This window comes from Lygodium microphyllum, chromosome 16 (genome assembly GCF_053477565.2).
Source record: "Lygodium microphyllum isolate KBCC chromosome 16, Lygodium_microphyllum_v1.1.10, whole genome shotgun sequence".
Lineage (NCBI taxonomy): Eukaryota > Viridiplantae > Streptophyta > Polypodiopsida > Schizaeales > Lygodiaceae > Lygodium > Lygodium microphyllum.
This window is the reverse complement of record NC_141150.1, coordinates 104,387,667-104,459,755: the sequence shown is the minus strand read 5'-3', so window position 1 is coordinate 104,459,755 and position 72,089 is coordinate 104,387,667.

Sequence of the window (72,089 nt, the reverse complement as noted above, 5' to 3'; positions counted from 1 at the left end):
AAAAAAACAGCCTCTTAAACTGTACTCTTAACTTGTGGTCCATTCAACCACCTTAAGGACAGTTCATTAAATTGCCTTGGGCCTCAACCTTAAGATTGACTTCCACACAAAAGTTTGTGTCATTTTAGACCTTAGAAAGAGAAAATCACTTCTCTCCTCACTTCCAGAGGATCATGTCTCTTGTATTTCTTAACGAAAGAAAATACCTTAAACCTTAACTTGTAAGGGAGAGGATGACCCCAAATGAATGCAATGCTCATTACACACAAGTAAATGTTCCCAGGCATCCCCGAATGCACAAATAAATACGTATACACAATGCTAATGCACTTCCTCTTCTTAGAATTTAATCCATCTTCATTTATATGTAACTCCTTGATTCTTGTGTACACTCTTACACTTGGTAGACACTTATTTCCCCTTCATAGCTTATACTGCCTGTACCAGATATCCCCATCACAGTGCTTTGATCACCCCATTAAGTGATGCATTAGGAATACTAGTCTCTCAATGGTCTCATGGCCATGGTAGAACATCATCAACACTTAAAGAAAAGTGAGTCATTAATTTATTGGCATAAATTTATTAAATAGAGAATGCGTAATAAGCAATAAATTTAGTGACAATTACCCACCTTATTCCGATCAAAACCAACTATAAAGCCTCAGATATTTCCATGTTATTTGTTAAAGAAATCTTTAGAATTCATAGACTACTAAAGAGAATTATCAGCGATTGTGATTCTCTATTCACTTCGCATTTTTGGAAGGGATTATTTGAAACTCTTGGTACACAGCTTTGTTTTAGTACACCTTATCACCCTCAAACTGATGGGCAAACAGAGCATGTAAATCAAGTCATTGAAGAAATACTTAGGGCATATTGTTGCAAAGAACCTAGACGATGGATACAATATTTACATTTCGTGGAATTTTCTTACAATGCGTTCTATCATTAGAGCATTCAAATGACCCCATTTCAAGCTCTATATGGGCAAGAATGCTTAACCCTGCTAAACTTCTCAGACTACCTTGAAGGTTGAAGCTTCTAAGAAGATGCTTGAAGAGATGGACGAACAAGTCAAAACTATCAAGCAAGATATACAAGCTGCCAAGGATCGGCAAAAAGCCTATGTTGACCTAGGGAGAAAAAAGTGAATCTTCCAAGAAGGAGACAATGTTTTTATCCATGTACGCCCAAAGAGAAGTTCTTTATCCTTGGGAAAATTCAAGAAGCTAAGCCCAAGATACTATGGACCTTACAAAGTCATAAAGGCTCTTGGACCTAATGCTTATAAGCTGCAACTTCATGAAACCCTAAAAGTTCATGATGTATTCCATGCAAGTCTCTTAAAGCCCTATGTAACTAATCCTAATCATATTCTTGATGATCAACAAGTTGTAATGCCAAGCCAAGGTTTATTTGAACTTCAACCTAATAGAATCTTGGATGTAAAAGAAAGAATCCTTAGGAATATGACCCTTAGAGAATATCTCATCCAGTGGAAGGATTATCCTGCAAAGGATGCCACTTGGGTCGATGACGTAACCCTTATGAAAGAATACCCCAGTTTCTCTCGAGATGAGAACATCTTGATTTCTCTAAGGGGGGAAGAATGTAATGTCCCCATTACTTAGTTTATTTTAATGTGCATATATATTCCAAAGAAAATTGATTCATGTCACACATTTATCTATAAAAAAAATACTAGTTCTAATTATAAAACTGACTCTCATTATGAAAATAATTAATGAGGTATTATATGCCAGCTTATGGAAGAAAGACTTGCGAGACCCTCCCAAGACTAGCTTATTAAAACTATGTTTGTAGTATAGAACAACAAAAAAAGAACTAGCCTAGTGGATAGTCACTTTGCAGTTAAGCACACTTGGGTGATGACACTACCGGGATTGGTGACCTCCCGGGAAGATTTTCCTACAAGCTAGTGGGAGCTTCTCATGCACAGCCAACGGCGCCAATGAAGCCTTCGTAGCCCGTTGCCAAGCATGCCTAGGCCAAGATGCCAAGGTCTATGCCTTGGCCGCCCGATGACGCACTATGCGATGCTCGCCAATAGATTCATAAATTTTTATCTTCACGCTACCAAAATGGATCTCCCTCTCTAGCATCATCAATGATGTCATCAGAAGTGCTAAAAGAAAGTGTTCTCTCTTTGTCATCGATGATGTCATTAAAAAACGCCAAAAAGCAAGTGTCCTCTCTTCTACCCCCCTTGCAAAACTATAAATTGAGAGCTTGGGGATGACTAGAGAGAGCGACAAGAGCAATCTTGACGGGACAAGACACTGATCGAGAAGGAGGAGACTCTATTCCATGAGAGGAAGAGACATCATTTCGTTCAACCCAAGGAAGGGGATACGCCAAAGGTCTCTCATCCTCTTCTACTCTAATCTGAGAAGAGAAGGCACTAAAGAACTCTATCCTATTCTATCATACCTCTACTCTTATCTCTATTCCCTCTACTAGAAAGAGTGAAGTATTGCTCTCCACGAGGCAAGAAGAATCATCCTCGAGACCTACATCATTGAATCTCACAATATCCATCATCATCATCAAGAGTCTTACACACTTGCCAACCGATATTACTGTCGTGTTCTTCTTTTTCTTCTGCAAATCATATTTCTGTCATGGCCCTGAAGAAAAAGAATTCAAAAGTAGAAATCGCGAATGACTATCATGGAAGCAACAGTTGGAGCTGCGAGCATGGGAGTCACTAACGGAGTCATGGGCGCGGATAACAACCCTTTATCAATTGCGATACCACAACTTTTTCTAAAAAAGTTCTATCCAAATAAGATAAGTCTCTTGAAAATACTAACTTAAGGCCAAGAAACTTGGTTACAAGAACTAGGAAGTTAGAGACCCCAAAATCTAGATATCCCTAGTTAAATTCCAAGGGAAAGATTTCATTATGTGAAACTCAAGTGTCGATTGCTACTAGAATTAAGCATCACTTGAAAGTTGCATGATTGATTGAAGTCATAACTTCTTGCAGACATTAATCTTGTTTGTGATCTTCTAGATTAGATCTTGATTGAATTAAGTATTGGAATAGATAAAAAATTGAGGAGCCTTATACCTCCCCCAGGATAGGTGCTGAATCCCCATACCAAGAGGGGATGTTTTTACTACCCCAAAAGCATGGACTAGCTCTCTGATGGTAAGAGGTCTCCCAACAGGGATCGTATTAAGTAGGTGGTGAATAGGGTGCCAAGGGGGCTCTTGCTAGTAAATCCCTTTTTTGCACCTAGGAACTACTTGGTCCCCTGTATGGCCTGAGTTCTACTTGGGACACCTATAAACGCTAGCTATAGGTGGATTTGATCTTGGTGACGTACAAATGCGTCGGATGAGGCAGCACATGAAATTGTAATTTTTCTCTCCTATATCGGCGGGAGAACATACATTATGGAATATAATCAATGAAATTGTTTTATTCTGATTGTATGTTCGTGAGTAAATTACGTAAACGAACAACTGTGCATAAAAGGATTTTAATTAATAAAGTTATTTTTATATGTTTCACGTAATGTGGTACGTAATTAGATAACTAAGAACTTCCATATAAGGAAACAAGTGGATGGATTCCCGACGAATCTAGTCCTATGGCAGGGTAGTCTCGGTTAGCCGAGAGGCTTTCCCAAAAGCAAACACTAGGAAGAAACTCTAGGAAGGGCCAATATGCTGACTTACTTAGGGTTTGGTCTCAGAACCCGAACTATAAATTATCTTAGGTGAAAGGTACGGTAGCTGTGCCAGAGCGCTGCGAGGGATTTCATAAATCCTTAGTCTGTTACTGGAGAAAAGTGTTGTACTCCATGAACTAAGGGCAATCGATCCTTCTCGACAAGAAGCCTTTAAGGACACCTCCGGATGTGTGTTCATTGTTGATAGGTGATTGTTAGGTCAATTAGGAACCTTCAGGTCGGTCCTCCATGGGTAACGGCAGGACACTTTCCTTGTGAGGTAGACCTAGGGTTAACTAGCTGTTAACCCCAACACGAAGAAAGCAAAAGGAAATAAAAAAGACGCAGTGCAAAGGCGGAAAAAGGTAGCTCGTCTGAAGAAAGAAGAGGAGAAAAGGCCAAAAGTGCAAGGGCAACCTTAAAAAGCCCGAGGCAAATGCAAAAGGGGAAAGGTGCATTTTAGAATACAAAGGCGCACCCTGAAATCTTGTAAAAAGAGTGCCGGGCGGTGGAAAATCCGGAGAGCAAGGGCCAAGGCGAAGAGAAATGGAAGACAAAGGCGCACAAGGAAAAGAGCAAGTCAAATCTTTTGTATAAAAGCACAAGCGCATCATGGTTTAATTCAAGGAGTGCCGGGCTCTCACCTGTGCAATTTGTAAATGTAGACGGGTGGTGGAAAGAAAGCTAGGAAGATAGAAGGGCAATGGGAAAAAGGGCCTAGGCTACGGCCGGCCATGTAAAAAAGGGAAAAGGGGATGACTGCCCAAAAGGGATTTAGGGTTTTGTATATAAAGTTGAAAAGTGAATGAGAAGCTCATTCTTGTGGGTGGCCAAAAGTAACTCTCCTCTTCTTCTTCTCCTCCTTGTTCTTGCTTGCTTGAGCTTGTGCTTGAGAGAGGGAGTGTGAGAGTGTGAGGGAGTGAGTGTGTGAGGGTGAGGGACCGTGGGGTGAAGAAGCTCTCCATCTTCTCCTCTCTTTTCTTATCTTATCTTCTCTTGCTCGCGGTGATGGAGCTGTTGAGATATCGAGCTCCACTCGTGATATGCCAGGGTGACCATTGTGCATTTATGTCACCGACTTGTCAGCAGATGCGGTGGGTACACCGCCCATGAATAATAGCTAGATGACAGCTATCCTTATCTACTCTAGTTCATGGCTCAGTTAGTATGCCACCTTAGTTAGTTGAGTTTGGTTTGAGACCCATATATAGGGTTCTTCTATTTCTATGTACTTGACTTCTTTTTGGCTTACACAACTAAGAAGAGGAAAACTGTTTTCAGCCTCCACCTTTGTGTGTATTCCCCCATTGTGCAAGCAAGAAAGCTACAAGTGAGACTCCTTCCTTCTCTCCCACAATCTTAACATGGTATCAGAGCCTTGTTCATGGTAAGGAGCTCAAGAAAGCAAGCCAAGTTCGTGGTGTTCTGGTAAGAGGACTAGTGTTGCTTTCATTTTTTTGTTTTGGGAGCAAGTCTCTGCAGGTAGCACAGCCGGAAAGTGCAAGAGTGCATTGTCTCAGATTGAGACGCCCTTCGTGGTGTAGCAGGAGGGCAGTATATGCTGCGGGATAGGGCTTTAGCCCTGGGTTGCTCTGTTTTTTTTATTTGAGGCCATTTCGGGGCTTGTTTTGGAGGCAGAAGTTTTCTGCACGCACTCAGGAAAATGTCATGTTTTATGCTGTGCGACCACTGTTCTACAGGTCGGTGAAAAGTTACTGTAGAAATTGCATCGTATGCCTGTGGCAGAGACATTGGGAGTTACAAAATCATCCTTGTTGCCTATTGATGCAAAATCGTCACTAGGAAGTGACTGTGTGGTCAAATACCACTTTCGTCAATTTTGTAGATTTGCCCTTGTGAGGCTGAAGCTGTGTTCTTTGCAGTGACAGAATTTTTTGCAGTGTTCTATAATGGCGTCTGATTCTCTTTCACAGATTGTCACTGAAAAGCTTGACAAAACAACTTCCAAGCATGGAAGTTTAGAATGACGAATTTCCTTATGGGAAAAGGATATTGGGAATTTGTTGCAGGAAATGAAGAAGAACCAGTTCTTCCTGATGTTCCCAATCAACAACAAATGCAGGCATTTAAAGCATGGCATGAGAGAGCCAGGAAAGTTATGTACTGGCTGTCTATTAGCATTTCAGACTCTATGATTGTGCATATTCAAGATGCAAGTACGCCAAAGGAGGCATGGGATACTTTGTCAAAAATGTATAGCACAAATACGCAAGCCAGGAAAATGCAGCTCAAGCAAGAGTTGCACAATGTGCAAAGAGAAAGTATGAGCATCAATGACTACCACATGAAGGTGAAGAAGATTGCAGATGCACTTGCTTCCATTGGGTCGTCAGTGGAAGATGATGATTTAGTTTCTATGACCTTGAATGGTCTAGGAAAGGATTATGCACAGTTTTGAACATCCATTTCCGTCTGTGAAAGATTTTCTGATTTTGAGGAGCTGATTGCTCTTCTAATTTCTGAGGAGCAGAGAAATGGTGGTGCATCTTCTTCAGGAGAAACTTCAAAAGAAGCTGTCTTTTACTCAAATCTGGAAGAGGTAGAGGCAGAGGTAGAGGAGGCCGATTTGGAGGCCATGGTAGAAATCAGAATATACAGCAAACTCAAGAAAACCAGTCCTATGGAGGAGGACGTGGTAACTCTAGAGGCAGGGGGAGCCAAAGAGGTCGTGGTGGATGGCAAAGAGGCCAAAATGCAAACAACAATGTTGAATGCTACTACTGTAGTAAAATGGGTCATATGGCTAAAGACTGCTATAAAAAGCAGAATGACATCATGAATGGAAAATTGCAACAAGGAAATTATGCATCTTCTAGTAGACAGGGTGACGATAGAAATGAGCATTTGTTTATGGTGCAGCACATGACCAATTCTGTGACAAGTGCAGAAGAAAGCAACGATGTGTGGTATGTTGACTCAGGTGCATCAAACCACATGACAGGTCATGCAGAATGGATGCAGGATGCAAGGAAAATGGAAAAACCAGGATTTGTGGAGACTGGTGATGATACTGCACATCCTATTGTGCAGATTGGAAAAATTCATTTGTCTATGCAGGATGGGAAAAAGAAATACCTGTCGGATGTATTTCATGTCTCGAATATCACCAAGAATCTAGTTTCTGTTGGTCAAATGGTTGAGCAGAGCTTGCAGGTCAGATTTAATTCTCATGGATGCTTTGTTGAGGATATGAAAAATAAAGGTCTCTTGATAGCAAAAGGAAAGAAGAAGGGCAGAATGTTTATGTTGGATGCATACATGCCTGAATTGAGTGCAACAATGTTTGCACATGGGACCGGTGTAGTTGCAGATATTGATATCTGGCATAAACGCATTGGTCATATTAATGTACAGCAACTTAAATCAATGCAAGCCCAAAATATTGTTGCAGGATCGCCTAAATTCAAGGTTGTAGAAATGCATAAGGTATGTGAAGCCTGTCAGTTTGGAAAACAGGCAAGGAAACCGTTTCCTAGACATGTTCAAGAGAGTAAGAAGCCATTGGAATTAATCTACTCTGATGTGTGGACTACTAAAGCTGCATCTCTTGGAGGCTATCATTATTTTGTCACTTTTATTGATGACTATAGCAGAAAAGTTTGGGTGTATTTTATGAAAAAGAAAAGTGAAGTTTTTGGGCATTTCAAAACTCTTAAAGCTATGGTTGAAAAAGAAACAGGCCTGCAGATAAAATGCCTAAGGTCAGATGGAGGGGGAGAGTACCTCTCAAATGAGTTTGCAAGGTTCCTGCAGGAGCATGGCATAAAGCAGCAATATTCATGCAGTCATACCCCACAACAAAATGGAGTTGTAGAAAGGAAAAATAGGCATATTGGAGAGGTATCTCATGCCATGCTCAATGAAAAAGACCTGCCAGATTTTTATTGGGCTGAGGCAGTTGCTACAGCAGTCTATATAATGAACAGGACTCCCACTGCAGCAATACATGGCATGACTCCAGAGGAGAGGTATACTGGTAGGAAACCAGATATTTCTCATTTGAAAATTTTTGGCTGCATTGCCTATGTTCATGTGCCAGATGAGTTGAGATCCAAGTTGGATCCAAAAGCTGAGAAGTGCATCTTTATTGGTTATTCTCTGCAGCAAAAAGGGTATAGATGCTATAACCCTTCTACTCGTAAGTTTACAGTGAGCAGAGATGTTGTTTTTTATGAGATGAGTAGCTGGTATAAACCAGTAAATGTGATTGATAGTGTAGATGCACAAAATGGTAATGTTGCACAGAATTCACAGCAGCAGTCACAAGATATTAGTGGACCTGGAGCATCCTCTAGCAGTGGTTCACATTCTTCGCCATAGAGAAGCATATTGAGATCAGGTATCACGAAAAGAAAAAGAGAAGGTAGATTAGCCCATGTTTGATGTGAATGCAGGTCACTCTTATGTGGATGGTGAATCCGATGGCTCAGAATAGAGCATTGATGATGAGTTGGGTATTCCTTCTATTGTTACACCTGGAGTAAGGAAGACCAGGGATGTTTTGAGAGCATCTGGGAGTGAACCTACTTTGCGCAGGTCTACCAGAGCTAGGTATCCTGTGGATAGGCTAAAATATGATGGATTTACAGCCATTCACTATGCATATATGGTCAAAGTGATACAGGAACCAGAACCCACTTCCTTTGAGCAAGCCATGGGAAAAGAAAAATGGAAGAAAGCCATGGATGCCTTGGAAGCAAATGCTACATGGGAATTGGTACATTTGCCTAAAGATAAGAATGCAATTGGTTGTAAGTGGGTTTATAAGGTGAAACACAATGCAGATGGTTCTGTGAATAGATACAAGGCAAGATTAGTAATCAAGGGGTAGGCACAAACATATGGCATTGATTATGAAGAAACATTCAGTCCGGTTGCAAGGATGGAAACCGTAAGAGCAGTCATTGCTATGGCTGCATCAAAGGGATGGTCTTTACATCAGATGGATGTAAAGAATGCCTTCTTGCATGGTGATTTGCAAGAAGAGGTCTATATGGAGCAGCCACCAGGTTATGTGTATGCTGTTCATCCCGAGTTTGTTTGCAGGTTGAAGAAAGCCTTGTATGGCTTGAAGTAAGCACCTAGAGCATGGTCTGACAAGATAGGACAGTATCTTGTCACTATTGGATTTCAGATTTCCAAGGCAGATTTCTCACTTTATGTGAGAAAAAAAAAGAAAGGTATTATGCTACTTGTCATTTATGTTGATGATTTGATTATGACAGGTGATAGTGATGAAGATATCCTTCATGTGAAAATGCTATTGAAGCAGAAGTTTGAGATGAAGGATTTGGGAGAGCTGCGTTATTTCTTGGGCATTGAGGTGATTAGATCACCAAGTGGGATACAGCTCTTGCAGAGGCAGTATGGATTGGACATGCTGTCCAAATATGGGATGACAGGCTGTAAGCCTATTTCAGTTCCTTTGGAGCAGAATGTGAAGCTGAGCGCAGATGCATGTGAGCTTCTAAAAGACCCTACTATGCACAGATGCATAGTAGAAAGTTTGATTTATTTGACTATTACCAGGCCAGATTTGAGTTATGTTGTTGGATTGGTAAGTCAGTTTATGTAGGCTCCAAGGAAACCACATTTGGATGCGACTAGACGTATACTCAGGTATGTGAAGTCCACATTGTAGTATGGACTATTTTATGAGATTGGGGTTCAGATACAGTTGCATGGATACACTGATGTTGATTGGGCTGGTAGTATTTCTGATAGACGATCTACCAGTGGTATGTGTTCTCTTTTGGGAGTGTTGTAGTCACTTGGAGCAGTAAGAAACAACCTACAGTTGCCTTGTCAAGCAAGAGGCTGAGTACAGGGGTGCAGCAATGGCTGCATGTGAGGTAGCTTGGTTGCATAAGCTACTTTATGATATGCATCAGTCTACAAATGGGCCAGTTGTCATTTATTGTGACAACATGAGTAGTATACACTTGGCAAATAACCCAGTCTATCATGCTAGAACAAAGCACATTGAGGTGCATTATCACTATGTGAGGGAGAGGGTTTTACTAGGTCTTATTGATCTAGTTTATGTCAGCACAGAGGATCAGGTAGCTGACATATTCACGAAGGCATTGGGCGTAGAGAAGCTGCGCAAGTTCAGAGACCTGCTTGGTGTGCAGGAATTGGGATTGAGCTCGAGGGGGAGTGTTGAGATATCAAGCTCCACTCGTGATATGCCAGGGTGACTGTTGTGCATTTATGTCACTGACTTGTCAGTTGCAGATGCAGTGGGTACACCGCCCATGAATAATAGCTAGATGACAGCTATCCTTATCTACTCTAGTTCGTGGCTCAGTTAGTATGCCACCTTAGTTAGTTGAGTTTGGTTTGAGACCCATATATAGGGTTCTTCTATTTCTATGTACTTGACTTCTTTTTGGCTTACACAACTAAGAAGAGGAAAACTGTTTTCAGCCTCCACCTTTGTGTGTATTCCCCCATTGTGCAAGCAAGAAAGCTACAAGTGAGACTCCTTCCTTCTCTCCCACAATCTTGAGAGGAGCTTGGAGCATTGAGCTTGAGGATGGAGCTTGCTTGAAGCTTGCACTGGGATCGTGGAGCTACCGGAGTGCGCAGGAGAGGAGGTAACTTGAACGGCATGGAGGTAAGCTCACTACACCCATAGATATGGATGGCGCGTCGGCTATGTGAGAGGTAGCCATTAGTGCTCGGCTTGGAACGCTTGAAGCAATAAGCGGTCCGTGGGTCTTGGCGGTTAAGTGAAAGCTCCCACATTTTGGTTCCATTGCCGGGACCAACGGATTCAAGTCTTGAGCGCTTGCGCGCTTCGAATCGAGCATCAAAGTACGGGTTTTCCCCCTGAACCAGTGCTTGAGGAAGATAGGTAGGAAGGGAGGGGGTTGAAGATGGTATTCGACCTCCTTGGTAAGTAGGTTTTTGCTTATTTGAGATTTATGTTGTGAGATGGAGTAGTGTAGGTGTTTACTTTGTGATTTGGATGCATTAGAGTAGGAGAAAATAAAGAAAAACAAAGAAGATAAGCATTAGGGTTTATTGTTGCAAAACAGGGCAAAAATCGTGCAAAAAATGGTAAAAAGCTCGCTTGTGATGCCTAAAGTCGCCAAGTGAGTAATAGGGGGCATCAATACCATACCCAGGAAGGGGTATAAGGGCCAAAAGTGGCAAGAAAGGCCACATTGTGCACTGCAGGGTTTTAGGAGAGCAGGAGAGAAGAGGAAAGCTTCGTGAGTAGATCTGCTTTGATCTTGTCATCCGAGAGATATTTACCCAACCCAGGTAATTCTACACCTTCCCCTACATGAGTAGGATGGATCAAGAGCTGCTTGACTAGGGGGAAGGTCTCCAACACCCGGCACGGTGAATTTTGTGAAGCTCGGTGAAAAAACGCACCGCGTTCGGCATGTCCGAGTGACGGCGATTCTGGGCCGAGTCCTAGAATTGGCCCTCGGACCGCTCGGTCATTCGGCCCTCGGCCCACTCGGCCCTCCTGACCACTCGACTCGGCCCACTCGGCCACTTGGTCCTCAAACCATTCGGCCACTACCACTCGGACGCCCACGCTCGGCCGTCTGAATCGAGCACTCGGACTACCTTAGAATTCGGCCTTGGCCCACTCGGCCTCCTGACTCAGCCTCAGCCCACTCGGCCCTCGGATATCCGGGTTTCGACTGGCCGAATTCGGCATTCGGACAGTTACATACAACCCCTTCTACTCGGCCCTTGGACGTGCCGAATCGGGCACTCGGACCCTGCAATTCGGATCAGCTGGGCCGAGTAAAAAATTTTGATCAAATTCTTAGAAATTTAACCTGACCCGCTTAGAACTCAGCAACGCACACTGTCGAAAGCCCTTAGGACGCTCAGACCTTGATTCTGACACATGGAATAGGCAAAATTGTAGGGCGCAACCGCTTAGCAACTAGAAGTAGGCAGTTGCGAGACTAGGGACTTAGACGCAAACCGCTGAGTGGTAAAGCCTGATTGGACCCAAAAAACGAATGAGGCAACAAATTGGAAAAACTCTGAACCCCGAAATTGACCCCACAGGCTACATAGAGCTAAAGGCGCATCACAGATCCATCATTGGGCTGAAACTTAGAGCAAGTAGTTCAAGATTTGACTGAACTGTTCTCCAAACTGCGCATGGTGTTTACCGTAACGGCCCTACGGGCTGGGGAGGGGACTACCCCTCGGACCCTTGCAGAGGGAGCCCTGCCCCCTCCGTACCTCCCCCAAGTAGGTTGGAGAGAAGACGCGCGTTGTGACAGGTCCTCCAAAGTAGACCCTAGCGTAGTGATGGCTCTGCATGAACATGGGTTCTCACTGACCAAAGAGCAGCCAAAATCCCATGCCCGAACCAAGAGAAATAGAGACCCTAGAACCTCAATGGGCCAATCTAGCCAGCAAGGGCAAAAAGGCCACACTGTAGAAACACGTAAGTGTTGCATTCGGACTACATCTAGTCAAGGCGGAAAGCAACAACATCAAGCTACAATGGTGAAAATGACTAGATATGACAGTCATGACGATAGATGTACCTTGAACAGCACTACACAGATAACCCAAGACCTCAGTAGAGAATCCACGTCTGACTATGCAGTTAGGGACTCAAAGGCATGTATCAGAAGGCTTGAAGCTATAAACCAAGACCCAGAAGGTGAAGACATAGTGCCACCTGCTTATCTTAGGGTCAAACTCACTACAAAAAGTGAGCATAGTGTTGATGCTCTCATTGATGAAGGAGAAGATTTCAATATCTTGACTTATGAAGCATGGACTCTACTAGGTCAACTAGAGCTCAAACCGACTGATGCAACTCTTAATCCTTACGGGGAACACCCACAAGCACTTCTAGGGAAGTGCAAAATCCTTGTAACTATTGAAACAGAAAGCTTGCCAGTCCTGTTCTATGTTCCTCCAAATAGCGAGAATTGTGGAAAGGAAATCCTTCTAAGAAGGCCCTTCAAAAAGGCAACGAAGCGTGAAGCTGACTATATAGCACAAATGATACACCTTACACTACCAGGTGTGAGGATAATCACGACCTTTAGCAAGGGTGACCTCATCGAACCTCGGGAGAAAGGCAAGGAAGGAGCTGACGTAACCGCCAAGTCTAGTAATGAGAGCAAGGAGTTGTGGGAGGAGTTGAGGCAAGTGCAGGTTGAACGGAGAGAACCAGTGAGTGAGGCCATACTTGAAACAAAAAGGTCAGGAGGCAAGGCCAAGGATAGAATTGGGACTTATAAATATCGTAGAAGACCGCGAAAGAAGCCCAAGCCTTATAGACAAAGTCATCGATGGAGAGCTAGCATGATGCCTCGATGGATTTCCAAGGCGTTGCTTCGTGCTCAAGGGTATTATGTAGGCAAACGATGGATTTGGGTACCAAAACCCCCTGCTAAACCACCTCTGTCAGAAGCCCAAACTATGTCAAAAGCAAAGAGGCGTAGGAGGAAACCTAAACGCAAATCCAAGTCTCGAATCAAAAGTATTGGAGTGATTGAGCCCCTCACGATTGAGATCAAAAAACCGAACAGGACCTATCAAAAATTAGATCCTTAGCCTACCGTGCTTAGCAAACAGATATCGGAGGTAACTGTCAGGCATGCACGAGGTCCACTAGTGGCCAAGGAGCCTTTGACTTCCCAAGAGGATAATGGGCACCACCAGGCACAACATTGCTCATGATAAGGCTGATTGCTCAACAAAGCTAATGACAGAATCGTCTAACAACCATAAGCAACCCATTCAGCCAGTGCCAAGTCCACCTAAGAGTCCTGGATCTCCTACATCCTCTTTTTCCAAACGGACATAGGAAGCACAACAGCGGTCGTGAATGGCGACTGCTCACTCCTAACCTCTATCTCCATCAAAACTTCCAGATGTCTAAGAGGCAGGACACGATACCGTCCTTAGCTCTCAACCTAAGGATATGCCGGTGCAATCCACCGTGGCTAGCTCAACCGATACTCGATCTACGCAAGCGAATGCTCTAAGGGCAACAAAAGACACGAACACCTCCAACAAAAGACACGACCACCTCCAATTTCCCTAAGGAGTTGACACCGCCATCCACCAAAGGTAGCAAGTTCACTCAACTAGCTGCTAGTACTTCAAATCAGGGATCATAGCAGTCACAGCCCTTTGTTGTGACAATGCTCCTCGCAGAGCATGTCCTTAGTAGTTTACCTGTGGAGGAGGTGTCGCAACCAGTATCCTTGATAACTCCAGCCCTTCCAAAGCACCTAAAGCCTACGCTTGAGGAGAGACCTCTCAAAGGTGTGGCCAAAGAGATGGCGCATCAAACCACTCAAACTAGCAAGGCTATTCAGTAGGCCACGACTATGTCCCATGAGGACACACTAGAGAAAGGAAATGCTAAGGCCCTACCAAGCATGACAATGGTTGACCTGGTCTAAGGTCCTGAGTCATTGAGAGAAGCACCTTCACTGACCAAGAAAAAGAGAAGAAAACAGTGAAAACAGCAACAGTTGCAGGTGGTTGGGGACCCCAAGAACATTGAGACGAAGAGCGCTGAAGAGTTGATGAGTAAAGCATCGAGTCCACCCACCAATGAACCCATTGACGCCTTCCCTAATAGCGGTGAAACCTTAGACACATCCGTGTGCTCTGAAAAATCAAAGTAGTCGTTACCATCAATGGCTGCTTGCAATACTCAATCCACCAACAATGGAACTTGCATTGACCAGTCAAGAGTGGATATAACGCTGTCACAATAGGGTGACAAACCTATACCAGTCACATCCAAGGAAAACCATGACGCAATAACGAAGCCTCAGGAGAAACATGGAAACCCCAAGAGCGTCAGACATCCTAGCGTTGGCCGATCCTGCTCATCTAGGCCTGAGCCCCCAGCTACACTAAAGCCTAGGCAAACTCCTAGAACCTTGCATGAGATAGCAACCGAGCGAGCCCTCGTTGAACATAGAAGTGTCACCGAATGCTTAACTGAGTTGAATGACAAGCTCAAGGTGTTTGCACGTGTTTATGTCCTGGCAGACATGCGCGCATTCCCTAAAGAGCAGCTTAGAGAATACTTGCCATTTCCCTTATCTTGGGAAGAGCAAGAACATCTTGACGAGCACTATAGCAGGCTCTTGCATGAACGCATGCTACTCATCTCGGGCGAGGAAACCGACGAACTGCGCCTAACTATCACATTCAATGATGCACTCTACCAACCAAATCTCTTAGAGATAGAACAATTAAAGCGACTGTTAGAGGGCCAAAGTCAATTCGAACAGCGCTGGTGTGAAAACCGCATTACAATGGCCAAACTAGGAGCTCAAATCATGACAATCTCTGAGGACCGATTGGCCAAATGGCGATCTCAAAGAGACCCAACCTATGTGGCACCAACCTCCCTTCGAGTGCTGACTACCATTCGGGGTACGGACTTGGCTGAACCTAGCCAAGAAAACTCTCTGTTTGATAAGATTCTCACTGAGGAGGAGTTACATGTTGCCAGTAGACTCGGGCAAGGTTCCATGCTACTCGATGTGGCAAAATATCTATCAGTATTGAGTAAGCTGCCATGAATACTAGATGCGTGTGCCACGCTCCAGTACAATCCCGAGTTCTACAATTGGTTTTTATCCTCATAAAGTGACATGGATTCGTAAATATGTATATATATAAACAATGATTTTTGTGTCACCCTATATAGACACTACCAACACACACAAGCAATAATAGTCAAGCGCAGACAGAAGAGTTGGGGCCAACAGGCTAGACTCGTCTAGTCTCCCTCTCGCATGACCATTTCCACCTCCAGGTGAAGGGCATGCACCCCGCATTGCCACCTTGGAAAGCCTTGACCAACATACCTGATGAGCTAAGTAGGGTGCAGTCCTTTTCTATACACCTTTCCCTTTCCGGTCCATCCTTTCGAGGATGAGTCCTGCCCCAAATCCATGACCACCAACCGATGTAACTCAGCGTGAGCCAAGATCTGCTAATGGCGGGAGGCTAAGTCGACATCACCACGGGGGCCACTCCGCTACAATGAGCACAGCACGTTCCACCCCTCCTCTTCTAGTCATATGCGTTTGATAACCCACACTGAAATCCCTCCTATGCAAACGATCTTATTCCGTATCAAGGCCTAACCCTTGGGTCGCATCTTGCAGGCCCCCCACAAGGAAAACATGGAGAACCATGGGCAGCTGGAGTGCAGAGACGCTCTTCGCAGACGACAGGAACATGCAGCACGCGCCCCTCCGCCGGAGCGCTATGTGCCCACTCTCAAAAGATATGCAAAGAAACGCGGACCTAAGAGGCACTGCCCCAGGCGAAGGCCGAAAAACCCTCAGACCAGGAAAGTCGAAGCTCAACGAAGCGCGCAAAAAGTTGTAACACTAGTTGCACAAACCCCCAACGTATGCTCAAGCACCAGATGCTCAAGGGCAGAAAAGGCGGCCCGGGACAGGGAAGAGTTCAATGAATTATTTAAGGGCATTTTGGAAACGGTGGCGGCCCGGGACTACACCATTCATGTCCCGACCGACATGTGCCCTGCCCAACCGCACGGGAGTCCCGCACCAGCACCAGCCTAGTCGCCTAACCAATCAGACTCGCCCCGCCTAGTATAAATTGACTAAGCCCCTATGATGTACAAGTAGCTTGACAAGTTATTAGGATATAACTTTTTGTCTTTTAATGGGTAAAAGGGCAACTCCCCACTTGTACAACTTCTTCCGCCTACCACTAATGTATGACATGTCTTTGATAAGCAATCGCATAAGCATTGCAATTAACATCATAACATTTCGAAAAGTCGTCTTAACATAACTGCATCTATTGAATTACTTAATGAAATCAAGCATGTGCTCTCACAAAGTGACAAGTGGATACAGGGTAACACAGGTCTTCATGCAAACGTGTTCAACGCCTGGGTCACCACAAAACCACGACCACGCACAAACCACAACAAAGCCACGTTGCTGAACGCAAACAATCACCCTTGCGAGTGCCCACATCGCACGAACCAACGCATAGTCATGTGCTACCTCTCTTCTTGGGCCAAGCTTTGCACTCACGATGGGTGTTGCTGCAGCAACAACGGCTCCCCTAACAACGAGGTTAGAACAAAATCATCACGGTCATATCCATTTCCTGAGCCTCCCAAGCTTGACATGTCCCGACCCATTGAAAGGCTCATAGCCTCTGCATATTGCAATGGTTGTACTGTGGCCAAAAAAAAGAAAGCACCCACGATCACAGCACCGCACCTAGGGGTCCTCAAATTAGGTGCATCCAGTGACCTTGGTTGGCTGGCTCTGTCCCTAGTCCCCTAGCCCCCTAGCCTCACCCACAATAGTTCAAGGCACATCAAGGGCAGGATAGCCCTAGCGAGCTTGTCTCACCTGTGGTTAGACCTATCACCCTGAACCATTCCCACAATTCCCTCTTACACTCTACCTTAAAACCATGGCAACCAATTGGGGCACGCACCGCACGAATGGCCATGAACAGTACACTGTCCTCATCCATAGGCCCCATGTCTACCACCTAAGGATAGTACACTGTCCTCATCCATAGGCCCCATGTCTACTGCCTGTGGTTAGACCTATCACCCTAAACCATTCCCACAATTCCCTCTTACACTCTGCCTTAAAACCATGGCAACCAATTGGGGCACGCACCGCACGAATGGCCATGAACAGTACACTGTCCTCATCCATAGGCCCCATGCCTTAAAACCATGGCAACCAATTGTAGCACTACCCCTTAGGGAGAGACCACCTGAGAGGTTTTCCAATCGCAGGTATTAAAGACTCCAACGACAACGCCCTCAGCTCTACATCAACGCTCAACTCTAAACTCTTGTCCTTTACTTCATCATGCCAACCACCAGAGAATCATCACGAGCAAATTCCACCGTGAGCATCCCACGAACACCAATCCCCGTGCCATCTATGAGTGGCCATTCCCAATAGAGAGTAGCCCTATCGCCACCTACAACAATCATATCACTCGTCAATTGGAACAGTGCACTGCCACCAACCGCCTTCATCCGCACTGGCATCCGAACTCCCCCAAGGCAAGCCACCACAGTCCCTTCCACCCACGTCTTCGATGCACGCTCCGCATGCTACCTTCAACGTAGAGTGCCATGGGACTGGCACTCATCTAAGAGGGGGGTAATGTTAACCCCAACACGAAGAAAGCAAAAGGAAATAAAAAAGACGCAGGGCAAAGCCAAAAAAAGGTAGCTGGACTAAAGAAAGAAGAGGAGAAAAGGCCAAAAGCGCAAGGGCAACCTTAAAAAGCCCGAGGCAAATGCAAAAGGGGAAAGGTGCATTTCAGAATACAAAGGCGCACCTTGAAATCTTGTAAAAAGAGTGCCAGGCAGTGGAAAATCCGGAAAGCTAAAACAGAAGACAAGGACAAGGGCCAAGGCGAAGAGAAACGGAAGACAAAGGCGCACAAGGAAAAGCGCAAGTCAAATCTTTTGTATAAAAGCACAAGCGCATCATGGTTTAATTCAAGGAGCACCGGGCTCTCACCCGTGCAATTTGTAAATGTAGACGGGCGGTGGAAAGAAAGCTAGGAATATAGAAGGGCAATGGGAAAAAGGGCCTAGGCTACGGCCGGCCATGTAAAAAAGGGAAAAGGGGATGACCACCCAAAAGGGATTTAGGGTTTTGTATATAAAGTTGAAAAGTGAATGAGAATCTCATTCTTGTGGGTGGCCAAAAGTAGCTCTCCTCTTCTTCTTCTTCTCCTTGTTCTTGCTTGCTTGAGCTTGTGCTTGAGAGAGGGAGTGTGAGAGTGTGAGGGAGTGAGTGTGTGAGGGTGAGGGACCGTGGGGTGGAGAAGCTCTCCATCTTCTCCTCTCTTCTTCTCTTCTCTTCTCTTCTCTTCTCTTCTCTTGCTCGGGGTGATGGAGCTTGGAGTGTTGAGCTTGAGGATGGAGCTTGCTTGAAGCTTGCACTGGGATCGTGGAGCTACCGGAGTGTGCGGGAGAGGAGGTAACTCGAATGACATGGCAGTAAGCTCACTACACCCATAGATATGGATGGTGCGTCGGCTATGTGAGAGGTAGCCATTAGTACTCAGCTTGGAACGCTTGAAGCAATAAGCGGTCCGTGGGTCTTGGCGGTTGAGCGAAAGCTACCAAAAATCCGATCATTCTGACTAGAGTACGGATAGCGATGGCTAGAAGGTAGACTTTGGGAAACTACTAAAATGTTATCCATCAAGAAATCAAGGTGGGTACATTACAGGATAGCTCCAAAAGCAGCAAGAAATATTGATTAAAAAGGTCAGTATTTTAAGCTACAATTTCAAGGGTCTCATTGACCCTAACAAGGCTGAATAATCAAGACCTAGCTCTCACAAGAGACTATTAGGCCAAACATAATATGTCTTTAGGAATCAAAGTCATAGGATCACAACTCGTTATGAACCTGAACAATATCTCGAGCAAGTTCTATTGGTACTTCACAGAACACAATGGAAGAGATGGTGCCTCAACTCTAGGACTCAGCTTAGACATCACCCCCCTCTTTCATAAGGTGATAGTTAACCTAGGCAACAACTGGGTCACAGTAATTCTAGAAGACCAAGAGGAATGGGTGGTTGCCTCAATCTATGCTCCATGTAGGGCCTCAGCTAGGGCCAACACTGGAGGTCACTAAAAACAATTCACTACCCTATGATATTAGTAGGGGACTTCAATATGGTCGAAACTATTTCAAATAGATTTGAGTCTAGAGGGGCCATCCTAGGAGGGGAAGAAAGGAAGGAATGGGATAGCATGTTAGGTTTTCATTGCCCAGGATACATGCCAGTAGATCTGCTTTACATGGTCTAATAACCAAAAACCCCACCTATATCAGGAAACCAAGGCTAGACAGGTGCTATGCCTCAACAAGACTCCCAACATCCCTCATAAACCATTAGCAAAAGGTGTTTCACACTCTAGTTATGTTGGACCACAAACCTATATTGACCACTTTATCACAAGAACTCCCATCCTCTTCCAGATTAGGATGGTTCCATGCTGATCTAGAATCGTTCAAATTCCACCATGTCCAATAGGGAATTAAGACCATATGGAATCGTCACTTCCCCCCGAGGGATAGCCTAGCTAAAGAATGGTATGCCGCCACCAAGGAGAACCCAAAAATTTTTAGCAAGGTAAAACATACCCTCACAAGAGCTAGACACAACATAGGGCCGATATCTATTAAGAAATCACATATATGGAAGACAAAATTAATCAGGGAGAAACTCATCTCCAAGGACAATTGCTTTCCAAAAAAGCATCCTTGGGAAAGGAAGAAGAATCAGAAGCCCATAGCCTCCACATCTACTACCATGATTGGTGGTCGGACAAATTAGACTTCCCTAGCAAATAAAACTTCGAAATTCTTTAAGCCAAGTAGACTAAAGATGGAGTCCCCCTTATAAGGCAACCAGATGGAACCCTGGCATCCAAGTAGGAGGATAATCTGTGTATCATTCATGATCACTTTTTTAACATCTTCAATAAACATAGACATGCATCCAAAGTAGATACAACCCACTAAGGTTGGAGTCTCACGGTATAGAGAGAGAGAGTAATCCCTTTAGAGATAGCACCACTTTTGGATATGGACCTCTCTCCAACAGAAATTTCAGTCACAATAGACTCCCTAGCTAAATGCTAATCCCCTGGTTTGAATGGCCTCTTCTTCAAACACTACCTAATTTCCCCCCTACTTGCAGTCTAGAAAGAGGTGATTCACTATGGAGCCCTCCCCTTCTCCATAAATGAGGGAGTGATAAAGTTGATACACAAAAAAGGAGATAGAGACCTATTATGTAACTGGTGACATATCACTTGCCTTAACTCAACTTATAAAATATTTGCCAAAAACCAAGATGATCTAAGGCCAATTTAGGTAAGGAAAAATGTATGGACTAACACTAACCCTCTTATGATTTAGTTTGATGGACATGTCAAAATCTAATGTTATGACTGGGAAGATAAACCCTCCCTAACCTCATTGCCTACTCTCTCTAGAGACAACACTAGACTCATATCTAACCTGAACCGTAGATGGATGGTTAGCTAGAACCCTCAACAATATCTATTTCTAGCAAATCTGGGCTAGCTACATCCCCCCCAAACTATGATACCTTGTTATGGCTAATCATGCACAAGGCTATCAAGACACATGGAAGAATAGAGGTGATTGGAATTGGCAATGGTCGATGCACCCAATGCCACAAGGGCAAGGAAATCTTAGCGCATTTGTTTATCAACTGCCCCTATAATTGTCGTGACTACCTTAGTTGGCTTCAAGGCTTTATCCTCCCTAGCCACCCTTATATACTTACTTGGAAGGAACTAGTGTTAGGTGAGGCCAACAGCCTCCCCCCATCACTATGGACTCTCCTTCAAGGCCTCTATCTATGGATGGTCTGGTGTTCCTATAATGAGAAGGTATTTGATAAAAAGCATGTTGATCTTCTAACCAAACTGACTATTTCTTGCAGGTGGCAATAAGATCTCAAACTCTCGCCATGCAGGAAGCTCGATCCATAATCAAGAAAAGAAGGAAAAGAGTATCCAAAGAAGAAAAAGAAGAGTTGATTAAGAAGAAAATTATAGAATTGTTCTGATCATTGGCCACTTCTCAAGACTATACCATCCGTGTTGTAACTGATATGGTCCCACCCAATGTGACAACAAACAAACCAAAGGAAATGCTCCCACTATGCCTTGGTCAGTAGATGATACCCTCAAGCATGCAAGCATACTAGATGAGCGGGCAAGACATTGGACTAAGTGATATGAAGTTTGGAAGCAGATATGGGAGGAGGACCCTCCACAATAGGGGTCTACTCCCTGCCTTGCCCAATTTCGCTCCCTAGAATGCTAGTTAGGACCCTAGTCAAAACTCAACACCCCTCTCCATATGTACTACGAAGGCTTACATATGGCTAAGTATTCTATGTAAATAAACTAAGTTCGAGTCAATGGATTGAACCCCCTCCACTGTCAAACTCCATCTTACTTTTTGCAATACATTGAACACTTCCATCGAAAAAAAAAATTTAATTTGTCATTGTCATTGTCATGGCTAGGGTTGAGAGGTGAATTCAATTAAGGCCCGCCACACTGATATTCGACGTGAATGAGTCGTGCTAGTGCACATTAATGGAAAGTGGATGGTGATCCAAATTCAAAAGCAAACAAAATGAAACTCCAACCAATTGAGTTAGCACGTCTAAAAGTGGAGATATTATGTGAACTATGTCAAGACTACATTATGTGGCACAAGTGTATTGGCTACAAACAAGATCTCTCTCCTCGCAAGTATTCTCTCTCATGTGCAAAGATTGCAAAATCATTCTCTCTCCTCCTCCAAAGGGTCCCAACCAAGTGGGAACTTATGTGGGTTGCATCACCAGAACTCATTCTCTCCCACACGTAGGTTAATGGACGTGCACAATGCTAGTATCTAGTTACTAATCAAGTTAATCCATGAAATGTTGGATGTTAGAAGAACTCAAAAATGGATTAATCAACTCAACCCCTACAATAGTTTGATAGAAGGAGGCCAAGCCGAATGTCAATGCGGTTACTCATCATACTTAACTTTGCCTATAAGATTCTAGTATAGTTGGTCACATTAAGGGTTAAGTTTCTATTTAACAAAGTTTATCCATCCCCAACAATGTGGATTCATTCATGAAAGGAAGATTGAAGATGTCATTTTGAATCTTGTATTCTCCCTGGATATCTTCAATCTTCCTTTCATGGATTTTGACTTTGTGTTCACCAACATGGATTTTGACAAAGCATATGATGGAGCCATGCCCCATGTTCATGAAAATGGTTGGTTCATTATTTACCAATTCCAGAGTCTTTTCTGTATATCAACAATTTAATCTCATCTCCCTTTATTTTGAGGAGATATATTAGGCAAGGCTACCCTCTTGCCCCACACTCTTTCACTTGATCATTAATCCATTATTAAGGAAAATAGATAAAGGTTTGCCTCTTCTTAATGGTAACATGTTTTCAATTTTTTGCAGATGAAAACTCTAGCATTGTTATGGTAAATAAGAAATTTGTAGATTCTCTTCTGCAAATTTGTGAGGAATTTATTGAGCTCTCAGCTTCTGGTGTCAATAGGCTAAGTTCAAGTGGGCTTTCTTAGGTTGGAATGAGTTTAAATAATGGCTTTTACCTTATGGTTTCAAGCTTATTTAGCAAGACAATATCTTATGATATTTAGGGTGTCCCATATGTTAGGGTCATCGCCATGAATCAAAGGTTCCATTGGTTCCAACCTAGGATTAAGGGGAAGGTAGATAAATGCAAGCATGGTTCACTCTCCCTAGCAAGTACATTGGTTATGGTCAAGAAAGAACATCCTAGCCACCTCCACCATGTATGTTGGTTCAATTTTCTACTTTAGCAAGAAAGTATGGGATAATTTTGAGAAGCTATTTCAAGCTTCCTTGAGGAGTTTACTGGTAAGTAGCTTTGGCATTCTATCCCATGGGAAATGGTAATTGTAGATAGTGGACTTGAAACAATGAATCTAATAAACAAAGAAAGAAACTTGAGCTTCTTTCTGTTTAAAAGATCAAATCAAGATTGTCCTTGGATGGTTATTATCCAACATTCAATTAATGTTGTGCAAGTTAAGGGTGGAGTATGGCTAGGGCTATGGTTGGAAGATGCCTTCTTTAATACCTGAGTTCAAGTCCAAATATCTTGATTAGAGGTGGCTTAAGCACTTGTTAAGGTGTGGAGATTAACATGGGAAGTTGTCAAATGGGATGGAGATAAGTTCAAACAAGGCAACCCTTCAATTCTATAAAGCATTTAGATATCTCCCTTTGCCTGTGAGGAACCCTTTGTCCCTATTTTGAAATATGTTAAGATTTCCAAAGCAATGCATGGTAAAGGTTTAAATGTCTTTGTTTGGAATTTGGGATTCCCTTATGCACTCATTATAGGGGATAGAGAAGGTTGATTGTACTATAGGTTAAAGTATAAGGAGTAGGAGTGGATATTAAGAGTCATTTAGAATATAAAAGATGTTTGGCTAACCATTAGCTTTTTTGTTATCAAAGCATCCTATCAAGTGCATGTCAATGATTATTGGATTGAGTCTTGGGAAGAGTTGTAGTAGCAAATTCAAGGTGGATTTTAACAAGATATTCATCTACGCATGGACCTCTTTGAAAGAGGTTATTTCCCTTACCTAGGATGAGGACATGAAATAAGAGACTTAAAAGAGAGTGGCAGTCAACTTCACCATCTAGGCTTACCCAATGCCACGGAGGGTGATGATTATGAAACTACCCACCACTAGAAATAGGATGATTATCGAGTGTTTGGTTTCCCCCACATGCTCGATGCCTGCTTTGCACAATAGGAAAGAGGAGATAGTTGTCCACCTACTTTGGGATTGTATAATGATCAAGCCAATTTGAAACACAACCTAGAAGTGGTTGGGAGAAGTAAATTTTAAGATGTCACTTTCTCTTAAGATTGATGACTTGGTGACCAATGTTAACTTGATGAGGAATCCATGAGGGTTGTTTATATATCTCATTGTAACTCTAGTTCTAAAGTTTGTATATCTCATTACAACTCTTGTTCTAAAGTTTGTATGGATGCACAAGAACAATCTTGTGTTTGGCAAGAATTTCTCTTCATGCCTATGGATGATATACTAACTCTTAAGGATGACCTTGTAGCCATGTTGTGAAAATTTCGAGCCAAGGCTTTGCTATATACTGTTATGTATATGGAGCTCCAAAAGGAACACCAAGGAAAAGGGAGTTCTCTTGCAAGAAAATCTATCTTGTAACATTAACAAGCTTTTATTTCATTCTTTTGATCATCAAAACAAAGAAAACAACAATTCTTCACGTAGCATCATAGTAGATATCTCCCACGGATTTATCTTTAACAAACTTGACCATGCTCTTCATATTCTTCATATTCTTCATTAATAGACAAAGAGAACACAACTTTTGATGGAAAGAAAATCACATAGTATTCATCTTCATAGTCTTCTCCCTCATAGAAAGATACAATGTTTCACATAGAATCGACTATCTCTTGCATATGATCTTTCTCACAATAGTATGCTTTCAATACTACATCATATCCTCACTACAATCACTCAATAATCACTCACAATAATCCTCATTAGGTTGTGGATACACCTCCCAAAAGGTATGCCAGATGTGAAGAGTCACCAGAGACTTCATAGTGTCCTGTGAGATCTGTCTTCTGTCATCACTGTCTTCTGTAACCTTCTGTAAATCTTCTGTAAATCCTTCAGCTACTTCTTCACTTCTTTTGACTTGAATAGAGCTTCCATTCATCTTTTTCCTAAGACAAAAACACTTCCCAAAATATCCACACATTCATCATAACACTCAACAGAAACAAACAGAACAGACCACAGAACAACAGAGCAACAGGACTACAGAGCTACAGAAGCACAGAAGCTACAGAACTTTACAGAAGATCAACAGAACCCATAAAAACCAAAACAAAACCAATTCAATCTCTCATAAACCTTTTAACACCACTTCAATCATCAGGCCTTACAGAACCATACATAGAGAAGTACAGAACTCTTCAAAACAACATATTTCATTAAAAACCAACATAAACCCTTTCAAACATACTCAAACCACTTCAAACACTTCAAAACATCTTCAAACTCAAACAATCAACCACCAAAAACAACCATTCAGCAACAAAAACAACAAAAAATCAGCCCAAAAACCAATCATTTCCACACTCAACATATCCCCACACTTAATAAGGAAGCGTCCTCGCGACCTAAGAAAATGGAAGAATAAAAGCTCTATGATCTGCTAAAAAGAATCTTCAATTCAGCATAAAATACCCACTTTGATCACGACCCCAACATATCAGCTTCATAACTTGGATCTGAAACACATATGAAAGGAAAATCAATAACACAAAAAAAAACCATTCTAATATTATAAAAACCAAAATAACTCAAACTATTAAAGGATATAAGAGTTCTGCATCCAATTCTGCAACTGCAACCATGTGATAACCAACTGCATCAATCTTCACAGCTTTATCTTCATCAGCTCCACACAATTGAAAAAAACATCACCCAATACAAAAAATACCCATATACAAATATAGTTTGAATGGCATGGATCCCCAAAAATTGGAGAGCAAAAAGAAAATTTCCATTAATAAAGGAGGAATGATACAATGAGGAAAAAGCTCCATTGCTAAGTAGGATGAAGGTATTTCTTCTTAAACTGCATACTAAGCTTTAAACGCTCCAAAGCTTTACTCTCATCAACAAAATGCTGAGGCACATTCTGGAGGAACTGTAAGCAACACATCCTTTCCAGTAAGATGAGGAACCTGGTAGGGAAGGCCTGTGCAAAGTAGTACAGAACATCCATCTGAGCAATAGTCACGTCTACATTTGGATTGATGAGCAACTGAGGGATACTCTTTCGAGTATTCAGCTTTGACTGCTAATGCATGAAAGCAAGATACCAACAAAAATGAGTTGCAAGGCGAACAGTGGTATCCTCAGAAGTAACATGCACTTTGGCAAAATGAAGGTAAGAGTTCGAACATGCTGCAGATGTATCCCAAGACCCTGGAATGAGAGGCCAGTTAAATACCGGTCCTGTCACACAATCATGTAGCGTCCATTGTCTTCGACGGAGTATGTCACTATCATATCCTGGAGTATCCAACACTGACTGGGGAGGAAGATTGATATAATCAGATGAAGGGGGCAATGGAATAAGAGGAGAACATTGTAAAGGAGGATAAAATAAATCATAAAAGGAAGGCAAATGAAGGGATAAGGAAGATGACAAAGATGGATAATTCAACAAAAAGGTACGAAGGGAATCCATTGAGAAAACAGAAGGAATAGGAGGAATAGAAGGTGGAGGGTTAGAAGGGGTAGGTGATGATGTAGGATTAGCAATAAAAGGACATGTAGTAAAAATTGGAATATGAGGAAATCCAGAAGGGGTAAAACATAAAAGCGGAATAGTATCAGGACTTGAGGAAAGAAGAGAAATATAAAAAGAGAAACGATACGCCATAAGAGAATAAGAAAGGAGATCACCAGGATCCAAAGGATAGATAGAACAACAGAAATTAAGGTCCTGGAAAAAGGAATCAGTAAATAACGGATGATCAGCAATAAAGCTCAACAATTGAGATTGTAATGGCTGGATATCAGATTTATGGAAAACACTTCGAAGACAACGAGGTTCCAAAGCATCAGCCTCCAAAGGTGGATGCCAAGCATGTCCCTTATACCAAGACCTCTGCTTATGATAATACTTCAAACTATCTGCTATAGTAGGAGCTCAACTGAGTGCACATACATGACTGTCTGTAAGATGACATCCCCCACATAAACATTCAAGTCCTCTTCATCAGGAATTTGCAGATGTCCGACAAGATACATGAAAGATAATAACTGAACCTCATGGGAAACCAACTCATCCACAAATCTATCAAAAACTGCTCTCAACTCGCAGGCCAAAGATTTGGCCACCCATCCTCTGGAGGTTCCAAATCCACATTGCTTAAGGAGATATATAGGGCAAACCTCTAGTGATTATATTTGATCCAACCATTTAAGTATGAATATCACCGAGTGTAGCCCTTTCTGTAGACAAATCCTCCAGTGCCTTAGTCAACTGACTAGTCAAGGAATCCACCTTGTCTTGCAAGGAAGTATAAACACTGGTATACATTGTCTGAACACAAGAGGTAAGGGAGGTTTCCAAAGTGGACTGGACATTTGAAACTAGCTGTGAAAGCATAGGTCCAGATAATATAGTATGTAAGGATGAAGGCATCTGCTGATCAATTTGTCCTTCCTTTTGGGATGAAAATAAATTAGGACAGGAGAGGAAAGAAGGAAGGGCACTACCAGACACAGCAGGAACAGGTGTGGGTACAGGGGAAGCAAGTACAAGAGGGCTGGAAGGACCCTTTGTACGAAGGCGTTTCTTGCGAGAAAATATAACAGCGGACTCCTCATCTTTTGAATTTGGTTGCATAGGTGGAGGGGAAGGGATTGATGGTGGAGGCTGCGACGGTAAAGGAACAGAATCAGGCACTGGCACACCACCAGGAGGAGGTGCAAAAGTGATAATGCGCTGTAAGAAAGCACCATAGGAAACATTAATGATCTGACCCTTCCGTACACGCTGGAAATGTTGATCCATCTTGGAGAGTAAGAAGCTTGCCCAGTTGAACCTAGCACCCTCTAGGATCTTCACAGAAGCTGTGAACAGTTCCTTGGAAAGATACTTAGAAGCTGATTTACTCGTCATAAATCGGTCCTGGAGGAACTGACATAACTGCTTCCATACTGGAGAAGAGATAGGAGCAATAGAGACCCCTGAACTGTTAATAAGTTGACTCCTTCTTCAAGAGCGTAACTATCTCTTCAGTAGTAAGTAACTGGTTACCGCTGGGCACAAAGGAAACAGAAAGGGGCAAGCACAGCGCTTCATGGATATTAGCTGTAGATAAGCAGAAGGTACGGTTATAAACCAGGGCAGACTGGTTTTTATAAGAAGCCAAGAAGGAGTAACAAAGCTTCTCATCTACCGACGGCAATGTGAGGGTAACAAATGGTCTGAGGCTTGCACGTTGGATGCAATCCGCCTCTAGAAGGAGAGAATAATCATGGACTGCGAGAGGAACATGCTGTACCACAATCGGAGGGGAAGAAGAAGAAGATGATGCCATTCAAACTATAGCAAAAACCACACTCACAAACCAGGAATCAAAGAGAACACCTGCAAAACCCACAAACAAAACCACCACTGAGACCATCGACAGGAGAAAGATTTAGGACAAGACTGACTGGACTAAACCACCCCAAGCAAACCACATCCTACCGAAAATTCGACATGACCTACGCACATATGCGACTGAAAGCTTGGTGAATATGCAGTACAAAGAGGCACCCAAAACCCCGTAATCAAGCACACAAAATAAAACAAAAGTGTCACACATACCGTAACCCAGACACTGACCAGACTCCAAACACAATCACAGACTCGGACTAGTAAAATAGACATGAACAGATATGACCGACATCTTTGACCAAGAAAACCCAATCCCCGTAAACGTTCAGGGTCCTACAGTGCGGTGAAGTGGATGGGTGAAACTAACGACTCATTTTGTTTAAATAATCAATTAAGCATAGTTCATTATTAATGTTTAATCCGTTAATGCATGGTGAGTCGGAAACGTAGCCCAGCCCCTCTCAGACTTGACACGACTTTACTTGACTGGGTCTCTACTAATGCAGTTCATTATTATAATTACATGATCTGTGGCACTTGAGTGCATGCATGCGTGACTTCGGGTGGTTCATTTTATTACAAGTGAAAGGTGTCTGTAACGCGTGTGCGTGTGCATTGGTGGGTTTTAATTTACAAAAATTAAGTGGGTTATGGTGCAAAGGTGCTCGTGCAACGGCGGGGTTCCTTTTACAATTAACGTTCGGGTTCATTTTATTACAATTTTACGAAGTGCGGTCTGTTAATTTTGTGTATGTGCAACGGTCAATTGATTTTAATTACAATTTAAATGTGTGTTATGATGCAACATGAGAGAGGGAAAAAGAGAAAAAACCTGGCAATGTGTGGGTCTGTCTGCAAAGTCTGAGGCGACGGACTCGAAAAGGGAGAGACGCAATCCACCGATAATCCACAAAACTGACAAAAGGCCGACTAAGACTAGTCGTCCTGTGGTACAGGAAAACGGAAAAACAACTAACACATTGACCAAAAAGAAATAATAAAACAAATGCGACGTGTGACCAAAGAAAAAAAATGGAGATGTTGGGGGTTTGGATTGATTGGGATTTAAGATTATGATTGTTTGGTTTTGTGGGTTGTTTTTGTTTTTTTTTTTTAGTTTTAGTTTGGTTTGGTGGTATTGTTTGTTTGTTTTTTTAAAAAATTGATGTGGACATGAAATTTCAACAACCAATCATGAGCATGAAGTGTAAAGAAGGTGATCGGATTTAATTCATTTTTTTCAGCTCATTTGTGGGATTAAAAATGATTTTTTTCCATTGATTTTTTTAAAAAATTAGGATTTTGGCTCTAATTAATACTTTTGCCAATTAAGGAAAGCATTTTCAATGAGAAAATGTTGGCAAAATGTACAAAAGAATCTGTAGAATTTTCAGAAATTTTTTTGACATTATTTCAGTATTTTTATGAATTTTTAAGGAAATTTTTTTATTTTTTTCATGGTTTTGAAAAGAATTTCAATTTTCGATTTTTTTTTGTAAAATTTTTCTGGTATTTAGTTTGGAAAAATATATCAATTGTTTGTAGAAATATTGAAAATTTTTAAGGATTTTTTGTAATTTTTATTATTTTTAATTGATTTTTAAGGAATTTTTTGAATTTTTAAATGTGTTTTTAGGGTTTTTCGGGATTTTAAACTAAAAGGGCAGTGCCCGGCTGCGTGTGAACAGTTGATAAGGACTGCGTGTGAACGGCTGGCTGCAGCACACCACCGCACGGACAAGGTGGAAGCGCGTCCTCGCTCGTGAACAGTCGCTAACAGACACGCTCCAGCGGACACGCACGCGAACAGCCACGCGCACGTACACCCTGCGTGTGACAGGGGGCCTAGAAGGGGGTGCGGTGTTTTTGTTGTTTGGTAAATGAATGTTTTGTGGTCTGCGCTTCGGGGGGGGGGGAGGGGGGGGTTGGGGTGTGTGTGTGGGAAGGGGGGCTTGGAGGGTGGCGTTTGTAGGTGGGTGTGAATGGGGGCTTGGAGGGTGGGGTTTGTATGTGATTTGGGGGGGGGGGGGGGGGGGGGGGGGGGGAGGGAGGTTTTGGGAGTGGTGGTGGGAATGGGGGGCTAAGGGGGGGTGGAAATGGGGGGGAATGGGAGGGGGTGTGTCGGGCGTAGGTGGGCGGAGCACATGGGCCAAGGCGGCGTTGTGACGACGGGTGGCGCAGGGTGAACGTCGCAAGGAAGGGGCGACAACGGCAGGCGGCCAACGGCACCAGGCGGGCATCGCGACAGAGGAGGCAGCGCCAGGCGGATCGCCAAGGGGAGGTGGCGGAAGCGGCGGGGGCATCAGCAACAGGCGGGCGGCGGGGGAGGACGCCAACAGGCGGGAGTTGGGGCAAGGAGTAGCCTCAGGTGGGACATGAAGACAGCCACAGGCGAGGGAGGTGGAGAAGGAGGATAAAGGGAGGAGGTGGGGGAAGGAGGAGGGTGATGGAGGGAGGAGGAAGCAGGAGGAGAGGAGGAAGGAAGGAAGCAGAAGGAGGGGAGAGAGAGAGAGGGGGTTACGGGGAGAGAGAAAGAAGAAGAAGAAGAAGAAGAAGAAGAAGAAGAAGAGAGAGAGGGGGAGAGAGAGGAGGGAAGGGGGGGGAGGTGGTTGCAACAGACGCGGGAGGGGGGGAATAATTTTTTAAATTAATAAATAAATTAATAAATTAATAAAGTAAGAAATAGAGAAAAAGACGAAAGGCATGCCCTCGTCCCGCGTGCATGCGCGGGGCGGGGTAAAAAATTTGTCATGGCGGGACGGCGTCAGGATGGCATCGGGCGTGGCAAGGCGCGTAAAACCACAAATGCGGGCGTTCACGCGCGAGACGAGTCGCGCGAAACACGTCAAAATAAAGAAAAATTAATATCTCACAATCTGGGCATCGAAAGGAAATGGTGTAAAAACAAAAAGTGTCCAGACGGCAGGGGAAAGACATGGAAAAAGTGCAACGGGGGTTCCGGGGGGAAGACAGGGCGTTCACATGCAAAAAATACGAAAAACGGCCCCGAAAACACATACAAGGATTAATTTGGGGAAATTCGCTCACCGAAAAGCAGGGCGGAAAGAAGGAAAAATGTGCAGAAGAACGCGCCCGACATCCCTATCACGTCCAAACACAGTTTCGACCGCGAGAGGACGCGTTTATATGGGAAAAATGTAAAAATGACACACGCAAATGAGGTCGAAAATTAATAACAAAAGATCGGTTCACCGAAACCGGGGGCAGCAAAAAACGACAAACGGGTGTTCACGCACGAGACGAGTAGCGCGAAACACGCCAAAATAAAGAAAATTTAATATCTCACAATCCGGGCATCGAAAGGAAATGGTGTAAAAACAAAAAGTGTGTATGACGGCAGGGGGAAGACAGGGAAAAAGTGCAATGCGGGTTCCAGGGGGAAGACAGGGCGTTCACATGCAAAAAACACGAAAAACGGCCCCGAAAACACATACAAGGATTAATTTCGAGAAATCCGCTCATCGAAAAGTAGGGCGGAAAGAAGGAAAAATGTGCAGAAGAATGCGCGCGACAACCTATCACGTCAAAACACAGTTTCGACCATGAGAGGATGCGTTCACATGGGAAAAATATAAAAATGACACACGCAAATGAGGTCGAAAATTAATAACAAAAGATCGGTTCACCGAAACCGGGGGCAGCAAAAATGACAAATGTGCGGAGGACGGGGTGGCACAGGGCTGTCACATTAAAATGCAGTTCCGATAGGGTTTGGAGGCGTTCACTTGTAAAAAATACCAAAAAGATACTGAAAAACACTTTTAAAAAATTAATAATAAAAAATTCAGAAGTCGGAATAAGGGGGAGAAAAAAGAAAAAAGATAGGGAAAGGCGCAGGGGACACAGCTGTCAAGTCAAACTGGAATTCCAATGCAAACAAGGCAGGTTCACATGGAAAAATGTCAAAAAGACGCACGAAAAGGTCCCGAAAAACCGCAAAAATTAATTTTGGACAAACCGTGCATCGAAATGACATGGAGTAAAAAAGAAAAATGTCAAGGGAAAAGTGGTTGTCAGGGCTATGATGTCACATCACCATTCTGATGCAAGCAAAGTACGTTCACATGGAAAATAGTTTAATTTTCGTAAAATCCGTAAAAAATTAATAACTCAAAACCGGGCATCGGAATAGGGGTAGGTAAAAAGGAAAAGTGGTCAGTTTGAAGGGATGAACAGGGCTATAAGTTTAGATTGGAATTTGGGAGAACGTAGGGTGCGTTCACATGGAAACACATCAAAATAAAGGAGAAAGGAAAATGAAGGAGGAACATCCCCAAGGGAGGGGTGACAGGGACGGTTGGGTGGGAAAGGGACCCCAAGAGTGTAACAGAAGGTTATGGTGTACATGCATGAGCAAAGGGAGGCATATGCAGGCGGTATGCAATGTAGACGCGCAGGGACACGTCCCCACACTTAAAACCTTAACGGATAGGGTTGACCGAGCAAACCGGGACCTAATACCACACAACAGACCAACCGCTAACATCCCCACACTTAAAACATGATCGTCACTGACAATAAAAAGTGTAGGGTTAGAAAAACTCGGCCTATGTTGTCGAGAATCAAGGTTGATTGTCGATGGCACGTCCACTGTCGTTGTCGGCTGCAGGAGGTACCAAGGTATCTTCATAGCACACATCCATCGTGGCAGGGACCATGCGGCAACACCCAAGGAGGTGGCTGGTAAATGAATCGCGTCGAGTCGGTGTCGCTGACGAAGGAGAGTCACTCAGCTTACAACACGCAGATGGGATGAGAGAACAGTCACTCGCCCCATTACGGACATCACTCGATGAATAATGATTGAAACCCATATCTCACACCCGGTTTAGGAATCGACAAGGGGGGTGGTGTAGAGGGAGTATGCCAGGATGCACAGTTGATGGTGCATCAGTGCGTCCAACCCGTCTGGCATAGGTGCAAGGAGGAAGGCAAGGGAGCCTTACAGTGCAGTGTACAGAACAGGGTGATGTGTCCTGTGATGATGGCAAAAACCCACCCCATGGGTGCATAGGGAAAAGAGAACATACCTTGCGCCAAAGGTCGTAACATCCCTGAATCCTCACCTCTCGATAATTGATTGAGGAAACACCAGTCACACTCAATCCACCCTCTGTCTCACGCTCGTTTGATAGTTATAGAGGGCAACCCTTTCCTGAAATTTATTAATGTAATCCTCACAGTCACTTGTGCAAAGGTTGTATGCCTTGTGCGCAATTGATGGTGCAACTGTGCATCCCACCCTGTGCCGGCATACAGTGCAAGAAGGAAGGCAAGGGAGCCTTATGGTACAGTGCACAAAAACAGATCGTGCTTTGTGCATTGAGAGGCCCATCCCGTGCGTACAACACTTCATTCACACATCTCACCTCTCATTTGATTTGAAGGGAAAAGACTGGTCACTCGCCCCACCCTCTGTCTCACTCTCTGTTAAAAGATACAGAGGGCAACCCATACTCACTTTCCCATCCGGTTAGGATGAAAGCTCACATCACTCGATTGTTTGTCGATGAAGATCGCGTCGTCAGTTGTTGTTGAAGAGGCGTACCCAGGGAGGTAGCCATCAGATCAAACATGGGGTTAGATAGGAACATGGCGTCTGCTAGAGGACTGTCAAACGCTCTGCAGAAAGGCACAGGACACAGCGTACCAAGGGAGGCAGCTTCGGAACTGGATCCTGGGGATGTCAATTGATGAATCCACTTTCTGGACTACTGGGTGTTGCCACCTTTTCCATAGCCAGCTTCCCGCCCAAGGGTGTTAAACACCTTTTCTTGGAACGAGGCCTGCTATGACAGGGAATTTCTTCCTTTTCTCCCATAACAGTTTTTTTTCTTTTCTTGTTTTCTTTGTTTTTTTTTCTTTTCTTTTGTTTATGTTTTGTTGTTTTTTTTTCTCCTATTCTCGGGGGTGTCTCCACCTTTTCTCGAAGAATAGGTCAGCATGACAGGGACCGAAGTCCTTTTCTCCCATGACCGATATGTATATATATATATATATATATATAATTAAGCAAGGGAATGGTAGAAATACCATTTGTCAGAACCATCCTCGCCACTGTCGTCGCTAATGGAAAATAGAGGATAAGAGATCAGGGGCGGGAGGTTGGGCTGAAAGGACAGAGGGTTGCGTCCACCTCATCAGGAGTGGCTGAAGGACGGCTATCAGAAGTAGCATCATAAGAATTACAGTGCCACGCCAACGGGGGAAAGGACCAGGTGACCGTGATTATCAAGATCCCCAAGGAGGGAAGTACTTCTTCAGGCGATATCCACTGATCAGGAAGGGATCATCAGAGGCATCAAGGGTCTGCACTTGGACAAAGCCATTAGGATTGACAGCAAGTACCTTATATGGGCCCATCCACTGCTGTTGGAGCTTGCCAGGAAACTTGCCAAATCGTGAATCATAGGCTAGGACAAAATCACCTTCTTTGAACTCCTTGTGTTTGATGAAGCTATCATGGTAAGCCTTACGTCGAGCTTGCGTGGCTTCCATGCACTGTAGAGCCATCTTGCGAGTTTCATCCAAACATTCCAAGTGCAGGAGACGACGTTGCAGTGAATCATCGTCCCCCAAATGCTCTTTGATAGAAGCCACTCGCAAAGAGGGCAATTCTAGTTCAACAGGGAAAACAGCTTCTGTACCATACACCGGCTGAAAAGGGGTCTGTCCTGTTGCTACTTTATGGGAGGTTCTGTATGCCCAGAGGGCCTATGTAAGTCGATCATCCCAATCACAACGATGTGTGGCAATCGTTCTTGTCAGGATTGAGCAGAGGATGCGATTGGTGACTTCGACTTGGCCATTGGCTCTGGGGTAATAAGGAGTGGACTTGTGATGGCGGATCTTATACAGCTCTGTTAACTCTTCCATGACTTTATTAATGAAATGAGTGCCTCTGTCACTTACCAGCTCTAGGGGACTTCCAAAACGGGTGATGATATTCTCGTACATGAACAGGGCCACGCTATTACCATCGTCCCACTTTAGGGCTTTAGCTTCATACCACTTTGTGACATAATCCGTACATACCAATATGTATCTGTTCTGTTTCCTTCTGGTGGGAGGATCGATTGGACCGATGAAGTCGATGCCCCACTTCTCAAACGGCTTCAAAGGAAGGATAGGTTGCAGTGGCATGGCATTGGTCTTGGTAGGTTTCCCCATTCGCTGGGGCAGGCATCACATCGCTTATAGTAATCATAGGCATCCTTGTGGAGGGTCGGCCACCAGTATCCTACCAGTAGAGCCTTCCTGGCTGTAGCTTCTCCTGCAAAGTGGCCTCCACATGGCTCGTCATGGCAAGCCTTCAAAACAATCCCAATCTCATCTCCTACAACACATCTTCTGAGCACTTCATCTTTGCCTTTCTTGTATAGTGCATCGCCTAACAGGGTATAGGGGGCTGATTCTAACAGAAGCTTCTTCCTTTCCCGACTAGAAATGCCATGAGGGTACTGTTGGGTTGCCAGTAGATTGGCAATGTTTGCATAACAGGGGGTTACAGTTTCTACCAGGAATAGGGAAGCATCAGGGAGGTCTGGATCATCCTGCTCCTCGTTTGCAGTCTGCAGGATACGCGACAGATGATCAACCAGTACATGGGAACGACCAGGTTTGGTAATTACCTCAAAGTCGAACTCCTGGAATAGAAGGAGCCATCTCATCATTCGTCCTTTCACATCTACTTTGTTCATCAGGAAGAATAGGGCCTCATGATCCACATAAAATTTAAAGTGGGTAGACAGTAGGTAGTGGCGAAACTTCTCTAGGGCAAACACCATTGCCAAGCACTCCAGCTCTGTCACTGTATAGTTCCGCTCTCTATTAGTGACTTTTTGGCTTGCGTAATAGATCGGTTGATCTAATATCGAGGGGCCCTTTTGACATAGGAAAACACCTAGCCCTTCAACTGATGCATCAGTGTGTACATGAAACTCCTTCGTCCAATCAAGTGGTTGCAGAATGGGTGCCTCAATCAGACACTGCTTCAGAGTGTTGAAGGCTTTGTCACATTCTTTCGTCCAAATAAACTCTGCATCTTTCCTCAGAAGCTTATGCAAGGAGGTTGCCTTTGTTGCAAAATGGGCTATGAACCTTCTCTAGTAACCCACATGGCCTAGGAATCCCCTCAACTATTTGAGGTTGGTGGGTGCTGTCAGAGCTGCGATCTTCTCGATCTTTGCAAGGTCTGTTGATATCCCTTGTGCAGAGACAATGTGGCCCAACAGAACTCCAGAAGAGACCCCAAAGATGCATTTGTCGGGGTTGAGGGAGATCCCATACTCACGGCATCGGTCAAAGCATTATTCCAAATGTCCCCAGTGTTCCCGGATCAAACTATAGACACAGAACTCATCCAAATATACCTCAATGAAGTTGTGCATATGATTTTGGAATGCGGCCATCATGAATTGCTGGAAAGTAGCAGGGGCATTGCAGAGTCCAAATGGCATCACTCTGTAAGCATAGGTCCCCCACTCTGTGGTGAAGGTTGTCTTGGACTGATCTTCTTCTGCTATCTGCACTTGGTTATATCCACTGAAACCATCTAGAAGGAAATAAAGCTCATGTCCTGCCACTGTGTCCAACACTTGGTCTGTGAAGGGGATAGGAAAGTGATCCTTCTTCGTCTTGGAATTCAACTTGCAGAAATCCACACATATTCGTAATTTTCCATTCTTCTTGGGTACAACCACGATGGGTGAGACCCATTCACTATTTGCCACTGGATAGATGAACTCGGCTTCCAGAAGCTTCAGCAGCTCTACTTTCACCAAGGTCGAATAATTTGGATTCATTCGCCTCTGGCGTTGCCGTACTGGCTTGGCATCAGGCTCTAGATCAACGTGATGTTGACATATTGTGGGATCAATCCCCTTCAGGTCCGTGTATGACCATGCAAACACGTCCAGATTCTCTTTCAGTAATTTACGCAGGATCAGTAGTTCCTCTTCTGGCAACAGGCTACTACCCACCTTCAGGTGGCGTTCAGAGCCATCTGCATCCACAAAAGTCAACTGTCTTTCTCCTTCTACTTCACGGATGAAGGTCCCACGGACCGCTTCTGGGTACAAATCCGACTCCTTCAAGGTAGTGTTGTCCTCATCTGATGTTCCACTAGAACCGACTTCTTCTTTTGGTGGAGACTTAGGTTGCTCCTTGAGATGTTGAAATGGGATTAGAGCTGTTTCGGGTTTGGTTTCAAGATTAGTTACCTCTTGGCTTGAAGACTCATCTTCTGATGACACGTCCAGGAACATCACATAACAAGGTTCCTCTGATGCCTGTTGGAATCGTGAGACTAGTGTTTGTTGGCACAGTGCATCATCATCATCTTTTCTTGGCAAAGGTGGGTGAGGGCAGCAAGAGCCACTGCTGAAAGACGGCTTGTTCTTCTTAAGCCATTTCTTATAAAGACTTTGCATATGAGAAGATCCATTTACCAGACCAAATGGTACCATCGCCATTCTGTCCCACAATATGAGCTCATCTGCTTCTGATGCTTCTGGAACTTCTTCTTCATATATATCCTCTTCGGGTGGGATAGACTCTTCCATCTCGCTTTCATAACCTTCTTCTTCAGTATCATCTCCATCCTCTTTGGACTCTGTCTCTGTATTTGTCTCTATCTCTGTCTCTGTCTCTGTAGGAGCTCTGTAAGAGAAGAACAGGTTCTTTGTTTCATCTTCTGCCTCTATCTCTGGCTCTGCTGTGGCCATGTAGTAGGCAGAGCAGTACATCCAAGCCTCTATCTCACTGTTAGAGGTAATTTCGGAGGGAGTTCCTGGTTCAAGTAGGAAGTATTTTCCCATTGACAAGGACTTTGCATCTTGAGGAAGTTGGCTTATAGTGCCCACTGTCAGGGACTGTGCCTCTGTTTTCTTGGGAAAGATCTGTTTGACAGCCTCTTCTTCTGCTGATGTATCATCTATACCCTCATTGGAGGAGTCTGATAAGACTTCGATGGAGGTAGATCCATTACCTTTCTGTGACCCATACAACTTCAGCACCACTTTGTTGGGTCCTCTGCCTAGGGTTAGGGTTCCTTTGAACCAATCCGTCCTTGCTCTAGCTTCAAAAAGCCATGGTCTCCCTAGCAGCAGAGGATATGAGGTCCCGTAAGAATTTCGTTTCACCACTAGATAGGTCAGCCAGTAGTCTTTTCCTGCTACTGTTGTCTTTACATACGGGAGAAGGCCCAAAGGCTTGATTCTACTCTGGTCTGCCAGTTTGATAAGCCACTGTGTAGGTTGCATACCTTGTAGGCCTAGATCCTTCATTGTCACGTCCGTCATGATGTTCACTGATGAGCCTCCATCTATTAGTGCATTTGCAATGAAGCAACCTTCAATCCACACACCAGTCTCTGGGGTACCAGGATCTAGGAAGGCGTTGGCCACATCCACCTCTTTGACAGGCTCTGGAGCCTTACTTGTCTTGGTTGCTTTTGCAGGAGCAATCCTTAATGCACGTCGTCGAGTCAAGTTGCTTTTGAATCTCTTTCGACAACTGGGAGATACTGCCGGAACGTTAAGTTTGGTTTAAAAGTATCTAGGTCTTTTACCAAGTCATATTCCTTGATGGGATCCATGGGCTTCTCCAGCCTACTGGGGAATGGGGCTACACCCATTTTCATCTTTCCTTTTTCTTCTAACAATTGATGCATCGGCACTTCTTCTATTTTCGGAAGTGCTTCTGTATCATCTATCTCTTGGGCCTTTGGTCCTGTCTCCGGGACTGTCTCTGTATCCTTCTGTGGCACTGTAGTGCTCTGTACTATACTGTACTGTTCTGTACTGCTCCGTTTCTCTGTAGGTAGGTTGAACTTCACAGTCTTGGTAGGAGAGTTATTTCCATTCTGAACCATTGGTTCCTTCTTCTGGGTGCGCGTCACAGCGGCAACTTCCAACTCGACCAAATTGGAAGCAGGTTCTTGTACCTTCTGTTGGCTATTAGAGACATTGGCCTTTACAGGGGCTAGACTGGACAATCCTTTGCAGTGTGGCCTTCTCCTTTGCATCGACTGCATAAGGGCTTATAATCCACTGATCATCTAGGGTTTGGGCAATTTGGTGAAATGTGTCCCTTTTCTCCGCATCTGTAACACTCCACTTCTGATCTCTGACCACCGCCAGACTGTCTTCCTCTATAACTTTGGGATGAAAATCTTCTGGGTCCGAAATTAGGACCAAACTCCCTAGGCTTTGGTCCAATATCCTGTGTTGTCATTTTGGATTCCAGCAAGTTGAATATTGCGTCTTCTTCCTTCCTTCTCCTATCATGCATCTCCTTCAGAGAGCAAATATCCTCTGTATGGTTCTTCCGCAAACAGTAAGAACAGAAGGCTCCAGGAATAGTTGGTTTTCGTGTACATTCAGTGGCTAAATGGCATGCTTGATGACACTTACCACACCAAGTATTTGACCGCATCACATCTCTTCCGCCTCCTGCAACGTTGGATATGCTAGCGGTATTCACTTTCAGCTTCTGTAGCTGCTCTGTAATCACATCCATCAACTCCTTTTTGGTATTTGCAACTGAGTTGGATAAATAATCCTTCAAGCTTTCTCCTCCTGAGGCACTGGCAGTAGGGTTTTGAGAAGTCTTTGTAATCAGTGCATAAACAGGTTGGGCTGATGAAGAGGAGTCTCTGTTCTGATTCTGATTCAGAGCTCCTGTTTGAAGTGTTGGCTGTTGGCTCCAGTTGGTAGGGTTCCACTATTGCTGCTGATTTGGCATTGGGAAAATTGGTTGGGACCATTGTTGTTGTGGTTGAACCATCATTTGAGGCATTAATTGTGGCCACTGTAGATTTGGTACACTGTACTGTGATACTGGGGACATCTATTGATAGGGGTAGGGGACAGTCCCTGGGATTGCATTTGGTGGGTATATCATTCCTGACATCAGAGGAGGTAGGACTCCTCTTCCTGGATTCATCGCCAATCTAGCTTCCACTTCATCGTACAGTCTTGCACCTTCTTTTGTAGCTTGCAGTGTGGCTGGTCTTTGCAGCTCCACAAATTTACGGACTTCTGGTTGTAATCCTCTGAGAAACACTCCCTTCTGAATGCCATCATCTAGATTATGGTTAGTCCATCTCTTCAGGATGGATTCCATTCGTGAGACATAAGCTTCTACTCTTTCTCCAGATGACTGACTTAAATTCATAAATTCCTCTCTCATCCGCTCTTCAAAACCTTCACGCCTGAATTTAGTGAGGAAGGCCAACTTTAGGTCGTCCCATGTGCCAAAAGTTCCTGCTGCTTGTCTCTCATACCACTGAAACGCCGCGTCCTTGAAAGTGGCGGGGAATATTGCTAACCAATGCTCAGGGGTTCTGGCATTGTTAGCCACACATGCTACCATAAACTCTGCTACATGAAGATCGGGGTCTTCATTATACTCTCCCTTAAAAATTGGCAACGGGACTACATTCATTGGCCTGTCATCAATATTTCCAGGACGGATCTGGCTTGGAAGTGGACCTCCAGCAGGAGGAGGAAGGGCTTGATGTGCCATTGGGACTTCTGTAAAGAGTTTCGCAAGGGCGTCAAAGGCGGCTTCTCCTGCTAGCACGTTCTCGGCTTTGATTTTTGCTTTCTCTCTTCTCACGTACCTCTGGACTCGTTCTAATGCTTGCCTCTTTATTGCGTCATTCATCAGGGGGTTGGCTCCACTATGTTGTTAGTGCTCCACAGAGGGATAACAGAAGGCTTTAGTCTCTGGAGGACTCTCTTGCCAACATTTCTTCTACTTCTTCCTTTTCAACGTCTCTGAATTCTGCTTTCATGCCACTATAGAGGGGAAGATATTCTGTTCTAAAAGTATCAAAACTCATTCTTCTTAGGATCGTTGTTGCGTCATTATAATAATGCCAGCTTCTGAGGGTTTCAACAGTGTATGTTGTGAAAAACACTCTGTCTACCAACTTCCAGTGGGTTGCTAATTGAACAAACAGAAGATTATCAGTGCACCAAGCATCCCTTGTATCTTGCTGTTGAGCATCCATGAACAAATTCCAACTCTTTTCCTTCTTGTTTTTGTGAACCTCTATAGACCAAGACTCCTGAAGCTTCTTGACTATTTCCCACTTGATGATGTCTGGAAACTTCTCAATGAATGAAAAAGCTTCCATGGATGGTCATTCTCTTTGTTTCTGCTCTTCAGTTTGTTCCCAAACAGTTTGCCACTAGGATGCAAGTTTCTGCTGCTTCAACAAGAAGAGGAAACAGTCTACCACATAGAGCATGCATCATGATGGTGATGTGTTTCCGCCATTGTGGGATGAACTTCTTGTGGAAAGTGAATTTGATTATAAGAAATTCCAACTCTTCAGTGGAATAAGAAACTTTACAAACATCCATTGAATTCTTCTCTTCTTGGCAATGCCATTTCCTTCATTTTCAGCCTTTTCAGGTGCTTGTTGATGGCAAGTTTCCTCGGCTGCGCATCAAAAACATGGAGCTCCAAGGGGAACACCAAGGAAAAGGAAATTCTCTTGCAAGAAAATCTATCTTGTAACATCAACAAGATTTTATTTCATTCTTTTGATCATCAAAATAAAGAAAACAACAATTCTTCACGTAGCATCATAGTAGATATCTCCCACGGATTTATCTTTAACAAACTTGACCATGCTCTTCATATTCTTCATATTCTTCATTAATAGACAAAGAGAACACAACTTTTTATGGAAAGAAAATCACATAGTATTCATCTTTATTGTCTTCATAGTCTTCTCCCTCATAGAAAGATACAATGTTTCACATAGAATCGACTATCTCTTGCATATGATCTTTCTCACAAAAGTATGCTTTCAATACTACATCATATCCTCACTACAATCACTCAATAATCACTCACAATAATCCTCATTAGGTCGTGGATACACCTCCCAAAAGGTATGCCAGATGTGAAGAGTCACCAGAGACTTCATAGTGTCCTGTGAGATCTGTCTTCTGTCATCACTGTCTTCTGTAACCTTTTGTAAATCTTCTGTAAATCCTTCAGCTACTTCTTCACTTCTTTTGACTTGAATAGAGCTTCCATTCATCCTTTTTCTAAGACAAAAACACTTCCCAAAATATCCACACATTCATCATAACACTCAACAGAAACAAACAGAACATACCACAGAACAATAGAGCAACAGGACTACAGAGCTATAGAAGCACAGAAGCTACAGAACTTTACAGAAGATCAACAAAACCCATAAAAACCAAAACAAAACCAATTCAATCTCTCATAAACATTTTAACACCACTTCAATCATCTCTCAAAACATTCATTCAACCATCTCTACTACCAAAACAGAACAAAACAGAATAAAATCAGGTCTTACAGAACCATACAGAGAGAAGTAAGAACTCTTCAAAACAACATATTTCATCAAAAACCAACATAAACCCTTTCAAACATACTCAAACCACTTCAAACACTTCAAATTATCTTCAAACTCAAACAATCAACCACCAAAAACAACCATTCAGCAACAAATATAACAAAAAATCAGCCCAAAAACCAATCATTTCCACACTCAACAATATAAGAAGATAAGCAAGACGTAGTCATGTGGCTAAGACATGGTACACTCTCAATGACATAACTCCTTTACTACTTTCAATATGAAATGGGCATTATAAAGCTTTGTGCTTTCCTATGGGAGTTCAATAGAAAATGCTTTGTATTATATATTGAGAGGAATAATATCTTGTTGTAGTCCAATATCGAGGAGACTTGGGTTCTTACTAATATCTAAGGATGGTGAAATATGTAAGAAAACACACTTTGGAAAGTTAAAGGCACTCTTAAAAGTCAACGTGTAGATGGGTAAGGTTGAGTTGCACTATGTGCTTCATGGGACTTAAGAAAGTCTTGAGTGCCCCCTTTTTAGGAGGGTACAAAGTTCACTTGCCTAATTGAGAATGACATGGCACCTTGTCTTGGTGTTGAGGATCCAAGCCCAAAATTAACATTTTTTGTATTTTTCCTCTACAAGTCAATTAACTTGTGTGGGGAAGGACTAAAAATGTGCTTTAAAAATGGGGTAAAGGGACCAATCATGGCACACCTAATGAAGATGTGTTTTTAGGGTCGATTATGATACACCTTTTTAGGCTCAAGGAGAGCTCAACTATGTGTGATTTTGGGTGAATACAGATTCTTTTATGTGCTTCCTCTATGCTTGAGATTACACTACCTCACACTTTTTCGACTCGTTCTCTAGCTCTAAGCCACCAAACCTCTCTCTCTCTCTCTCCTATGAAAAGGAAAAAAAACAATGACTCAAAGCTAGTAGGTTCACCTATTACTCACATTCTCATTGTAATTGTGAAAGAAGGGGTAGATAACCTCATATTCTAATTTGTGCTCGTCATGTGCCAAGCTCTCAATCCACTACTACAATGCCCCACTTAAGTCATTAGGGGGATAGAGGCAAGCAAAAGAGGGGAAGAAGCTTCTCTTTTGTGGTCCCTCAGCCTCTCATTCTCTTGCTAGCTCTCAAATGGACATGATGCCACAAAGCCCAAAATCTGAACAAGAGAAGGAGATGAATGGAATATAAGAGAGAGCTTCACTCTCTAAGTCCCTCACACACACACACACACACACACACACACACACACACACTCTCTCTCTCTCTCTCTCTCTCTCTCTCTCTCTCTCTCTCTCTCTCTCTCTCTCTCTCTCTCTCTCTCTCTCTCTCTCTCTCTCTCTCTCTAAGGTGGAAGCATGAGGAAAGCTTGAACTCATAAATTATACATACTCAAGGGGTCACTCATAAATGTATAAGCATATCACATGGTTTTAATAGCTAGGATTTTTTAAATACCATTTTCATATATAGAAGGATGTCATATAAAGGGGCCTTCATAGATTGAATAGAAAATGGGCGTGTTTTACTTAGGGAGAATTCACATGTGAGAGTATTTTTAAATAGGCCTTGAATGCATGTGATATAGAGGATTTACATATAGTCAAACCCTCCACTCTACATTCATTTTACGCATTACATACAAAGGATTTCATGAGCAAGCAGCCTCAACTCTTATGCACTCTCATATTTAGACTTCTCTCTTTTACATGCCTTTATGGATGGATAGACTTGCCTATCAATCTCCATTTTACTCTTGTGAGCTTTTCCATGTGTACAATGAATAGAAAAATATAATATAATATGTAAATACAGGGGGTTTTACCATTTTCACCTAATTCTCACCATTATATAAGTACCCTCAATGAGCTATAGAATTTTGACAAACTAACTCTAACTTGCAGTGGACTAATTTCCAGTGTGGTAGATGACTGTGTTTTCTTGTTATTTCCAGCCTATTGACATTCCTTCACTATTTTTAGCTATTATTTATAGTAGTTGCTATTTATGCCAACTTGTGAACTCTTGAGCCTTGGTGGCTCCCTCACATTTTAAGGTTTTACAACAACTAATTTTTCCAATTTCTATTTTAGTAGTTCTTGAATTTGGTTAACATTTATCCCCTCTAGACAATTGTTGTTCCCTTAACACTCATTTGTTGAAGGTCGTGTGTTGTAATATGCATCGAAGACATGGAATGTTGGGCTTCCATGGTGTAGTTGGATGGCAAAGTAATGGTTATCATTGATGGGTGTATATCTCATGACAATGAAGGTAACAAATGCATTTAGCCTCATTAGATGGATCTTTCTTGAGGATGTGGTGGATGACAAGGTGTTGTAGAGAATCATGTTATAAATCATGGTGGTAGGGTTGACTAGTGAGACCTTCCATAGTGATGAAGACTTGAGATATTGGGGTAAATTACTTCTCAATATAAAAGAATGAAGAACCAAGTATTGGATGTAGATAAAGATTCAATATTTTCCATGGGCTTCACCACTGCACTTAAAAACTTCATGTGCAATCACTTCCTAAGGGGAGTGCTAGTCTCCTTGCACACAAGGTATATGTTGTTGGATTGGGAGATTGATCTGGGACTAGGAAAATAGTAAATTATTGGTCATGTTCCACACTCGAGGACCTAATCTATGCATAGGTCCTAGTGAAATTCATATATTAGTGTACATGCTTACATTGGCTAATTGTTTGGATAGCCACCAAGGAGTTATCTACAAGCCTTTGAAACAATAGATCAACTAGGCTTTCTTCTAGAAATGTAGGAATTCCTTAGAGTTCTATCACCTTCCTTGCTGCAAACTTCCATGTCTTGTTGCAGATTTGCTTCATGTTATTGTCTTGTGAAATCTAATCATCCCTCTATCATTTTAAAGGCGACTCTAGTAGTAGCTTGGGTATCTACTAGAAATTTATTCATGGTCTACCTCTCAGATCTATAGTACACAACCTTAGATACTCATTGTGTTTAGTGCACAATTACACAAAGATGTAGTTGATTCTATCATCCTCCATCCTGGGTTGGTGCTCTTGATTTATGAGGTTATCACTTATATTGCACATTAGAGGGATGGGAGTGGTTTTCAAAAGCTCTTCCCTTTGAGAAGATACTTCCATATTATGTAGCTATGTGGGATGTCAAAGGTACAATTACAAGTTTTGGCTTTTAGACCCTATGTAGCTTAATTAGCATTTGTCACTCATACCTCACAAGGTTTTGACTCTTACACTTCAATTCTTATTAAGTTCCTTCCTAGTGTTGTTTAGGCGGTACTTTGTTTTCAATCTACTATGTTATCTTTTTGTTTCTGGTCCGTTTGCCCTTTGGTCTTATGTTTCTCATTGATTTTTGACTCAATTTAATCCTACTTATCGTAAGATTTTCTAGAATCTCTCTTTTGCCTATTATCTCAACTTTGTTTTCCCCTTTTGTTTCTTACTTTGGTATATCTCACTAAATTATATTCTTGAGATTATGTTTTTGTGCTTACCTTCCTTGGAACTATGTTTTTGAATACGTGATGGTTGTTAAAATCAATGTGATCAAATGTGGATTTCTACACTTTATGGATCCTATTTGACTATTGTTAGAAATCAAGCTCACCGTCAGTGTGTCTTCATTTAAGACCGACATCTATGACAGCTAGTGTGTACAGCTGTCTACATGTGACTACATTAAATAAGTCGGGTTAGTAGTCAGTCAGTGACTTGACTAGAGTTAGTCAGTCTAGTCTACATTTACACTAGGTCACTTATCTTGTAGTGTGTGTGTGCTTTTCAGAAGAGTGTGTGGAAATGAAGGAATGAGCTTGAGAGCCTGAAGGCTCATGGATATGGTGTCTTTCCCTTTCTCTCTCTCTACTCTTTGAACATGGTATCAGAGCTTCATCCATGAGGCTGTGGGAGAATGGGCATGACAACTTGCAAATGAAGCCATAGTCAAAGGAAGGAATCAGCGTGGATTGCCTTCTGAAAATCGTGGACTGCCTCCTGAAAATCAGCAACCTCTGTCTGAAAATCGTGGACTGCCTCCTGAAAAACAGCAACCTGTATTTGAAAATCTGCGCCTGCTGATCTGAATGGACACCAACCTGTATCTGAAAATCTGCGCCTGCTGATCTGAATGGACAGCAGCCTGTATCTGAAAATCTACGCCTGCTGATCTGAGTGAATAGCAACCTGTCAATCTTCAGTGGGGCACCTGGACAAGGTTCATAGAGCATGTATGCTCACTATTGAAGGTATTTAAAGTGTGCAAGGAGTAAATGCTTGTGTGGGAGCTCTGTTATGAGCTGGAGTGACAGACACAGACCTGTAATCATTTCTGAACTGCTGTAAACATGAATGGACAGCATGCATTCAGTCATTACTGACACACAGGAGCCTTGTACTACACTCAGAAGGCATCTTTGGAGCACAAGAATGTGTCAAAGCATGTATACATTGGATCAAATGTCTTGGAGCTGAGATCTCTTGCTCAGAATACTCAGATCTGAAAATCAATGACAGGCTGAAAACTATCATACACAGTCAATGACAGAATACTCAGATCTGAAAATCAATGACAGGCTGAAAACTGTCATACACAGTCAATGACAAGTACTGTGCATTACTGAAGCAATATAGGTCATCTTGGGGGTTCCATCATCTATATGAACTGGCCTATACATGCTGAATGCATGGAGAATTGAAGCAAGCAATGAGCATCATTGAAAACTAAATTTTGAAGCTGAAATAAATGTAGTTACACTGTTCTGGTTAATTACAAATAGCTCATGAGGTTTATGCCATTGGTCAATGAAGACATGTTGTCTATGCCTATTCAGATGCTCATGTATTGAACTTGCCACTACAAAGTAAATGTATGACATGGTCAAAAGACATTTTGGAGTTGCTTGGAGCTTGGTATGCTGAATTTTGGTTGACTGCAACCTGAAACTGAATTTGTTGACACACTCAGTTTTGGACTTGAAATTACTGCTGGTTACTCACAGTTTACATTTTTCAGACTGCATGTATGTACCCTGGCAGTAAGGTTACATAAGCTTAAGCTGAAGCAAACACATAGCTTATGTATTGACAGTTATATCTACAGTTGAGACCACTTATTTGTGGGTTGTTTTGGGGTGGCAGTGGGCTGAAATACCCTGGTTTTTTTCTGCAATTTAGTGTAGAAAACTGTCATAAACTGTTACGGACTGAACTTAGTCAGTCATACTTATTGGAGTGCAGGGAGTCAGGCACTTGATAGACAGTCTATTGCATCATGGCTAATGCACATGGGACTGACAATATCACTCAGATAGTTGGAGAGAAGTTGGATAATAAGAACTTTACATTATGGAAATTCAGAATGAAAAACTTTCTGGTTGGCAGAGGTTATTGGGATTTATGTACAGGAGATGAAGTTGCTCCTGAGTTGCCTACACACAATCCAACAAATGAACTGAAAAGAGCCTACAGGCTATGGAATGAAAGAGCATGCAAGGTGCTGCATTGGTTTTCCTTATATATATCTGATGCTATGGTAATTCAAATCACTGGATGTGAGACTCCGAAGGATGCTTGGGACATACTGATGAAAAATTATGAAACCATGACACATACAAGAAAGATCCAGTTGAAACAGCAGTTCAACAACATGTCTAGGAATGACAAGAGCATCCAGACGTATACCACGGAGATTAAGACCATAGCTGATCAACTTGCTACTATTGGCTCTAGTGTATCAGAAGATGATATGATTGCTGTTGCTTTGAATGGCTTAGGCAAAGAGTACAAAGCTTTTGACACTTCCATTTCTGTCAAAGAAGAGCCCCCTAGCTGGGAAGAGCTAGTTGCTTTGTTGCTGCATGAGGAAGTCAAACTTGGTTTGAATACAGGTTCTAGTGCATCTCAGAATAGAGACACTGTGTTGTACTCTAGCCAGCGTGGCAGAGGATCTAGAGGTTGTGGTTCATTTCGAGGTCGTGGTGACACTCGTAATACTTATGGACAGCAGCAGCAGCAGAGTAATTGGCATGGTGCAAATACACAAGGCCAGCGTCTGGTGGGTTTAGAGGCAAGGGGAGATCACCCCGAGGTAGAGGTGATGGTTCTGGTTCATGGCAGTCTACTGATCAGTCCAACAAGAACAAGGACTGTCATTATTGTGGTAAGTATGGGCACATAGCGAAGGAATGTTACAAAAAGCATAATGACATGAAGATAAAAGGGAAACAGCATGGGCATTATGCATCCTCTAGTGGTGGTCAAGATGATCAGGTTGATAGACTCTTTGCCATGCAGCATGTGTCCAAGACTGCGTCAAGGCAGAACAGAGATGACAGGTGGTACATTGACTCTGGTGCGTCAAACCACATGACCCCGCATGGAGAGTGGTTTGATGAGATAGTTACAGGTACACATGGTCATGTATGTACTGGGGATGATACCCAACATGACATAAAGCATAAAGGGATTGTTCCATTGATGATGCCTGATGGCAAGAAGAAAGGCCTGCATGATGTCTTACATGTACCGACCATAACAAAGAATTTGTTGTCTGTGGGTCAAATGGCAGAACAGAATCTGCAAGTGAGGTTTAACAAGGATGGATGTTTCATTGAGGAGTATGGAAATGGCTGCAAGCTAATTGCCAAGGGCAGAAGGGATGGCAGGATGTTTACTTTGGAAGCGACCATTCCTGAACTTAAAGCAGCTATGTTTTCTCATGATGAGAGTGCCATCAGAGATGTAGAGATCTGGCACAAGAGAATCGGACATGTCAATGTACAAAAGCTGAAATCTATGCAGCAGAAAGAAGTAGTACTTGGATTACCTAAATTCAAGTATAATGATTTTGGTCATGTATGCCCTGCATGTCAGTTTGGGAAGCAGGCAAGGTTTCCTTTCATGAGACATGTAAAAAACAGCACTAGGCCTTTACAGTTGGTACACTCTGATGTCTGGGGTCTTTCACATAATGCTTCCTTTGGCGGTGCACGATATTATGTCTCATTTATTGATGATTTCAGCATGTACACTTGGCTTTATATCTTGAAACATAAGGATGATGTGTTTGATGCATTCAAAGACTTCAAGAAACATGCTGAAAATGAATTGGGCTGTTACATATCATGTTTGAGATCACATGGAGGAGGTGAATATGTCTCAAACTACTTTGACAGGTATCTTGCTAAACATGGGATCAGAAGACAGCTCACATGCAGTTATACACCGCAGCAAAACGGTGTTGCAGAGAGGAAAAACAGGGTTTTGATGGAGTCAGCTAGAGCTATGCTGAATGAAAAATGTCTGCCAAATGGTTATTGGGCTGAAGCAGTGGTGACTGCTGTATATGTGCTGAATCGAACCCCTACAGCAGGGATTCATGATGTCACTCCGTATGAACGGCTGTATGGTCATAAACCTGATATTTCACACTTGAAGGTATTTGGCAGCATTGCATATGTGCATATACCGGATGAGAAGAGGAAGAAATTGGATCCTAAGGTAGTGAAAAGTGTGTTTATTGGATATGCACAGGAACGGAAAGCTTATAAGTGTTATGTACCTTCTACGCATGAGACACTCATAAGCAGAGATGTGGTATTTGATGAGTTAGCATCTTGGTATGGGAATCCTGTTGCAGTGCCTACTGATGGCTCACCCAGTATGAGTCATGCTGAAAATACTTCTGCAGAGAGTACTTCCATGACTGGTCAGATAGGTGATGTATCATCTACAGTGAGTCCTTGGACAGGACGATTACGGAGTCACACTACTGCATCCACTGACACGGATATGTCAGTGAGGGGGAGAACAGATAAGGGAAACGAAAAGGTTTTTGAAGATGTAACAGGTCCACTCACTGCAGGTTATGATTCATCTAGCAGTGACAGCTTAGATAGTGAATTGGGGATTCCGTCTGTTATGACGCCAGGTGCTAGACAGAGCCGTTATGTGCCGCCTCATGAGAGGCAAGCTCACAGTGAGCCACAACTCAAGAGATCAAAGAGGGTCAGACGACCTGTTGACAGGTATACTTACACTGGATATTCAGCCCGTCATTATGCTTATATGATGAAAGTAACAGGTTTTAGAGAACCAAGTAAGTTTGATGAGGCAGTTTCAGATGAGAATTGGCGTGCTGCTATGGATGAGGAATATTTAGCTTTGGCTGAAAATTGTACATGGGATTTGGTACAGTTGCCTGAGGGAAAAACACCTATTGGATGCAAGTGGGTGTATAAGGTAAAATGTAAATCAAATGGATCATTGGAAAGATATAAGGCCAAGCTGGTTGCAAAAGGGTATGCACAGCAGTATGGTCTTGATTATGAGGAGACTTTCAGCCCTGTAGCAAAGATGGCTACAGTTAGAACTGTGATTGCTTTGGCAGCAGCTAGAGGCTGGAAACTATGGCAGATGGATGTAAAGAATGCATTTCTCAATGGAGAATTACAGGAAGAGGTTTACATGGAACAGCTTGAAGGCTATGTACATCCAGAATTTCCAGCACATGTATGTCGGCTGAAAAAGGCATTATATGGGTTGAAACAGGCACCCAGAGCATGGAATGCTTGCATCAGCAGTTATTTACAGCAACATGGTTTTCGATTGGGAGATGCTGATCATAGTCTGTTTGCGAAGAAGACAGATAGTGGCTATGTTTTTCTAGTTGTCTATGTTGATGATTTAATCATTACAGGAGATGATGAAAATGGGATTGTAGAAATAAAGACATGTTTATAGGCTGAGTTTAAGGTCAAGGACCTTGGAGAGTTGAAATACTTTTTGGGGATTGAGGTTGTTTCTACACCTCAAGGCATATGGCTGCTATACAGAAGCAGTATGCTCATGACATGTTACAGAAATATGGTATGGCTGATTGCAAGCCTATGGATACGCCTTTGGAGCAGAATGTCAAGCTGCAGATTGATGTTGGGACAGAGATTGAGAATGTTACTATGTACAGACAGATGGTAGGCAGCTTGATCTATCTCACGATCACTAGACCTGACTTGAGTTATGCTGTGGGGCTGATCAGTCAGTTCATGTAGAAGCCTCGCAAACCACACTTGGATGCAGTCAGAAGAATTCTGAGATATGTAAAGGGTACCACATATCATGGGTTGTTTTATGCATATGGGAAAACCCTTGACTTGATGGGGTACACTGATGCTGACTGGGCTGGTTGCACATATGAGAGGAGGCCAACCAGTGGCTATGCATTTGGATTGGGTAGTAGCATGATCAGTTGGCAGAGTAAGAAATAGTCTACAGTTACATTGTCCAGTACGGAAGCAGAGTATCGTGGTGCGGCCTTAGCGGCCTGTGAAGCTAAGTGGTTACAGAAGTTACTGAATGACTTGGGAGTACACTTGGACAGCAAAGTCAAGCTGTACTGTGACAATTTGAGCAGTGTTATGTTAGCAAGCAATCCTGTTTATCATGCAAGATCAAAACACATTGAGGTTCACTACCATTTCATCAGGGAAATGGTTTTAGCATATCAGATTGACTTGGAGCATGTGAAGACTGAAGACCAGGTAGCAGACATCTTTACCAAATCACTTGGTAAAGATAAGTTCATTCACTTTAGACAGCTACTTGGAGTGATGCAGATGATTTGAGTTTTGTTTTTGAGCTTGAGGGGGAGTGTTAGAAATCAAGCTCACCGTCAGTGTGTCTTCATCTAAGACCGACATCTATGACAGCTAGTGTGTACAGCTGTCTACATGTGACTACATTAAATAAGTCGGGTTAGTAGTCAGTCAGTGACCTGACTAGAGTTAGTCAGTCTAGTCTACATTTACACTAGGTCACTTATCTTGTAGTGTGTGTGTGCTTTTCAGAAGAGTGTGTGGAAATGAAGGAATGAGCTTGAGAGCCTGAAGGCTCATGGATATGGTGTCTTTCCCTTTCTCTCTCTCTACTCTTTGAACAACTATGCAATGCATAAATACCCAACTACAGTTTAAGGAGATAATTTGGTGACTCCTAGCACTCGTTGTAGATCTCTTCTCTATGATTGTATAGTTTTATATAGTAGAGTAGAGAATACAATTGAATCCATCTTGGATTGGACAACCCTTGAAAATTTGAATCAAACTCTCAGATCAAAAGTTATTTGTGTTTCCAAGAGCAAGGGTCAAGGAAATGATTATGTGACTCTTGGTTCTAGATGTGGGTCTCAATATTAAAGTTTCACTACTTGGGATAGTGATCCACATAGTTGGTTGTCAAACGTGTTGCACTCCACAAGCTCAACGTTAGGACCATATACAACATCCTTATTGTTTCAAGGGGCTTAACACATGAAGTCATGACTATCTCTCACTATTCTACTCACAAGCACACATGAATCTAATGACTCAATGAGATGTAGCGAGGAAACTTATGAATACTTAACAGGTCATCTTTTTATGCATTCACAAGCTACCATGCACATACTTGCTTACTTGCCTCCTTGCTTTTTTTATCATCCATATGCTTGAGAGGAGTCAATGCCACAAACAAGAGTAGATGACAAGATGGAGAAGAGTTTCGCGTTGCAAGTCCCTTGTTCCCTTACACACTCTTGCTCAAGCACTCAACTCACAACGAAGAGATGGAGGTGAAGAGAAAAGAGGAGAATAGATGAAGTTTCACAATCCACAAGTCCCCCACTCCACATACTCTCCCTCTCTCCTTCACTCTCACACACTTGGATAATAGAGTAGCAAGTGAGATAGAAAGCAAAATTAGCACAAACATGAATAGCAGTGTCTATTCTTTTTCATCATTTACTTACATGATTTTTAGAGTTAGGGTTTTCCCATTACCTTTGGGAATCCAACCCTTTGTGGCCACATGACCCATCTTTCCTTATTTTTCATGCATGTGGACATTATTTTTAATGACAAATTTAATGTGTGCACATCCCAATTTTATGGTACCAGTTAATTTTTATACAATTTGCATGGGGAAACTTTGATCTCAATAAAAATGTCTAATTCATTAATACAACATCTTGCTACAAATTATGGATCCTTTTACACTTGTAATTAGCATTATAGCCCCCTCATAGACGAGTGCCAATCCCATGACACTCATGCCTAAGGTAGCTTACAAAAATACTAGCATGTGTTAAAGAAGAGGAATGCTAGGACAATCGATGGGGATGTCTTGGTGGAGAAGGGATGTTGCTGAAGAACTGTGCAAAGATGGATGAACTTGCTAGGGTTGAGGGTTGCTTGGGCTTTGATAGGGCTGCATCAAAGAGTGGAGGATAGTGGTTACATTATGGATGAAGGTACGATGGATCATGGTTAACGTGGGCCAGTGATGTTGAAGGATCCATAGTCCATCATACCTATTATGTCACTTGTGCTCTTCTTAAAGGGTGGGTCTACCTTACTTGTATAGTGATTAGTGCACATGCTTGTGCAATTGGAAGTTAGGTCAAATTCTAAGAGTAAACTTGGAATGTTGTTCCACACTTGAGAACTCGCTTCATGTGAAATTTTTGTGTTGTGGAAATCTAAGGGTGACAAGTCATCTGAACATGCGTGGGGTGTCCTTTCCTTGATGTGCCATGAGATTGTAATATGGGAGTGTGAGCTAGGGGGTTAGAGACAAAGCCAACCAACTAAGGCTACTAGAGACTTCTAGCTTGACCCCTAGGTGCAATGAAAGCATGATGCATTTTTTCTTTTTTTTCCTTCTTTTTCTTATTTTTTCTATTTTTTAAAAGGAAAATACAAATGAGTGTAAGAAAGGTAATGTGCTACTTAGGAAGTGGCCAATGTGTTCTCTAGAAGAATCCTTTGTTAGAATATATTCCTTTATAGATTCATGAAGCTATAATGATGACTCAAGGAAGAAGGGGTGTGTACACATGGCAAACCTACTGTCCACCACGTCTTCCAACAAAACTACACACAAAATGTAACATAACTCTAAGGTGGAGTCAAACCATTGCTACTCAATCAATACATGCATTCATATCAAAAATAGTGTTGGGAGCCCATCTTCACATGGCATAACTGATCATTGTAGCAACTTTATTAGGAGCTTTGGATAATTACATATTGTTATATGAACTAGGGTTCTAGCTGGTTGGGTAGTTAGTGAAGTCTCTCATAAGATCACCAAAGGATGGCATTAGATGTGCTGGCTAAACAATTAGGTCTTATTAGTGTGGATAGCCCTTATATTTGGAATCATAGAAAAGTTGTACCTACCATGTTTGCTTTCTTCATCCTCTTTGTCATGCCTCTCTAGGTAGGGCAATAGAGTGGATTTGCCCTCTTGCCTTTATGTGAATAGTAGAAGGCTTCCTATGCATTTTCATTGTTTTTTAGGATGGTGTATCACTACTTTGGTCGACCTAGCCATGCTTCCCTTGATTTTTATTTGAGATATTTAACCCTACTTCCTTGTGCATGGGAAGAATTTTGATAGGCTATGAGTAGTCGTATTGTATGTAAGGATAATGGTCTTTTGAGTCTACCTTTTTCACTCACCTTGAAGTCAAAGACCCTCTAATAGCTATTTTTGCAGCTCCTCCACTTCATCCTCCCTTTAGTGTTTAGTTTTTTTCAAAAGTTCAAAATTCTTTTTTAAAAGTTTTGAGTCTTGCTCTTGGGGTTGTGCGCTTGGAGCTCCTTCACATGAGACTCAACAAGGAACTTCTTGTAAGATTCTTGGGCTTCATCTAGTTCTTCTTGAAGTTCTTGACTCCCCTTTATTCTCTTTTGAGTTATATGTATAACTGTTCCAAATCTCCTTGTTGGGGGGTAAAGGCTCCGATGCCTATGCTGCCCTTTATTTACTTCACACACTGTGACTGCACAACTATACACTACAAGTGGTGGGCACCTGTCACTATCACTTTATTCTTTAATCTTTCAATGAGTATTTAATAAGGGAAGATTGTCACACATTTCGTAGTTGGAGTTCCCACACGTCGTGACTCTCTCTGTCTTACTCTCTTGCTCTATCTCTCATACTCTTACTTTGCTCTTACTTCTACTTGTGTGCTTCCACTCAAGCTTTACCTTTCAATTGGTATTAAATTCAACTATTAGATATGCTCAATGCCCCACCCTCATAAGGTGCCACCAATGATCGATGGTGCTCTAAGTTGTAAGGTTCCCTAATATGAGGAGAAGCCATATGTGAGCATGGACATTGGGTGGGTGTCCTGAATTATATGTCGATGAGGTCTATGTGATCTGATGGTAAAAAGGTGACCTTTATGGATCTAGCATTTCGATTAGATAGAGTAGTTATATTGGTAGCAACTCGAGGCACAATGCATTGAGTTGCAAGGTGTGGGAGTTATCATGGGCCTCTATTTTGGGATATGGGGGTTGCGGTGGAAGAGGGTCCCTGGTGGTGACTAGGGGGTCTTGGAGGGCCAGTGGCCTCCCTGATAGATGGGGATCCGAAGTAATGCCCTCGGCCCCCGACGATAAAGGGAATACTCCTTGGCTGACTAGGAAAGATTCATTATATGGTCAAACATGTTGACCAAGCTACCTTCCCAGGCTATAAAAGGAAGGCCCGCCTAAAGGAATCATCAATATATCTTTCACCCGATTAGAGTTCTTCCATCTACTCTTAAGCTCTTTGCCTATCATCTATCCGGATCACCATCTAAGCTTCATAGTGGAAGCGTACAAGTGGATAGAGCCATCTTTGTATCAGTTTTTTTGAAATTAAAGCAGTCCCTATTCTTCTCATATTTTCTATGTGTTCTCTACTCCTTGCTCTGATTCTACCCATTGTGTCATGTAATTTTTACATCAACCATTGGAGGAGCTTCTTCACCCTTTGCTTCAAACCAAATTCAAAGCTTCAGCTCAAGGTTTCATGGGTACCATCGTTTCTTCATCCTAAGGTATGCATTGAGTCTTCCCTTCTCTTAGCTTGTGGAGGAGCTTCCCATGGCTTAGCTAAGTGTTGTTGAGTGCTTATTGAGTTAAGGAGCAAACATTCTATTTATTTTGAGTGGATACAAATCATGTTCAAGAAGTCGTAGATAGATATGGTAGCTTGACATCACTTTTGTATTTTTGCCATAACTTTTGCATATGATATCAAATTTAGGCATTCTATAGCTAGAGATAAAGGGAGTGATGAGAGCTATAGATTTGAGTACTCATAGAGTTGACTTTGTGTAGTTTTTAGTTCTTTATTTTACATATAATAGAATAGTTCTAGTTTAGACAGTAAATAGTGAGCTCCATTATGCATGTTTAATGCCTCATTGATGTTATTTTGCTACCTGAGTGGTATGGTTATAATTTGGAATACTAGTTGGATTGTTTAGAGCTTGATTAGCTTAGTTTTATAGAGGTTTATTGCTATCATTACAATTTAGACAACAAGAATACAATAGTAAGATTTATGCTTGAATGCCTATTATGCTTACATGGTATTTCGAGTATGCTACATGTCTACAGTGATCTAGCAGTGATGTATGAGCCTCAATATGGTTATGATATGCTTTGATACTTGGATTTGAGCTACATTTGATGTACTTGGGTTTTGATTAGTTGCTTTGACCTTCCATGTCTACTTACTTATGGGTATTGAGCTTCATTAGATACTTATGCTCTCGAATGCATTTGTGATGCACTTAGACTTTCCAAATGCTTTGATGTATATGAATTGAGCTTTGCTTGCTCAATTTGCATTCTAGATTGACTTTTAGTGGGAGACCCTTGCACTTGGCATAGCTTGGTTCTTTGACATAGTGGAATCTTGGTTTATCTATATGCTCTCTTGCACACTATTGGATGCAGTTACCCCCTATTGTGGGCTAAATTGATTCCGTATGCTTTGGACATCGATAGTTACCTCTGTCAAAAGTTTTTCATTGATGTATAATCTTATGGGATGTATGGTTTACTAACACTTTGAGTTTTGACAGTCTTTGGTATTAGTGATCTATGCTTAGTTAGTGCTTGTTGCATTCTTTGTATCCTAGTTGCTAGTCGGATATCCCTAGTAGTGGGAGCTTTCTTTCTTAGCTATTTGCCCATAGTTGGATTGACATATACTATTGTCTTTATTTCAGCATTGTTGATATTATAGTTTTTATCATTCTTTTGAATAGCATACCTTGTACTCTGGCAATCTATTAGTTGCAATTGGTGGACAGCTCTATACTTTGGTATTCACTCACGTTTTACCCTTGTTTTGGCTGAGTTTTGGGAACTAATTTGCAGTTATTTACAACAGACCATTATCTTGGATTTTACATTAGTATAATGTCATTATGATTGGTTCCTTGAATGTTAGTCTTGATGGCATAAATTTTACTTATTACAAGACACAAATATGGTAGATATTGGTTCAAAAGAAGTAGGTTAGGCCTTTGAAAACCAAGAGTGTAAAGTCCAAAGGCATTCATAAGGATGAGCCATGTAAATCCACTCTTATATTATCATTGTCTAAACATGTTTATTTAAATGTTGTGATGCATGACGATAATGCTTGGCAATCATAGGAAAAGATATGCAATCTTTATTGACAAAAAAGTCCTAGTTCATAGATGTATTGGTTGAAACAACTCATGGAACTTTGCATGAAAGAAGGGCTAGAGTACTCGCGCATATGAATGAGGTTCACTCATTTTTCAACCAATTGAATTTACAACGCATTGAGTTTAAGGATAATCTTCCTCCCTTATTCTTACTTGTAACACTTCTCGAATCATGGGATACTTTTCATACTACCATGTATGCAAATATATCTAAGGATGATTTGAAACTCTAGGATGACATGCATTGACTACTAGGGGTAAACATGATGGTAAGGCCTCTCTTACATGCCGTTATTGTGGGAATCATGGTTATATAAGGCCCATAGTGCCATAAGATACACAATGATAAGCACAATGAGAAAGACAAGGGAAAATTGCATGATAAGTCTAATAATCACAACGTTGTTCCTAGTAAGTCAAGCATGAAAATTGAGTAGATAAATGCCTTGGAGCTTGATTTTGATGATGATTACATCTTGGCAGCTTCTTCTATTGATGTTAGTTAGTTGGTTGATGCCTTGGCCACTTTTTCTAAATGTTGGTTGCTTGAGTCGAGGGCTTCTTTCCATATTACCCTACATAGGGATTGGTTTCATTCAAATCACAACATGATTGGTTCTATGAGACTAGAAAATGACTTCAAGTAGCACTTTTGTTTTACATGATATATGCTATGTTCAGGCTTGGACCAAAAGTGTGAACAATTGGATGATATAGGATATCATTTATCTTTTGGTGATTTTGTATGGAAGATTACCCATGGGAATCTTGTTTTTGCTTGAGGTGTCAAGGTCGATAGCCTCTATCCCTTGCTTTTGTGTCTAGGTCTACTGACCATGTTTTGTTATGCTTGGCATATCACATTATCTTTATGGCATCATCACCTTGGGCACATGTCCTTAAAAGGAATGAAAATACTTTCTCCTTTGCAGTATCTTCCGTTCCTTGACTATACATGTTTTGATTCATTTGATCATTGTTTTTATGGCAAGCAACACACAATTCTCATAAGAAGTATGGCATTATACACATGGGTGAGCCTCGGCTCTTATTTATTTTGATGTATATGGTCCCATGCCCTATTAGTCACTTAATGGCATGAAGTATTTTGTGACTTTCATTGATAAGGATTTGCATAAGGTTTGGGCATATCCCATAAGCAAAAATTGGATGTATTGGTTACCTTTCAATATTAGCTTGCTCTTGTTAAAAACCAGTATGGGTATAGTCTTAAATACTTAAGGTTAGATAATGGGGATGAATATATATCTAAAGCATTTAAGCAATTTTATGATAGGTAGGTTATTAAGCATCGGTTGACCATCCTTTACACCCCACCCAGAATGATATTGCAGAGCCTAGGTTTTAAGCAAGAGCATGGTGTTGACTTTGATGAGGTCTTTTCTCCTCTAGTCAAGATGACTACCCTATGCTTGGTGTTGGAATTGGTTGATCAATTAGATTTATATCTCTATCAAATAGATGTTAAGACGACTTTTTGATATGGGGACTTACCATGGGGACTTGCATCATGAGATTTGTATGTAGCAGCCTTAGTGGTTTCAGGAAAAGAACAGTGAACATGTAGTGTGTAAGTTAAGAAAGAGCCTTTATAAACCAAGTCAATATCACCTACTACATCCTGCTCTCGAATGAAATGATAATGGACCTCTATGTGTTTTGTCCATGCATGATACAATGGGTTCCTAGCCAATTGAATGCTACTAAGGTTATAATAGTAGATGATAACCTTCTTATCCACATGCATCCCCAAATCACTACGTAGCTTGCATAACCAAGCTACCTCACATGATGCAATTGCTGCACCTCTATACTCTGCCTCTATACTAGACAAGGCAATTGTTGGTTATTTCTTGCTACTCCAAGTAATAGCAGTACTCCTAAATGAAAACATAAAACCACTAGTAGATCTCCTATCTGAAATACTACTAGCCCAAATCTGCATATGTGCTAATGGTGCACCTACACCATGGAATAAGGCATAGTCCAATGTAGATTTGACATAGCGCAATGAGCACTGCACTACATCCAAATGTGGCTTTTGTGGAAGCTACATAAACTTGCTCTCCAAACCAATTGTGTAGTTTAGATCTGAACTAGTGATTATCAAATAGATAAGGCTATCCACAATATTCTGATACATAGTGATATCCTCAATCAAGTCACCCTCAAGTGCATGAAGCTTAGCATTAACATCCACAGGTATAGAAATATGCTTGCAATTAGCCATATCATACTTCTTCAATGTATCCAATGCACACTATCTCTGTGACAACCATATACCCTCTGGAGTCCTAATTATCTCTATGTCGAGAAAGTAGTGTAGCTCTCCTAAATCCTTCATCTCAAATTCAACCTTGAGAAGACCCTTCACATTGTCAATCTCTATCTTACTATCATCCCTCTATCATCCACAATGATCAAATCATCCACATATATAGTAATGACCACAATATCGACATCACTCTCACATGCATAGAGTGAGTGATTAGCACATGCTCTACTAAATCCAATGCTGAAAAGGTATTTTGCAATCTTGTCATGCATTGCCCTAGGTGCTTACTTCAGCCCATACAAGGCCTTACAAAGCCTATATACATAATTTGGATGATTCTCATTCACATAATCAAGTCACTGCTGCACATAAACTTTCTCTTGTAACCCCCCTTGCAAGAATGCATTCTTAACATCCATTTGATGGATGATCCAATCTTTTGATGCATTCACTACTATGATAATCCGTATAGTGGCCATTTTAGCCACTAGAGCAAAGGTCTCCTCATAATCAATATCATGAGTTTGCATATATCCTTTGGCAACTAGACATGCCATATAGCACTCAATAGATCCATCTGACTAATGCTTGACCTTGTAAACCCATTTGCTTCCAATATCTTTCTTGCCTTTAGGTAAGGGCACTAACTCCCATGTGTTATTATCCATAAGTGCAGCCATTTCTTCATCCATAGCATGTTCACAATACTCATTACATGCTACATCCTCAAAAAAAGTGGCCACATCTTGCACAACCTTAGCCATATATGCATAGTGACAAGCTACATAGCTATCATATTTCAATTGATGCATTGGCTTTCTCACTCTACTTGACTTGCATGGACATGGATCACTACCAGGTGCTTTAACATCCTCTTGTGCCTTTTGCACACCAGGTGTTTTAATAGATGGAATCCCAAACTCCTCATCGAAGCTTTGCTATGAGCCATCTAAATCAACATTAGCATGAGAGAAACCTAATGATACATCTGTCACAATAGGTGAGTCCCCTTCTTTCTCTTTACTTTTTCTTGATATCTGTGATGTACTTGGTGGTGTAACCTGTGACCTCAATCCGCTACTCTAAGGTCTATCAACAGAACCATGACGAGGAGACTCTTGTGGTCCATTCAATGTCTGTGGACTGCTGATTGTTTTCTACACAACCATACCCTCATGCTCATCCACCCCAACTACATTCTGCACATTACTATACTAGCTACTCATTTCATAAAAAGCAACACCCCTCCTGACTCTAAGCTCACATGTAATAGGGTTATAACATCTATATCCCTTCTATTCAAGAGAATATCCAACAAATACACATTTTTTTGCTTTGGGATCTAATTTATTGTGCAACTCATAAAAAATATGCACATAAGCAATGCATCCAAATAGTTTCAGATGGGATAGATTTGGCTTTCTATCCACAAACTTTTCTTCGGGTGTACCATGTATAGCAACAATGAGTATCTTGTTCATAATATATACAATGGTAGTAATTACTTCAATCCAACAGTAATGAGGCAAGTTTCTTTCTAACATCAATGAACAAGATACCTCTATAATATGTCTATTTTCTACTCAAAAACTCCATTTATTGTGGAGTATATCTACATGTATACTGCCTCTGTATACCATTTTTTTGCAAAAATTTAGAAAACTCATCAAAGAGATATTCTTCCCCTCCATCCAACCTTAGGCATTTAATATGCAACCTTGTCTCCTTCTCAACCAAATTTTTAAAGCTTTTAAAGTAAGTGAAGATCTCACTCTTGTCATGCATAAAGTAAACCCATACTTTGCAAGTATGATCATCAATAAAGGAAACATAATACCTACAACCACTCAAGGTTGTAGTCTTTATAGGACCCCACACACCAGAATGTATCAATTCAAGTGGCTTCTTGCATACATGCTTATCATATGGAAATGCATGCCTTGCTTGCTTTCCAAGTTGGCATACTTTACATACTTTGTGCATCCCATCAACTCTAAACTTAGGCAAGCCATCAACAATATGCTTTGATTGCATGTCTTTCAGTCCACTGCACATTCATATGACCAATTCTCTCATGCCAAATTTCAATATCAGCCACAACACCTAAACCTTTTGCAAACATGGTAGTATCCATTTTGGGTAGACTTACATCAAGAGCAAACAATCTGCCATCACATTTCCCTTACACAATCAACCTGCAATCAATTTTAGGTCTTCTACCTAACAACCATCAGATGTGAACCAAACCTGCAATCCTTATTCTACCATTTGACCAAAAGAAACCAAGTTTTTTATAATATTTGGTACATGCAGCACATCAACCAAGTACTTAGTTTTTCCATTCTGTATACTCAAATAAACATTTTCAACATGCATAATGGAATGAGTTGCATCATCCCCTATCTCCACATAGCTCGAAAACTCTAGACTATGTATCTCTCTAAATTTCTCTTCATGAGAAGTCATGTGGTTAGAGGCACCTGAATCTACATACTATACATCATTCTTTGATGAACCATCAAGCACTATAGTATTCATAAGGTGTTGTATAACAAACAACTATTCACTTTTGTCATCATTGTTTCTACTATTGGATACATAATTACCTTGTTGCTTTTTTCGATTTCTAATTTTAGTCTTATTTTTGAAGTAATTTTTAGAAATGTGGCATTTTTTACCACAATGCCACCATTCTCTATTATCACTAGAAATCTGCTGCCTATTAGAATCTGCAACTTCTTCTCTTTGGCTCCCCAATTCTCGGGACTATCCTTCTCTATTTTTCTATGCACCATAACCTTGACCACAACCACCACCTTGGCCTTTGCCACAACCTCTACCTCTATTAGTAGAGTAAAATAACAATTCAAACTCTTTTTTGCTTTGAGAAGAAGAGGAATCCAAGACAAGGTTCTTCTCCTTAAGTCTACAGGGATATCATCCCTCGTATTCATAGATGACCTAAAGCTCTTGTATTCATGTCCATCTAAGCATGCACACACAACATCACTATCATCAACTAATATATTGATAGATCCAAGAGCTTCCATAATACTCTTGATCTTCAAAAGTCATAAGCCTAAGTCCACAGCCTAAGTCCACAACCTAAGTCCACAGCCTAAGTCTACAGCCTAAGTCCAGCCGTTCATAGTTCCTGGCTAGCATGGTGAATGTGGTGTCCAAACACCTGATGCAGGTGACCAAGTCGTCCCCTATATTCATGGCTAGGTCCATGGCCAAGGTAAGGATGGATTGATTCTTATAGGAGGGTCTAAGGCCCATGTGAGGTTGGGGTTCGGTTGAGCTGGATAGCTCAACTACTGATGCCTACTTCATGGGTGGTTCAATGGGGTGTCTGTCGATCTCTTGTGCGATAGCTCAGTCCTGCAGCTCGATAGTCGTGTTGTTCCTAGATGGTGGATATGTTGATCACCTAATACACCATTGAATAATATCATACCACATCACTAAGGCACGTAGTTTATGCCAGCTCATGTAGAGCTCGACATCTCAATAGGACTATGGGTACCCATCAAGGTATTGTTGTTGGGCTAAAAAAGCTCAATGATGGGACTTTGAGAAACCTATTGTTCATTCAAGAGGCTCAACCATAAAATATAATTGCTATCTCTCACCTAGTATCTTGCATGGATCATGGATATCAATATCCACTTGTCATGAGCTTGCATGGCCTCCATTCAAGTATGAAGAGTACCCTTGCAAAGCTCCATGATCCACAAATGCACTGCTTTTATTTTCAACTCTCTACAAACTTAGCATACAAGGAAAAATCATGAGCATAAACATGAGGGAGTGATCAAGAGAAAGAAGAAAGCTTCACCCACATGGTCCCTCACCTCTCTCTCTCTCTCTCTCTCTCTCTCTCTCTCTCTCTCTCTCTCTCTCTCTCTCTCTCTCTCTCTCTCTCTCTCTCTCTCTCTCTCTCTCTCTCTCTCTCTCTCTCTCTCTCTCTCTCTCTCTCTCTCTCTCTCTCTCTCTCTCTCTCTCTCTCTCTCTCTCTCTCTCTCTCTCTCTCTCTCTCTCTCTCTCTCAAAATCTCATGCTTTCCCTCTCTCACAATGAAAAGCATGAAGGCAAGCACATAAAGTTTGCACACACATGAATAGCCTATTTTGTTATTTCTCATCCTTTAAATACAAGAAGGGTAGAGTTAAGGTTCCCCCATCCACCTTGGGCATCTTGCCCCTTTTATTGTCCTTTTAGCCGGCCATGGGCCTTTTTACATGCAATCTTACATTAGTCTGGATAAAAATAAACCTAGCACAAGTTTTGATCGAGGTATTATCTAGTAAATATTATTTTTATGGAAGAAGGGAGCCCCATCTATCATCAAAATAATGGCATAGAAGTGCTACTATTCTTTGATGAAAAATTCGTGAGCTTTCTTCTTTTGGCTTCCTCTCATAATTAACATTTATCCCCCTCCTAGTTGACCGCCACTCCCATTGTACTTTCACCAAATGTATGGTGTTGCAAACTAGTGAAATGATTTGGGACATCTAATGAGCAAATCGGCATGGGTAAATGGTGTGGTGCCATAGAAGAGATATGGATGGCAAGGTAGAGGGAGTGAGAAACTCGAAGTGTGCTAGGTTATCTTGAAAATGGTGAAAGAGGTGATGGATAGGTTAGCTTGAAGAGGGAGAAAGAGGTGACGACCAATGCTGAAGGGGTTGTGATGGGCACATGCCACTGATATTGATGGGTCTTGGAGTAATGCCTTTGTACTTGCTATGTCACTTGTGGTCTACTTATGGGTTGTGTCTACCTTTTGTAGTGGTTTTGTACTCCTGCATGTGCAATTGGGAGCCATGTCAAATTCCAAGTAAACTTGGAATGTTGTCCCACAATTAAGGACCCAATTAGTGAAATAATATGGTGTAGTGCTATCCTCATGGTGACAAGTTGTTTGAAAAAGCCGAGATGTCCTACCGTAGATATGCCCTAAGACTATGGCTAGGACATTGCCCTAGGTGCAGTGAATATGCATGTTCTTTTTATTTTTCTCTTTTCTTTTCTTTTCTTTTTTTCTTTTTAAATAAGTAAATATAGAATACATGACAATGTATAGGAGAGGAAATACATCACTCAAGAAACGGCAGGATCATGCATTGAAGACAATCTTTGTAGAGAAGATATTCCTTGATATGCTCTCATAGAGCTACAATGATGTTTTTGGGTAAAAAGGATGCATGCACATAAAAAAGAGTGGAGGCGGCCTACCTTCATAAGAAGTTATTGATTGTTGGAGGAGCTTAATACAAGGTGGAAATATTTGCAAGTAGTGGTAAAGGGGGCATTTGGGAAATTAGTAAACTCTCTTACAAAGTGAGCAAAGGAAGGGACCAAGAAGATGGGAAGAAATAGGTGGGTCTTATTGATGTGGGTTGCTTTGATATCACAAATCTTTGGGAAGTTTATCTATTGTGCTCCTTTTCACAATACTCTTGCCCATTCCTTCTTGGGTAGGGATAGAAGAGTGGATCTTCCAACTCTTCCTTTTAGGAGTAGATGAAGAAATCCTAAGATCTCTTATTGCCTTCCAAAATGGGGTAGTGTCATTGTAGTAGTGTTGGCCATCAGACTTCTCTAAGATCCAATTTCAAGTATCTTCCCTTGTTTCCTTAGAATCTGCATGACTTTTGATAAGCTTAGACATCTAAATAGTCTAAGAATTTTATATCAATGTTCTTGGCTATTTGTATGAGTAGTCATATAGTGCGTAATGCAAGTAGCTTGTTAAACCTAATCTCCTCATTGACTTTGAAAACAAACTTCATAGAAGGGTTGGTATCTTACTTCTCTTGGTATTTTTGCACTGTCTCCTCTAGGTGCTCTTCCACTTCCTGTGTAGGAGCTCAAGGTTGGTCTCCTACTTCTCCTACTATTTTTGCACTATCTCCTATGGGTCGTCTTTCCTCTTCTTATGGTAGATCTTAGGGGGAATGGGATGCTCCATTAGTCTCTATGGCTGAGCTCGTAAAGTCTAGATCAAGGTTGTATAGGTTCCTTTTGATTTGGGTCTTCCTCTTCATCTATTGATTGTTCTTTTTGACTCCCTTGTGTCAAAATTTGGTAGGCTAGCATATCCATAAGGGGTGACATGACCATGGGTGACTCTAAGGTGGTGGAAGAGGTTGGTGGGGTGTTTTGGATCGTATCAAACTTGCTGCCTGGGTTCATAATCATCATAGCCTTTATATCTCAATTGTCAAATCAAATCTTCCTTGTTGACCCTTCCATCACATTAGATTAATCCCTTTAATCTTTTCCATACTTTCCAAGGTAGTAGAGAGAAATCTTAATTGGGCTTTAAGTGCTTTTGGGTCTTCAATCAAGGTGCAGGAGCCAACACTATAGCTTCCATGAATCACTCTTGCCCCTTCACCATGATTAATTTGCAAGGCTTCCAACTAGACCTTGTGCCGACTTTCACTATACAAGGCCACTCCTAGGTCATTGAAAATATTTATTAAGGTGGTCTGTAGAGCCTTTGTGTGTCATTTTCTACCATATTTATAGCCCCTGTCAAGTTGGTGGAGATGGTTTAAAGATGTGCATATGAGGCACTCCATTGGCCGATGCTCTTGATGCCATCTTTCATATAGATCTATATTTTTCTTCTTTTTGTCACTTTTGAATGGAGTGATCCTGGAGTGGAGCATGTGAGTAGAAGCAAGATCTATAGTGGAAGGAGCAAGAGCAAGAGCCAGAGAGAGATAGAGAGAGAGAGAGAGAGAGAGAGAGAGAGAGAGAGAGAGAGAGAGAGAGAGAGAGAGAGAGAGAGGATGTGGAAACTCGAACAATCACAATGTGTGGCTAGCCTTTCTTATATTTGAATGTCACTAAATGAATAAAGAATGAAGTGAAAATGATGGGTGCCCACCACCTATATGTACATATGTGTAGATACTATTAGTATAGTAATACACGAGCGACTAGACACATGTACCGTTATCTCCAACAACCTCCCACTTAAATGTGAATGTGTCCCTAGTGAGGAGAGAATAAGAAAAACGTGACAAAGTACAAATGTACACAAGTACAACAAGATGAGGAAACAGGGCATCTCATCCAATGTCCATCAACTTCATAAAGAAGACAAAATGCTCCATTGAGAGACTTTTCGTGAGAAAATCTATAGGATTTTGGTTAATTGATATATTGATAAGGTCAACATACCTATCCTCAACAACCTCTTTGATGAATTGGTAACACAACTCAATGTGTTTCATTTTCACATGGAAGATCAAATTCTTGGCTAACTGGATAGCGCTCATAGAATCTGAATGCAGTGTAGGGACCATATCAGTAATATCAATGTCTACTATCAAATGGCCTAAACAAAGAGTATCCTTGCAAGCCTTAGTAATTGCAATAGACTGGATCTCGGTACTAGAGAGGGTTGCGAATTTTTGCACCCTAGACATCCAAGAAATAGCACCTCCAACAAAGACGAAGACATAGCCAGAGGTGGACTTCCTATTGTCTGCATGTCCTACATAATCAAAGTTAGTGTATCCCACGACTCCTATATCTTGGCAACCATAATATATGCACATAGTTTTTATGCCCTTCAGGTACCTCATGATACCCTTGACGGTATCCCAATGCTATCTGTCACTTGTAGCCATGTAGTATGCCATAACTCCCAATATAAATGCTATATCAAGATGAGTGGTTATCATGGTATACATCAAACTACCCACAACAAATGCATAAGGGATCTTACCCATCTTGGCCTTTTGCTCTTCATCACATTGCAAACAATCGACCTGACTAACCTTCATATGAGAAGGTAGAGCACTGTCAATAGGCTTACCATCCTACATATGAAACTACTTAAGGACATTCTGGATATACTCCTTCTATGACAAATAAATAAGCCTCTTAGAGTGATCACATGTGATATTCATCCCAAGATTGTGCAAGACATGTCCCATGTCCTTCATTTCAAAGCTCTTCTTGAGCTAAGTTTTAAGGTATCCATCCCATCATGAGTTCTCCCAACAATAAGCACATCGTTCACATAGAGTACCAAAATCATAAGGTTGCCATCGCGACCCTTCTTCATATATAAACACAGATTCATAGCACTATGGCTATATCCCTATAAATACATAAAAGCATCAAACTTGTGGTACCATTTCCTAGGTGTCTACTTAAGGCCTTAAATGCTCTTTCTCAGCTTGCATACTAGGTGTTCCCTATCTTTTTCTTCAAAGCTATAAGGCTATTGCATATAGATCTCATCATGCAAGTCCTCATGTAAAAAAGTCATATTTACATCCATCAGATAAAGGTCTAGATCTAGTTGAGAAACCAATGCTTAAGTACCAACCGTAAGGTCATCATTTTGACCACAAGATAAAAGACTTCATCAAAGTCAATACCATATTCTTGCTTGAAACCCTTAGCTACCAATCTAGCCTTATAAGTGTGAAAACTTCATCAAAGTCAATACATATTTATGCTTGAAACCCTTAGCTACCAATCTAGCCTCATAAGTGTGAAGACTTCATCGAAGTCAATACTATATTCCTGCTTGAAATCCTTAGCTATCAATCTAGCCTTATAAGTGTGGTTGGGGCATCCAGGGATACTTTTCAGCTTGTATATCCACTTGCATGGTAGTACCTTCTCACCACTAGGCAAAGGAACCTGTAAGGAGTCAAAAACTCTGACTGCATAGCCATATCCCATGAATGACTATCATCTCTGTGTATGGCCTCCTCATAAGAGAGAGGCTCACTTGCATCTGTCATCCATGGAGGGCATAAAGCACTTAGATGGACGTCTAGATCTAGTAGAGCATCCAAAATCGGGTTGATCCTTCACAATAGGTGGGGCCTAGGCCATTGGAGCATCAGCTACTACTACAGGCTATCTAGCTAGCTATATGGGAGCAAGAGGATCCTCTTGAAAGATCATCATGCATACCACAGCCACCTACTCATTCTACTTATGCATCTTTTCCTCATGGAAAACCACATCATGGTTGCACATAACCTTGTGAGTGTGCAAATCCCATAGGTGATAGCCCATCTCACTTGCATCCCCATAACCATGAAAGCGGCATTTTGTGAACTTAGGATCCATTTTATTGCACTTATCCTTGGGAAAATGGTAGAATGTCTCGCAACCAAAGATGCATAAATGAGCATATGGTTGGAGATTTTTGAGCCCATATCTCCTCTACAACCTGGCAATCAATAATAGTGCAAGGAGCAAGTCAACGTTGAAAGGTAGACAAGACATCTAATTTCTACTTAATAGAGGAAGTCCAAACCTTATGTGAGTAATCATCAACAATGAATATGAAAAAGTACTTTGCACCACCTAGCAAGTGATAGGGCATGGGACCACATATATCTAATTAAAAAAGAGGTAATGAAATGAATAAACAAGAGTAAGCTTTTAATTTCTTTCAAAGACATGTGCCCAAGGTGACAATACCAAAGAGATACATGTGGAACTATAGCCACAACCAAAACATGGTCAATTGACCCAATTACAAGCAAAGGATAGAGGGTACTAGACTTACTATCACATGTAATAACAAGATTCACATGTGGAATCTTCCATGAGGAATCACCAAAAGAGACAACATAACCTACATCATCTAAGGTGCTAGCAAAGATAAGGCTCCTTGTGAGAGCTGATACATAATGTACATCATGAAGAGTGAACATGTTCCTTGAACCAAAATGCGGCTGGACATTACCAATATCAACTGTCTCCAATGCTAGGTCATTACTCAAATAGACAGATCCAATCATACCATGATAGGAGTGAAACCACTCTCTATGAGGGGTTACACGAAAGGAAGCCCCTGAATCCATCAACCAATACTGAGTATATCTTGATAAAGCACTAGTCAAATGTGAAGCATCCAAAGATGAAGTTGCTAAGATAAGATCATTAGATATATTAGGCTATACCACATTAATCTCCTTAATCTTGATGCTAGACTTGCTAGGCACAATATTGTGATCATCATTCTTGTCCTGCACTTTATCCTTTCCCTTTTCGTTATGCTTGTCTTCGTACATTTTATGGCATTATGGCTGAATATGACCTACTTTCTCACAATAATGATAAGTAAGATTTTACTTATGGCCACGGGACTTACTACAAGACTCTCCACATGTCTTAGACTTAGACTTGTTAGAGTCTCTACCACAACCATTTCCATCCTACCAGCCTCTCACATTAATGCATGTGATATATGAGAAGCATCCACATTCTTTCTATTCACCTCTTTTTTCAAGAAGGTACTCTCAACATCTTGCAATTTCAACCCATCCTTGGCGCAAAGATCTATACAAAAAGTGTCCTACAACTCGAGTATCAAGTAACAATAAACAATGCAAAGCATTCCTGAACTTAATCTCTTGCAAAGATAAATGGTTGATAATGGAGCAAAACTCATTCAAGTGTGCACACATAGAAGTCCCTTCATTCATGCAAAGGTCCATTAACTATTTTAGCCAATATATTTGAGATGCATGACTTTTCTTGTCATAAATATTCTTAATCTGTGTCCAAACCTCATATGTAGTCTGATTTCTAGTTACAAAATCGTAGTGAACCTACTTAGAGAGTGATAAAATAATCATGGATTTACATAGCTTATCCAATTCATCCCAATCTCAGCTGCAATTTTTTTCAGGCTTGGTGCCCCATTTTTGAGTGGTCTAACCTACAATTTATGCACTAAAATCTGCAATATTTGGATAGTCCAATAGCTGTAGCTAGTCCCATCTAGTTTCTCAATATTGAAGATAGCACTGTCATAATGAGAACCACTAGCCATAATGAGACCAAGCAAGTACAAAGAAGGGAAAGATGTGCTATTATAATACCTTGCAAATCAATCCAAAAACCCTTGCTAAATCAAGTGTGAGAGACAGGAGGAGATACAATCAAAGTAAGGAGCTGCCCACAAACTATAAGCAAAAGACTATCAAGTCCAAGTTGTTATAATAAAATGATGACAGGTTGCTATAATAAACTATAGCAATGTGCCAACAACCAACTATGAGCAACCAAGAAGGAAGAAGTAAGAAACAAACAACATTGAAGACTATCAAAACTACAATATGTCAAAACCATACATGCAATAGGCATAGATATCATGCAAAGGGCAGGTCTCAAAGCTAAATGAAGAGAACTGCTACGTGCATATCCCACTGAGCAAAAGCTCGATACGTAGCCCAAAAGCATATAAATATCATTGACAACACCATGATAGACATATGTACC